Raw genomic sequence first — 72,089 nt, forward strand, 5'->3', positions numbered from 1 at the left:
GTCAGACGCATCACAGGAACCTCGACCAGGTACTTTTTATCTTCTATCCAAAATAGGCAACCCGGGACGTCCCATTGTGTCGGGGATAGACACTATCACTGAGGGGTTATCTGGATATATGGACTCTATTCTAAGACCCTATGCCACCAGTGCCCCTAGTTACGTTTGTGACACTACAGATTTTCTGAGGAAAATGCAAACTTTGAACAACCTTCCAGAGAACACTATCTTAGCTACAGTGGATGTAGAATCACACACCAAGATGGATTACAAACTAAATAATATAATCTCTTGATAAAAACACAGCTGACTTTGCCACAAAACTGTGCCATTTTGTTCTCACCCATAACTACTTCAGGTTTGGCAGTAACTTTTCCTACAGATCAATGGTACAGCCATGGACACCCGCATGGCCTCACAATATGCTAACATCTTTATGGCTGACTTGGAGCAACGCTTCCTAGACTCCCACCCACTCATACCTACCTTATACCTGCGTTATATTGATGACATCTTTATGGTCTGGACACATGGTAAAGAAGCCCTGGATGCATTCCACCAGACATTCAATGACTTTCATCCTACCATCAACCTGACAGTGAAAAAATACATGATGGATGCATAGACACTACCTTATACAGGAAACCTACTGACCTACAAACATACCTACATGCCTCCAGCTACCATCCGAAACATACCAAAAAATCCATTGTATACAGCCAGGCTGTATGCTACAGACGCATTTGCTCCAATCCTACTGACAGAGATTCTCACCTGGGGGATCTACAAAAAACCTTTTTGGAACTAAAGTACCCACCCGATGAAGTCAAGAAACAGATTAACAAAGCCAGAATGATACCCAGAGAAAACCTGTTACAAGACAGACCCCGAAGAGACAATAACAAAACACCACTAGTGGTCACACACAACTCTCAACTGAAAACAGTTCAACATATCATCAACATCTTACAACCTCTATTTGTCAGCAAAGGGTTCATTGAAGTTCCAAAATGATCAAACTTGTCTTTGTTCAAAACTAAGTTTCATTTATTGATTACAACAATGTTACTCTCTACACAGGTTCATTGAAACTGATAACGGATAGCTAGAAACATTGGCATTTATGGATACACTTCAAAGGCTTAGAGCTTTAAATCACTTTTCATAATAAAACTACAGTCGCCCCTGCAAGTAACACTTTCTCAGGCCCGCTTATCTCCCACCGGTGATGGTTGCTCTCTCCCCCCTGGTGATGTCCTTGCTCTTTCTTGGGAGGCGCCAGAGAGGCTAGCTTGGCGCTCTGCACTTCAAAGGCATTGCTGGCCTTTGGAGTTTTGGCAACCTACATTCCCACCCCTCCTCTTTCTGTTGCAGGGCACAAGGGTTAGTGGCACAGTTTTATTCAGCAATAGGGTTAGTAAGCAGGTATCAGAAAGCAATTATAAAGCATTAATGACTTCAATGAAACATATGCCTGACACTATTGGACAGTGGCAGCTCTCTTTCAAAAGTACTGGGGGATTAACCCTTCCTTGCACACAGACAGCCCCCCAATCTCAAACAACTCCTCATCCACAAAAATACAACATCGCATCTGAGCAGGAACACCGGGACCAGAGCTTGCAATAAACTCAAGTGCCAACTTTGCTGCCACATACACCCAGACAACACAGTCACTGGACCTAACAGCATTAACTATACCATCTCAGGTTCATTCACTTGTTCATCTTCCAGCATTATATATGCCTTTAAATGCTAACAATGCCCTTCAGTTCTCTACATAGAGCAAACAGGACAAACCCTATGTCAAAGGATAAATGGACACAAATCTGACATTAGGAATTACAGAACTGAGAAATCTGTGGGAGAACACTTTAACCTTCCAAAGCATTCAATGGGTGACCTCAAGGTAGCTGTTTTACTACAAAGGAACTTCAAGAACAGAATGGAGAGAGAAATTGCTGAATTACGAATTATCATGAAACTCGGAACAAACACCACCCCAGGACTGAACCAGGGATATTGGTTAGCATATCTCATTACAGCTCTCACTGAGTATAGCTGTGCATCCACAGTGTTCCAATGTATTTGTCTTTTAGAACAGTGTATCAGAATAATGTTGCTGGGTTTTTTTGTGGACTTGCTCAAATGAGGGATGTGGACTGTTTGTCTCATTACATATACTAACCCACCTTCCACTATACTTTAATGCACCCTGTTTTTCTAATGGCTAACTTATATCATTTCTCTTTTAGAACAGTGTATCAGATTTTTTGTTGTTGTTTTTTTTGTTTGTTTTTTTGTATTGACATACTCAAATAGGGGATATTGGCTTTGTCTTATTGCATATACCAACCCATCCTCCACTGTATTTTAATGTCTTCTTTTTTTCTAATGGCAAATTATAATGATTGTTATAATCTCCTGAGAAACCATGCCCTCTATTTAGACTAACAAAGCCAGAATGTTACCTAGATTTATGGCACTCCGCACCTACAACAGCAGTCTGCTTTTTTATCACCCTCCAGTGTTTTTTCAGCCCTGCTCTGTCCTAACACTAACAAACACAGATCCTATTTGTGATTCTTTTAATCTGCTGAAAACATTCCCATGATTCCACACTGCCCACTTATATTAAGAATTGCTGCTTACCATTCCCATTTTGTCTGACGAAGTCTGCTTAAGAGCATACGAAAGCTTACATTCTGAACAAAACTTAGTTGGTCTTAAAGGTGCACTTGTCTTCTACTGCTTTGTTTCATCCCTTTCTATGTATCTGAAAAAGTATGCATGCCTTGAATAAAACTTTGTCTGTCTTAAAGGTGCCTGAGTAGACCTGAACTTAATGCAAAGATCCTCTCCATGCCACCCAAATGAAAACAAATCATGCAGTATGCTGAACTCTGTGGCCTCCTGGGAGGCAAATGCACTAGAGAGATGCAGCTGAAGCGCAAGAATTGCAGGGGAGCAGCCTGGTTTAGACAGACAGCTTGTTGTGTAGTGAAAGTTGTCCTGTACTGGGGTGGGGGCATGTTGGAGGATATGCTAAGCTGGAGCCTTCTCCATGACACACAGTTTTGTGCTCTGCTTGCATGTTTGGCCGGGGAGGGGGAGGGGTTGGTTTTGGGGAGAGAAAGTATTGGGTCATGTTTCAGACCTGCCACCTATGGATGCCAGCCTCCAGGTGGGACCTGGGGATCCCCTGGAATTACAGCTCATCCCCAGACAACAAAGATCAGCTCCCCTGGAGAAAATGGATGCTTTGGAGGGCGGGCTCTAAGATATTGAACCCCACTGAGGGGGTACTCTGAGGAGGTCTTCCCCAGGCTCCAACCTCAAATCTCCAGGAGTTTCCCAACCTGGTTCTGGCCACCCTGTGCCCCTCATCCCCTGCTGGTGGCTGGGGCAGGGCTGGTGACCCACCTGTTGTGTGAAGTCCAAAAAGAGGGTTTCCAGCTGCATCGTCTGCTCTTCAGGCTGCCTGGACAAGCGACTGAAAGACCCTTTGCAGGACCCTGTCTGCATCCTTTGCAATACGTAGTTTTCATCTTAAGTTCCAGACTTGTGGACAGTCATTAGACTCCTTTTTGCTATGGCCAAAGTCATGGGACTCCTTTCCTTCAGCATCTCCATGGGGAAAGGGCCTGGATTCTTGTTCTCGCCACTTCTTTCAGCTCTTCATTATTAAGCCGCCTCACTCTCAGAAGTACGTGCACTGTATATATTGTGTAAATTTTAATGCAAAGATGTCAGGTATCTCTGAATACAATTTAAAGGGATTTTAAAGGCAAGATTAAACAAAGGGAAACACAAAAAAAGTGGCAAGTCGGGTGGGAATTGCAGGCAAATAGACAATAGGAGAAAGTTTAAGTAGCAATTTGTTTCTATGTTTCACAGAAACCTTTGAAGAAGCTTGCTCTAAAAAAAGTGCTCTAAATATATCTTAAAAGCAGAAAAGATAAGATTATGTTGCAAAAGTAAAAGAAAAGCACAACAAATAGCAAAGCAAAATCATGTTGACTGACAATTTGTTTTAATCAATGTTATAATGACCTCTTTGCTTCCTGATGACATCAGGCCTCTGGGAAATGCAGGATCATCCTGCTTTTTTGGCCCTAGAGTACCCCCCTCCCTCTACCCAGATACTTTGTTATTTTGGGGTAGCTTCCCTGTTTGCTTGCCAGTAGGGGATTTCAAGACCCAAACTCCATCTCCTTGGACATAGTCTCTTTCTAGAAGTGAGCAGAAAGGACCAGTTTACAAATGGCAGTGGGATGTGTGTGAGATTTGATTGATTGATTTTCAGCATTTAATGTTTTTCCATCAAAAACAGCAAAAGGTCTTGTGGTGCCCAAAACTGAACACGATACTCACCTATAGTATTGTATTCAGTTTTGGGCACCACAATTTAAGAAGGATATAGACACGCTGGAGCATGTGCATAGGAGGGCAATGAAGATGGTGAAGGGTCTGGAGACCAAGTTCTATGAAGAAAGGTTGAAGGAGCTGGGCATGTTTAGCCTGGAGAGGCGGCGGCTGAGAAGTGATATGATCACCATCTTCAAGTACTTGAAGGGCTGTCATATAGAGGATGGTGTGGAATTGTTTCGTGTTGCCCCAGAAAATCAGACCAGAACCAATGGATTGAAATTAAAACAAAAAGAGTTTTTAGCTAACTTCCCGACAGTTAGAGTGGTTCCTCAGTGGAACAGGCTTCCTTGGGAGGTGGTAATTCCTGCATTGTGCAGGGGGTTGGACTAGATTTCCCTGGAGGTCCCTTCCAACTCTATCATTCTATAATTCTATGAATTAAAGACAAATGAACTTCATTTGGCAAGATGCATAAAATGAAGACCTGTGTGAGTAATTGTGGTGTATATACCCTGACTCCAGATGTCAAGTCTGCAGACGGACTGTGGTACAAAGGAGACAAGCTGTATGTCCCCCCTCTTTTGGATTTCTCCCGGGCGGTCGTCTCCCTCCCTTTCTGTTTCGGTGGCTAACTGTAACATCTATGTGTGAATGTCCTCTGCACAGTTCCCCTACCCGTAGGAATCCCTTTGAAGTGTACCTTATGTGCAATGTATCTACTGTATGTACTTTAGTCTTTTCAAGCCTTGGCTTAGGCCACAAGTATCAGTATCAATAAAATAGAGTCTTTGTATCTACACCGACTCCTCATTGAATCTGCAGACTTGACACCAGAGAGAAGAAAAAAATATCAGGATTCTTACAAAGTATAACCAAATGGTTCTCGCTATGGTTACTCATCTCAGTGACCATCTGATTGGATTGGTCTTGTTGGCTTGTGTTCTGCACAGTAACAGTTGCTCTACCTGGCTTTGCTTCACCATATTCTGGTTGCAAAAAATGTTGTGCAACCCCCATGGCTTACCTGAAATTAACCAATGCAAATTTATGCCGATTCTGTAGTGCCATGTGCTGCCTTGGAGAGTGGAGAGGGGTGCAGTCACAGTGCAGATAACAGCAGGTATCACTGGCATGCTAGCAGAAACGAGCTTCTATAGTCATGTCTTGCCTTCCTGCTTTGAGTGAGTGCAGCTTTAGCTGGAGAGGGCAAATGATCTGTGCAGAAAGCAGTTCTATGCATAGTTGCACAGGTGATGTCTAAATGAAATGGGCTGCAGTCATGGCAGGGCAATATTTTAGTTTTTGTATAACTATTTCTGAAATGTGTTGCTTAATTTTGCAAAGCTTAAGACTTCTGGTCCCCCCTCCCCCCCGAAGTAAAATTAATGATTTGGTGAGTATATATAGTGATCAGGAAATGATGTGAATTTTGTATAATGGAGCTAATGAATCCCAGCTCTTGTGCATCACACAGTCTCCATACTGTGCGCCACGCACCAGGGCATGTTTAGTTTTTCTCTGCATTAATCTTCAAAAGATGCCATAACCTTTCAGAGACATTTAGGATAAATGGCTCCAAATTTGGAACTGTGTCTTACAGCGAAACCCAGATGTTCAACATAATAAGGCGAGTGCCTGTTTCTTGAAGGCATTCATTTGTATGTTATGACTGAACCTCAGGATTTCCTGGGCTTCAATTATATTTTGTATGCAGGGTCTAGTATTTGTAGCTGTATTTGTGCATTCCATTTTTTTAAAGCAAGAAGCCAATTTACTGCATTAAAATAAGGCTCCCCCCTATTTCTACCCCCACCTGCCCAGATTCTCAGATAATGGCTTCTTGGTTCATCTTCACACAGACTAAAAAAAAAGCTCCAAATGTAAGTACTGATTTAAGGCAAAGACTGCTGTTTTCAGCCTTTACATATTTATTTCAAAGCGAAATTGCACAGCCCTGTTGTCTGCTGAAATTGTTCTTTTCCCCCTCCGTATTGCACAAGAATAGAAACAGATGTTGCAATAAAATACCATTTATGAAAATCTATAGTTTTGATTTTTCAATTAGTATTGAGCATTAATAGCAAAAAATAATAATAAAAATAATAATTATTGTGGAGATTTAAAATAAAGTTGTTTTTTAATCTCCTACCTATGCCCCCCATTGTTATAGTAAGTTAGTACATATTGGTGACCCTGGATTTCTCAGAGTGGGTAAGTAGCTTGTTAGCCAAACTGCCCTCTAGTGAGGTATGGGGGAATTATTTAGGTGGGCAAAGATGGTAAAATAGACAGGGTCGGTAACCTGTGTATACAGGAGTCAGTCTACCCAGGAGCCCTTTTTAAGTAAAAAGGAGATTGGTATACTGAAAATAGGTTTTAAAAATTATTCAAGAAAACTCAATTATCAACATTCACACAGATCTACTGAAATAGGTAGGAAAATTGATAGGAACATATGAAGGAAGACATAAAGGGTGATACTATACCTCTCAGTGATGAACGAAGGCTGATCCTCTAGCAAAGATGATAAGGGAAGGGGGAGCAAGAGATGACCAGCTTGACTCACAGTAGTAATGGGCCCAATACTGATCAGGAATTGGGAATGACTCTGGCAGCAAGGTAGGGGTACCGTCAGAGACACACCTGGATGGCTAAAAATCCGGTCTTTTTATAGCCAGTTTCGTATCCTGAGGCAGGATCATGTGATGGTTGACACCTACCCAGAGATGGCTCTCTGGAAAGAAAACAAAAGAATTTGATGGGTATTGATGGTTTGCTAAGTCAAATCATATTCTAAACAAAGAAACTAGAGTGATCAATCTAGAGCCAAATAGTTGCCTATTGTAGCACCATGGGTAAAACAATGGAAAGGCAGGGTGTGGCTGCTGACAGACGACCATATTCAACTATGTTCTACTGGTTTTAAAAAGTTGTATTGATTTCAAGGAATTAGGGATAGGGAGTAAGAAAGAATAGGGGATAGGAGTACATATTCTGCATAAGAAATACCTTCAAAGAATATAAATCTACAATACTTTCTTAAAATACATAAATTGTCACATATTATTGTCTCTAAACTATGCATCATCAATATTTTGATATTTTATGTTATAAACCTTTTTGTTAAAATGTCTATTGAATTTGACAATTCCAATAAAGGCAATTTTGTGATACAAAGTATAGGGAAAAAAGGAGATATGAGTTCACACCAGAGAATCTTAAGAGTCTTGAGTGTCTAGCCAGGCATAACATTTCATCCAATATTTTCTTGCTGCTTCTTTAGATTTCCCAGCCAACAGCTGGGACAAAAAATCCAGCTCTCCTGTTTCCAGGATTTTTCCCACTAAATCCATTCTCATGGGAATTTCCTGAGATTTCCATTTTTGCGCCAAGAGAATCCTGGCTGCTGTAGTGAAATGTGCCAACAAATGTCTAATTTCTTTGGAATAGTCCTCAGGAAATATATTCAATAAAAACAATTCTGGTTTAAATTGAATCTGTGTCTTCATAATTTCCTGTAATAGTTCATGAACCATTATCCAGTAGTTCTTCACCATCTCACATGTCCACCACATATGATAAAAGGAACCAACCTGTTTAGTAAACTTCCAACATTTGTTAGACATATTGGTGTATAGATCTTACACAATTTCTGTGGAGTCAAGTACCATCTATAAAGCATCTTATACAAGTTTTCTTTAAAAGTTACTGACCTAGTTAATTTAACATTGAAACCTGTCATCTTATCTTTGGCATACCTAGATTCAACTTGCATTCTCAACCACCAGTTCATTTTAATGTCCATATTTTCCAACTCTTCTCTAGTTTTCAACTAATTATCTTTTCCCAACAAGTCATCATATCTATCGTTCTGATTTGGTTTTAGAAGATTTGGATGAGTAAATGCTTCCACTGGGGAGACCCACCTTGGATTTTTTTTAATAAATTCTTATTTTTAACCATGTCCACGTATGATACAAAGATTTCCGAAATCAATGGTTCTTAAAATAAGAATGCCCTTCAAGTCTTTGATACCATAGGGTATGCATGCCACCTCATAGGAAGATCATGTCCCTCTATCAACAGTTGTCTCTTGTCATTCAGTAATATCCAGTCTTTTACCCACAAAAGCTTTATAATAGAATTGCCAGTCCGGAAGGCCCATACCTGCTCTTAATTTGGAGTCTTGCAGTGTCTTTAGTTTGATTCTATGTTTTTTGCCGTGCCAAACATATTTGGAGACCATCTTATTCAATTCTTGAAAAAAACCACTATTTAGAAATACTGGAACAGTTTGGAACAAAAATAATAACCTTGGAAGGATATTCATCTTTATTAAGGCTATTCTTCCCTTTAAGGATAAGTTCAAGTCATGCCATTTTTCCAAATCTTTTTTAATTTCTTTGAGTAGTTTATCATAATTGTCTGTTTTTAGATTGCTACACTTATTTGAGATAAGTACACCTAGATATTTGATTCTTTTCTCATACAAAACCCCCGATTTTTGCTGAGGAGTTTGGATTTGTTCCATTATCATATTCTTTGTCAAAAATTTTGTTTTGTGGTAATTGATCTTCAGTCCTGCCCAGTGACCAAATTGTGTAATCTGGTTTATATGACAGTCTATTGACTCTATTGGTTGCTCTAATATAAAAGCAAGATCGTCTGCAAAAGCTCTCAATTTGTATTGTTCACCTTTTATCACTGCTCCCAAGAAGAAGAAGAAGATGATATTGGATTTATATCCCGCCCTCCACTCCGAAGAGTCTCAGAGCGGCTCACAATCTCCTTTACCTGCCTCCCCCACAACAGACACCCTGTGAGGTGGGTGGGGCTGGAGAGGGCTCTCACAGCAGCTGCCCTTTCAAGGACAACTTCTGCCAGAGCTATGGCTGACCCAAGGCCATTCCAGCAGGTGCAAGTGGAGGAGTGGGGAATCAAACCCGGTTCTCCCAGATAAGAGTCTGCACACTTAACCACTACACCAAACTGGCAAACTGATACTTGTATCTTCTCTTATCTGGTTGTTCAGTATCTCTAGAGATAAAATAAAAAGTAGTGGTGGCAGTGGGCAGCCTTGTCTTGTACCTTTTTGAATATTAATTGCATCTGTTAATTCACCGTTCACTGTCACCCTTGCTCTTTGAAAAGAGTATATTGCTTCTACTGCTCTCAAGAAATTTTCACCACATTCCATATCTTTCAGTTGATGTAACATAAATTGCCAACGAACATTATCGAAGGCCTTCTCAGCATCCAAGCAGATTAAAGCCAGTTGTTTCTCTGGATGAGTTTCATAGTATTCCAAAATATTACAAACTGTTCTAACATTGTCCTTCAAGTATCTTCTAGGAAAGAACCCTGCCTGATCTTGATGTATTGTAGACTGCAGAACTTTCTTCAAATGTACCAATACTGCAGCAAAAATTTTATAGTCCACATTTAAAAGAGAGATTGGACGATAATTTTTAATATCTTTCAAATCTGCATCTTCTTTTGGAATTAAGGTTATTGTAGCTTCTTGCCATGAAGCTGGTATTTGGCCTTCATCTTGAATCTTTTCAATGAGATGCTTAAATGGTAACAGTAAAGATTCCTCATAAGCTTTATAGAATTCAGCAGGCAGTCCATCCAGGCCCGGGGCTTTGCCATTCTTTTGGAATGCCATTACGTCTCCAAGTTCTCTTATTGTTATCAGTTCATTTAAAAATTTTTGCTGTTCCTCTGTAAATTTGGTAAGATTATTTTGGTTAATATAATCTTCTAGATCTGTTTTGTGGACTTGCTTATCTTCATATAATTTTTTACAGAACTGTTCCACGATTTGACATATCTCTTGTTTTTGTGCTTTCTCTTTATTATTCTCATCTTTCAGGACCGGAATTATTCTTTTGGCCGTTTCTTTTCTCATCTTATAGGCCAACCACCTTCCAGGCTCGTTGGCATGCTCAAAAATTTTTTGTCTAGCATACCTCAATTTTATCTCCATCTTCTCCATAAGTAACAAGTTCAATTTATGTTGTATTTTTTTCACCTTATTTTGGAATTCCTGTCTTGTTGGTTGTATTTTTAAATTCTTTTCAGCTTCTCCAGCTTGTAACATTAATTTTTGAAAATTTCAGTTTTTTCTTTCTTTTTCTTGATACCATATCTAATTCCAAGGCCCCTGAAATAAGCTTTAGCAGTATCCAAACTATTTGCATCTTTACATCTTGCGTTATGTTCTGTTTGAAGAAGGATCCCATTTCAACCTTAGATTCTTTAAGAAAATCTTTATCTTTCAGAATTGAGGTATTTAACCTCCATAATCTTCTCATTGATGTACCTTTAAACTTTATCATTACAGGACTATGGTCTGAGATAACTCTTGTTTGAATTCTGTCTCAACTAGATCTTTGACCAGATTTGTAGAAAGCCAGCACATATCAATTCTTGACCATGTTTGGTGGCTAGGGGAATAGTAGGTGAAATCTTTAGAATTTGGGTATCTTGTTCTCCATACATCAACCAGATCCAATTCTTCTGCTAGTTTCCAAAAACTTATTGGCAATTGAAGACTTTTGCTTTTAGTCTGTTTATGCGATTTTTTTGTCCATTTGTCTATCAGAAACTGCATTAAAATCTCCTATTAAACAATATCCTACATATTCCAAATTTGATAGTTTAAGATGTAAGTCTTGAAAGAATTTGTCTGCTGTGATCTTCCATCTTCAGAGGCATACTGCAATTGTGGGTTGAATTTTTCCTTAATCTATATTGCCACTCCCCTTTTCTTTTTATTCATATCTGTTGCTGTGAACAAGCTACCAAGTTTTTTTATTTTTCAGAAGATGTTGATCTTTAGTTAGAATATGAGTTTCTTGCAAACAAATTATGTCCATTTCCATTTTTATCAAATATTTGAAAGTCTTCCTCCTTTTGGCAGGAGAGGTGAGTCCATTCACATTAATAGAGACTATTGAAGCCATTATGGATTTTGCTTATCACTATCCTTTTTGGTATGCTGTCTTGTCGGATATCTCCGTGGTTCATTTGGGTTCTCTTCACCCGAGCTTTCTTCCTCCTCTCCATCCTCCTTCTTTTCCTTGCCTTCTTTTTCCTTCACTCTATCCAGAAAATTCTGAGCTTTGAAAATGGAGTTTGTTCTGTATCTATTCTCCTGGTAAGTAAAAAGAAGGCCTTCCGACATTAACCATGTATAGGGTATTTCTCTTTCTCTCAGAAAATCTGTTAATGCTTGGTATTCTCTCCTCTTTTGTCTCACTGGCCAAGGTACCTCTCTTAGAATTTTCACCATGTTTCCAGCTATCAGCATGGGTTTGTCTCTTGCTTGCTTCAAAATATCACTTCTGGTCCTCTTTCTTGTAAGCTTCAAATGGACTTCACTAGGTAATTTGTTTCATCATGTATAACTTGATGGCACTCGTCTAACTTGATCAAACTCTTCTTCTATCTTGTGAGGAGTCACCTGTAAAATTTCAGCCAAGGCTTCACTTAATATTTTCTGCAAATCTTCTGTTTTCTCTTCTGGTATGTTTCGAAACCTCAACATATAGGCAGCTCTATCTACTTCCAACTGCAAAAGTCTAGATTCATGTATGTTCTGTTCTTTTCCCAGTTGTTCCACTTTTCGTGTATTATCTGTCACCTGGGCATCTAATACTTTTAGGGCTTTATTGGTCTCTGCTGTCTGTTTGCTCTGCTGTTTAATCTCTGCCATCTGTTCATCAATATTATCTACTTTACTTCTCAGCTGTGCTATGGCAGTCAATAAGGTATTTTGCATCTCTTTCATGTCCCCCTGCATGGTCGTAAATTTCCCTAGCCCAGATGGAGCGCTGGGTGAAGGTATAGGTGGTTTTCTTTCTCTATTCTTTTTTTTAAAAAACTGTTGCTTTAAAACCAATCGCAGCTTTATTTTCCATTCTTATTAGAATAAATACACTCACAGCCACCAAGTCTATATGATGCCTCTTCAGAGTTTGTTTTGTAACTCTCTGTTCCTGTTTATAACAGATAAGCTTATCTCCACCAGGCAGTGCTGTTGTTATGAAGTGGTTTTAAAAGAAAAACTGTCTTCTAGCTTCTGTCAACAATTTGTCATACCCAAAACAGTAGTAGGAGTAATAATAAGCAAAGACTTTTTAGCAAAACACGCTTAATAGTACGTAGGCAAAACAGTTCAATTCACTACAACAAAAGCAATTCACTATAACAAGTCCTCTGCCAATGATGGTTCAATTAAAATCCAAGTCACTACGGGATCTTCCAACTACTTCAAGGTATAAATTTGTAATCCAGGGCTGAATGCCCTATTTATAATCCAAGAATGAGATCAAAAATTAAAAATTAAACAAATAATCCAAGAGAAAAATAAAACCAGGCACTCTCAAAGAGAAAAGCAAAAAGTAATAAAAATAAGGAAAAAACTCCAAATTTGATAAGCCAAGAGAGGAAGGGTGAAAAAAATGAATCCAAAGCCAAAAATATTCAAACCCTATCAAAAATATTCCAACCATAAGTAGAAAGGGAAAAAAAGGTAAAAGCAAAATTAAAGGGTTATATCCATAACATCCAATGTCAAGGAATTATAATCCACTTTAGAAACTGGCACAGATATTCTTCTTCTAACCAAAGATCCTGTTATGTCTTATGGGTCAATATATGATGCCCACCAGCATTTAAAGATCAAGTTGGAGCTCTTATAAATTCATTCAGAGCACTTCAGTTTAAGCTTCAAATTGCTTTTAAGCCAGCTGTCCTTCACATCCATATATGCTTACTAACAACTTTCCCAAAGTAAAAACTTTTTCCCCAGGAGGGAGTTTAAAACAAATCAATTAAATTCAGCCATCAAGGCTCTTCTACAATTAAAGATTGGTGTGGTTCTCCTCATGCAGCTATTATTGATGTCACCAAGATAGGCAGAAACTTTTAGAAGCCTTGAAGGAGAAGGAGAGAGTCCCCCCACACACACTTTTCAATCTTTTGCCTCCACTTGCATTCCGTTTCAGCCCTGGTTCTCCATTTCCCTGCTTGTCAAGAACAATGCCTTAAAAGTCAGCAATAAGAAGAAAGAACACTTACAATGATAATAGTAAAGATGCAGCTTGTCTTGATGTTGCAGAGTCGTTTAGATCAGGAAAGGAAAAGGAAAAAGCTGGCAGTCGACCCTCATGCCATTTAAAAAAGCCGATCGGAACAGCGAGGCTAGAAGCGAGCGGGATGGGGGGGCAGCAGCCTCCGCTATAACCCCTGTTCAACCGCTCGAGCTCCCTGCCTTCTGGGACCCTTCCTGGGTTCCAGAGTCGAGTCACCCTTCGTGGGGGACCCCTTGATCAGTCAGATTTAGAAGTGGCTCTGGATGTGCCAGTCCAAGCCGCTCCTAATATCGCGTTGCCAAAATCGGAAGTCCCTTCAACTATGTTTTATTGTATAAGAAGCTTGTCTTGATGGATGACAAGAAGATTCTTTTGTTTGGTGAGAAGATGTTGTAGCAGGTTATTGTTGACCATTTGACTCTGCATCTGCATTGCCAGAGTGTTGCCTGGTCTCTGGAATGTGATACATGATGGAGACATCTCTTTTGCATGGCAGTTTGCAGGAGCAAGTATTGTCTTTTGGGGACATCTCAGGAACATGGCTTCTATCAGGGCTGCTTCTGGTGCTGTCTTCTCGATGACAGGGATGAAGTTTCCATTTTGCAGGGTTGAGCAGCTTGCAGCTTGTCTGGGAAGCTCAGTCTGAAGTTCTCTCAACGTGGCAGGCACAGGCAGTCACACAATAACAGGCACAGGCAGGAAGCTTGCTGAGGCCTAGCTGGAAGCACTGCTGTACAATCTATATAACCTAAATGTCCATAAGGAGACTAGCACAGGAGCCAAATAATTAGAGTCAATTGCAGCTGAATATCATAGAAAAAGAAGAAGAAGAAGACGACGACATTGGATTTATATTCCGCCCTCCACTCAAGAGTCTCAGAGCGGCTCACAATCTCCTTTATCTCCCTCCCCCACAACAGACGCCCTGTGAGGTGGGTGGGGCTGAGAGGACTCTCACAGCAGCTGTCCTTTCAAGGACAACCTCTGCCAGAGCTATGGCTGACCCAAGGCCATTCCAGCAGGTGCAAGTGAAGGAGTGGGGAATCAAACCTGGTTCTCCCAGATAAGAGTCCGCACACTTAACCACTACACCAAACTGGCTCTCAAATAGAGTTTGAAGGGACCTCAAGGGTCATCTAGTCCAACCCCCTGCATAATACAGGAAACTCTGTTTGGAAGCACACACTTTGCTGCTTCGGGGGTGGACTCTACAGTATTATTCCCCACCTTCCCCAGGCCCTGCATTTGCTGGTCCCTTGACTTGGCCTTTGGGTAACCCTTGCAGATTTCTCCTCAAGGGACTAGGTCCTACACAGGCTGCAAAGTAACTACTTGGTCTGCCTTTCAGGAAGTGATGCTAATATTTTTCAAGGGTATGTTTTAAATGTGACATCTTGCCCATGAGAAATATGCCATAATGTGCAGGATGATAATACTCTGTTGAAGACTTGAGTATTTTCAGTGTTCTAAAGCTTAACTTGACATCTGAATATACTCCTAGTCCTGTTGTGACTGTATGAGATGGTTTCTGTTCAAGTAGCAACTTCCTTTTGTTTACTACAAAATGTGTGCCTTCTATTTTCAGCTCTTTCACTGGATCTTAGATGGGGAGGGGGGAGGACACCTAAGATACATAAGGTAGTAGCAGCGTAGGGTTGCCAAGTCTAACTCAAAAAATATCTGGGGAATTCGGAGGTGGAGCCAGGAGACTTTCCCATTCCCTAAAATAAATAAAAATACAGTGGTTCAGTTCCCCTGAATATAGTCTTCATTCCCTCACCCCCCACCCAGCAACTGGCTGCACTCCCCCCTTGTCTCTCACACACATACACAATAGCCAAAGTAAATAGAGTTTGGAAGCACACACTCTGTGGGCTCACTGGGGCAATGTACTCACCATGGGAGTTGTTGAATGCTGTATACTCAACCAAGTTCTTCAGGGAAACCAGAGATTCTGTTATTTTACTCTGCAAATGACTTCTGAAGGGGCTGTAGAACAAATAGAGAGAGTGGGCTTCTTCCCTTCCCTTTCTCACAACAGACACATTGTTCTGCAGGCTCATCCCACCCCCATTTAGCCTAGCTCTGGAGATTTAAAGGCACACACACCATTCTAAAAGCCAGGCCTTCCCAAGTCTTCTAAGCCTTCAGAGGTGGAAAGGCACATAGTGGCTGTGGGGGTGGGGCTTCCCCTACCATCCAGCTGACTGGGGGTGAGAAGGAACCTGCAAAACCAGGGGATCCCCCGCTGGGACCTGGGGATTGGCAAGCCTAGGTGCAGCAGTTTACAGCTCTGTATTTAGAAGTGGATTGTTTGAAATTAAAGCATATATACTTTTAAATAAGTATGCCAAATGGTCCTATTTGATATCCTGAGTTGTGAATGATGCATGTAAACTTTATAGGAAAGGGTTTGTAGAATCTTTCAGGCTCAAGTGCCGTGTTCTACTGGAGAAAGTTTCCCTTCCAGACGTTTCGTTCTCAGCTGCGGAGAACATCCTCAGTGGCGTTCTCCGCAGCTGAGAACGAAAACTTTCTCCAGTAGAACACGGCACTTGAGCCCGAGACGATTCTACAAACCCTAATGATGTTACCAGCCGTGAAAACCTGAAATCTTTGATCGTTTATAGGAAAGTATTGTGTATATTCCAATTTCCCCCCAAATCCCATTTGCCCTCCAAAATTGCACCATGGTCCAGTCAATAAAGTAAAAAGCATTTGTGAGCTGCAACTCCCAAACTTGGCCCTTGGCATCCTTGCAAATCTACCAGCTTGGGATGGAGGGTAACTTTCACACTAGCAGCACTTTCATAATGCACTTTCAATTCACTTTTAATTCACTTTGCAACTGGATTTTACTCTGTGAAATGGCAAAATCAGCTGGCTTGCAGATGATTGTTAAAGTGCATTATTCAGCATGTGCGAAGGTGCTGTTCACCAGTCTTGTTTCAGGCAGCAGACGGTTCACCTGTACTTCACATAGAGGTCTTGCTGACCTGGTTTTATTTCTTTTGTCATGTATGCCTTCCCAGTAAGGATCCAAACCAACTTGCATTTTTCTCCCCCCTCCATTTTACCCTCACTGCAACCCCACTGTGACGCAGATTAGTCTGAGAAAGTGACTGGCCCAAGGTCACCCGGTGAGCTTCCTTGGCAGAGAGTGGGGATTTGGACCTGGGCCTCTCAGATCCTAGTCCTGCACTCTAATCACTGCATGCTGTGCATGTAGCTCACTTACTGTGACGTGCATTAATATTGATCACCGAAGATTTCTAGGACCAAAGTCATTAGCCTATGTAGAATGAGCTCAGTGTAGTACCTCAGCCCAGCCTGGACACACAAAATTACCCAAAGCATCATTCCAACAGTCTTTACTAGCACGTTGTTCCTCATGCTCCAGCTGTGTATGAACTATAGCTGGATTTTAATTGCATCTGACCTTTACAACAAGGAAAGTGCAAGTGGCAAAGCTCAGTTTTGGAAACCATCATGCCCTTACACTCCTGATAGTATCATAACGTTAAATAAATTGTCAAGAGAACCTTATGTCCATGACCATTAACTTACAAATGCATGTAGTCACGTGGAGGTGTTGGGGATGCATGCACATTGAAAGCATTTGACCTGGAATCTTGTGCAGTGCTCATTCAGTGTGTAGGGGTCAGTAGCTTACCAGAGAATGTTAATGAATCAGGACTATTTCGTACATTGCTCAGTTTGATGTAGTGAGAGCCAATTTGGTATAGTGGTTAAGAGCATGGACTCTAATCTGGGGGAACTGAATTTGATTCCCCACTCCTTCACACGCAGTTCTCGCAGAGCAGTTCTCGAAAGAGCTCTCTCAGCCCCACCTACCTCACAGGGAGTCTATCGTGGGGAGGGGAAGGAGAGTGTAAGCCACTCTGAGACTCCAAGAGAAGGGTGGGGTATAAATCCAGTCTCCTCCTCCTTCACACCAGTCTCCTGTATTGCCAGAGCAAAATAGTCCCCAAATAAAATGCGTACATTGACAGAGCGACACGCCTATTACTTGGCTGACATTGTCCACTATCCAGCCTGGAGACTGTGGCTGGGAGACACATGAAATTGTTCATGGTGTCACTCTGTACAGATGCTCCATGCCTTTACCAATGTCAATTCACATTTATCTCAGTTTCTGACTTTAATAGATGGTGTGTATCATATATGTACTTAGAAGAATATGTCCACATGCTTATTCTGCATTTCAACATTAAGCAGTATGATGCAAAGAAGACGTATCATGTTGGTGAGGTTTAGGTACTGTTCTGTCATTTGGGTTGTGCCAACTGTGCTAACTGTAGCCTTTGCCTGTAATGCAAGAGGCATATGGCACAGGGACCTCATAGTTGCTCAGTGGCTGGTGGATCTGGGGTGGCTAGTACAGTGTGCAGTGTCCGAGAGATTTGCTACGTGATCAAAAGACTGCATTGCAGGTGTTCACTGTACAAAACATTTTTCACACAGGGACAGACATGTGGGGGGGGGGGGCTGTGGCTAAGTGGCAAAGTCTCCACTTGGCATGCAGAAGGTCCCAGGTTAGATCCCAGCATCTCCAGTTAAAAGGACCAGGTAGGAAGAGATGGGACATATGGACATATGAAGCTGCCTTCTACTGATGGACTTGGTCCATCAAAGTCAGTATTGTCTTCTCAGACTGGCAGTGGCTCTCCAGGGTCTCAAGCTGAGGTTTTTCACACCTATTTTGCCTGGACCCTTTTTTGGAGATGCCAGGGATTGAACCTGGGACCTTCTGGGAAAGACCCTAGGTCCTTGAGATCCTATATATATATATATATATATATATATATATATATATATATATATATATATATATATATATATATATATATATATATATATATGTATGTATGTATGTATGTATGTATGTATGTATGTATGTATGTATGTATGTATGTATGACAAGCCAAGATCTTCTTCGTGGTCTCTGTGCCTCACACTCATGGGATAGTGCGCCTGCGCCGATCCCCGAATCGGTATCTGAAAAAGCCCGGGATTTTTCCGCGCTCGGCGCCAATGAGCATGCGCAAGCGACCCACTGCGCATGCCCACCAGCGCCCGCGCGGCAATCCCGCCAGTTCCTTTCTGACCGCTGCGCTGAGAGGTTTACCTTTCCGTTTCCCCGGTCGGTGAGAAGTTTTTTGGCTTCGCCTTTTCTTCTCGTTCTAGCCCGTTTACCGTTGTTGTTTAGTAGTTAGTTGTAGTTCATAGTTGTTAGTTAGTTAGTTAGGAAAAAAAAAAAAGCGTTTTGTGTTCGCCCGCCGGACGGCCCTTCGGGGCGCTTCGCCCGCGCTTTTCCCCCACTCCTCTTTTTCTCTCTCAGATTGTTCTGGGGAGTTTTTTTGCGGCTACTTTCTATGGAAAGTCGCTGGGGGGTTTTCAAACGCTGTCGTGCGTGTGGGAAGAAGATCGCCCCTCCAGACGGTCATTCCCTGTGTCTACTGTGCCTGGGAGAGGCCCACCGAGTAGACTCGTGCCCGCATTGTCTCCGCTTTTCGAAGCAGACGAGGAAGAACCGGGCGGCTCGATTATCTGCGGCACTGATCGAATCGGCGCTTACACCCCATCGACCGATGGAGGTATCGGCACCGAAGTCGTCCGAAACCCCGGCCCTGGAGCTCGCATCGGTCGATGCGGCTCTGATACGGACTTTGGACTCGCCGGAAGAGCGTGGCTCCACGAAACGTTCCCTTGAGGGCTCGGTGGATACGCCCGCTAAAAAGCGCCAGGAGGACTCGGGGACCCGACCTCCGAAAAAGGCGAAGTCGAAGGAGAAGCGAAAGCGACCCCGCACTCCTTCCCCATCGGGCGGTGCGTCGACATCGACGTCGACAAAACCTCCGAAAAAACCTCGGACGCCTCCGCGCCGTAGCCCAGCTGACCAGCAGCGCCTGTCGGCGTCGGAACAAGAGCCGGAAATCGACTTAACCCAACGGTCTTCGTCTTCGGGCTCCCGTCGTCGCTCCGAAAGCGAATCGGCCTCGGAGGTTGATGCGTCGGCACCGGTGATCGACCCACCATTCAAGCCCCGAGTCAGGCGAGACACATTCTATCCTCCTCAACGCTTCCCGATACCACCGTGGGAGCAACGCAGGTGGCAGCCTCCCTACTCCCGGTACGAGACCTGTCGTTGGTACCCGGACGACTACCACGATTGGGAGCAAGCATCCCAATTTTCATCGGTGTCGAGGGTATCCCATCGGTCTCGGAAGGCCTCTGCGTCGGCGTCGGTTCCTCCGGATCGACAGTTGGTTCCGGTAGATGTGGATCGAAGACCACCGATCCTTCCACCGCGAGAATCGACCCCGATGCTCTCGGAGCACTCCACACACAAGGACTCCTCGTCGTCGGAGTCGGAGAGTGAAGTTCAGGGATTGGAGCCTTCACCGGGTTCCCAGACGGCCGAGGATCTCCCGATCTCGCCGTCGGAGGATCTGAAGTCCTATGGGGACCTTGTGAAGCGGATTGCCGCCACCCTCAAGCTGCCTGTGACGCAACCGGAGCCAGTAGTGGACGACAATGTGTTCGATATAATGCAAAGGAACACATCCACTGCGGTTGCCCTGCCAGTGACCAAGGTGATCCTCCAGGTGGTCAAAGAGCCTTGGGCGCGACCCTCCTCGACGCCAGTCTCATCGAAACGGCTGGCCCATATGTATAGGGTCCAAGAGACTGGGGCTGAGTTCTTGTTCACCCATCCGCGCCCGAACTCGGTGGTCGTCTCCTCCTCTTCGAAGGCAAGGAAGGTCCACTCCTCCCCACCGGACAAAGAAGGGAGGAAGATTGATGGAATGGGCCGCAAGGTCTACTCCGCGGGGGCACTCGGCATAAAGGTGTCTAACTATGCCGCCTGCGTGGCTAGATATCAGTATGCCGTGTGGGAACAACTTTCCCCCTTCCTTTCCTCGTTAACTGAGGAAAAGAGGGCTGCTGCAACCAGGCTACAAAAAGAAGGTCTCGCTGTGGCCAGACAACAACTGGCCGCAGCAAAACATATGGTTGAAGCCTCGGCCAAACAGATTACGTCTGCAGTCTGTATCCGACGGCACTCCTGGCTCAGGTCTACCACGCTCCACCAGGACACTAAGACCTTCATCGAAGATCTGCCGTTTGAGGGTGACGGGCTCTTCAGCACCACAACTGACTCGGCGCTGCAAGAGTTCGACAAGAGTGTCAAAACCTCTAAGAACTTGGGTGTCCAATCTGCTCCTAAGGCTTCCAAATCCAAGCAATGGTCCAAACCCTGGACCAAGAAGCCTTATCAGAAGTTCTCTCCGGAGCAATGGCGTCCTCGCCCTGCCCAGTCCGAGCGATCACCCTACTCGGGTAACGGCAGGAACCGTTATGGATCACAACCGCCCAGCAAGTCGAAGGGGGTTCGCTCCCAGAAGCAGGGGGTTTGACTTCTTCCAAGCACGCGTCGTCGTCCCCGTTGGGAATTCATCCATCCGCCTACGCCCTTTCCTGCCTGCCTGGGAGTTGATCTCCACAGACAGGTGGGCTCTGTCCATCATAGAAGAGGGCTACAAAATAGAGTTTGTTCAGACCCCAAACCAGTCCGTGGTAGTCACCACTCCCCCTTCCCCACCTCTGCTGGCGGAGGTGAACAACCTCCTACAGAAACAAGCCATAGAGGTAGTTCCACCGGAGGCCAGGACGGGAGGCTTCTACTCCCGGTACTTTCTGGTTCCCAAAAGGGACGGAGGCCTAAGGCCTATCATGGACCTTCGGAGTCTGAACAAATTTATTCTGTACCAGAAGTTCAGAATGGCTACGCTGCAAACAATCCTGCCCCTCATCAATCAGGGAGACTGGATGGCGACCCTGGACCTCAAGGATGCTTATTTTCATGTCAGCATCCATCCCGCGTTCAGGCGTTTCCTACGGTTTGCAGTGGGTGCTCGTCACTTCCAATTCAGGGCCCTGCCGTTTGGACTGTCTACTGCTCCTCGGGTGTTCACGAAGCTGATGAGTGTGGTGGCTGCCCATCTTCGTCTGCAGGGAGTCGTTGTCTTCCCATACATCGACGACTGGCTTCTTGTGGCGAAGTCGAGGGAGAGTCTAACAACCCACATCGCTACCACTCTGCGTCTTCTTGGCACCCTGGGGCTGCAAGTCAACCTGGAGAAATCCCATCTCACTCCCTCAAAGACAGTTCAATTCATAGGGGCTCTGTTGGACACTCAACAACATCGAGCATTCCTCCCTTCGCAGAGAGCGAAGGACATCATCAATCTGGTGCAGCTACTTCAAAGGCGGCGGTGGGGCACGGCTCAGCAGCTCCAGCGGATGCTGGGGTTGATGGCCGCGACGACAAGCGTGCTACGTTTCGCAAGACTGCACATGAGAGGCCTACAGATTTGGTTCTTGCGCCACTTTCGGCCTCTCAGAGACTCACCTCGAAAGAGGTTCACCATTCCACCCGGGACTCTCCGCTCCCTGCAATGGTGGGGAACAGAGAGCAACATCCGTCAAGGGGCCCCTTTTCATCTGCCGACCCCTACAGTAACCATCGCTACCGATGCCTCCATGTGGGGGTGGGGAGCCCACCTGGAGGAGCTGTGTGTGGGAGGCAAGTGGCCACCGAAACTGAGCCGGTGCCATATAAACTACCTAGAACTGCTAGCAGTTCACTTTGCCCTTCGATCGTTCCGTCCACTGCTGGTGGGACAGACTGTGGCATTGCTTACGGACAATACCACTGCCCTGTGCTATATAAACAGACAGGGGGGGACAGTGTCTCGCAGGCTATGCTCACTGGCGATGGATCTCTGGGAGGAGTGTCTCCAGTGGGACATTTTTGTAAAAGCTACACATCTGCCGGGGGTCCTCAACATACAGGCGGACTCTCTCAGCAGGGGTGGAGCCTCCCCACACGAATGGGAACTGCAATGGAGGTTCCTAGAGCCGGTGTTCCAACTCTGGGGCTACCCACAGCTGGATGCTTTCGCCACAGCGCAGAACAAGAAGTGCCCATTGTTCTGTGCCAGGGGAGGTGCGGATCCGGCTTCCTTGGGAGACGGACTTCTACTTCGGTGGGAGGGCTGGTTCCTGTACATGTTCCCGCCCTTACCTTTGCTAACGAGGGTGGTCCACAAGTTAGTGCAGGAGAAGCCACGTTGCATTCTGGTGACCCCGTGGTGGCCCCGTCAGGGCTGGTTCTCGATTCTGCTCCAGCAGTCGAGGGGGACCTTTTACCAGTTCCCGGCAGAACCGGACCTGTTGTCGGCCCAGGGAGGGCACGTGCTCCATCACAACGTGCCGCACCTGAAGCTGACAGCGTGGTTCATCGACCACTAGACTTCTCCACCAGGGTTCAACAAGTGCTCCAGAGTAGCAGGAAACCTTCCACCCGTGCCTCTTACGAGAGGAAGTGGAAAAAGTTCAGTGACTTTGTGGTTGACTCTCCAATGTCACCTGACACTGTTGGGCTGCCCACAGTTTTTGAGTTTCTTTTGTCCTTGGTGGATGAGGGGCTGGTATTCTCATCCATTAAGGTCTATTTAGCAGCTATTTCTGCTTTTCATGATTCAGTTGAGGGTTACTCTGTCTTTGCTCACCCGCAGTCCAAGAGTTTTATGAAGGGATTGTTCCGCCTTCATCCCCCGTCTAGATCCCCTCCACAGCTGTGGGATTTGACTTTGGTCCTGGACAAGTTGACTCGTCGCCCCTTTGAGCCTATGGCGACATGTTCCCTGCAACTTTTGTCTTGGAAGACTGCATTTTTAGTTGCCATCACTTTGGCACGTCGTGCAGGGGAGCTCACAGCGATGCGGTGTGACTACCCATACCTTGCCTTTAGAGAGGCTGGGGTCTCTCTGGCCCCAGACATTACTTTTCTCCCGAAAGTGGTTTCCCAGTTTCACCTTAACTTAGAGGTTTGGTTGCCCACCTTTTACCCTAGCCCTTCCTCGGATGAGGAACGCAGACTGCACGCGTTAGATGTTAAGCGTGCCCTCCTGTTTTATCTAAACCGTTCACGGGGTTTTCGTACGGACAATCAACTTTTTGTTTCCTACTCTGCCCCAAAGTTAGGGTCCAAAATTTCTTCTCAGAGACTGTCCAAATGGCTCACTGAGACGATCAGACTTTGTTATTTGTTGGCTAAGAAGCCTCTACCTGGACCTGTTCGTGGACACTCCACAAGGGCGATGGCCACGTCGGTGGCATTCCTGAAGGGTGTGTCCCTTTCCGATGTCTGCAAGGCGGCTACCTGGTCTTCTCCGCATGCCTTCATGAAGCACTACGCGCTGGACGTGCATGCTCAGCAGAGGACTCGGTTGGGAGCTGCGGTGTTGCAAGCTGTTTCTTCAGGCTGACCGTCTTCCCGCCTCCAGGTATGCTTTGCTTGCTAATCTCCCATGAGTGTGAGGCACAGAGACCACGAAGAAGATAGACAGGTTGCTTACCTGTAACTGTAGATCTTCGAGTGGTCATCTGTGCATTCACACTACCCGCCCTCCTTCCCCGCTGCTGACGGTCTCTCTTCAGTAAAGGGGCTTTCAGCGGTCAGGGAGGAACTGGCGGGATTGCCGCGCGGGCGCTGGTGGGCATGCGCAGTGGGTCGCTTGCGCATGCTCATTGGCGCCGAGCGCGGAAAAATCCCGGGCTTTTTCAGATACCGATTCGGGGATCGGCGCAGGCGCACTATCCCATGAGTGTGAATGCACAGATGACCACTCGAAGATCTACAGTTACAGGTAAGCAACCTGTCTTTGCCAGTGACTCACTTCACCTTCCATTGGCTGAGCTGCAATTCGCTCAAACTTCATGGAGAGGAACCCCACCCTCCAGCCCCAGGACAGATGCTTCCTTTGGTGCTGACTCACTTTGGGCTGCTGGGAAAGCTGTCTTTGGTGCTGACTCACTTTTCCCTCCATGGCTGTTGCTAGGCAACCATAGCATTCCAAGCTCGGTTCTGTCAGTAAAAGGCCTTTGAGGGAGAACTCATTGAGGCCAGTCCTGGACTAGGGTTGCCAGCTCCAGGTTGAGAAATGCCTGTAGATTTTGTGGTGGAATCTACGGAAATCTGAGTTTGTGGAAGGGAGTCCTCAGCTGAATATAATGCAATAAAAGAGTCTGCCTACCAAAGCAGGTTTTTTTCTCCAGGATGGGGAGGGAGATCTGTTGTCCAGAGTTCAGTTGTGATACCAGGAGATCTTCAGGCTCTACCTGGAGGCTGGCTACGCTAGGCCAGGTAGGGTAAGACACTTGATGCCACCAGACTGGCATGACTTAATCAGGCCTGACTGCTTGCTTCTGTTCAGCAGCAGCCTCCCAACGACAGCCAGTGTGGCATGGCAGTCTGCGCTTTAGAGCTGGGTCTGCCAGACCTGGCTTCTTGCTGTGGAAGCTGACTTGGTGATTTCGGACCAGTCACAGACTTTCAGCCTAACCTACCTCACAGGGTTGTTGTGCAGATCAGAAGGGGGAGAGGAAAATGATGTAAGCTGCTTTGGTCACTGCAGAGAAAGTCTGTACTTTTCCTAGATGGAGGCTTCAGGGAGGGGGGAGGAGATGAAAAGGTGAAATCAGAGGGACAGATAAAGGTAGGCTGATAGCTGGGAAGAAGATAGGGTTGCCAACTCCAGGTTTGGAAATTCATGGAGATTGGAGGGTGAAGCCTGGAGAGGGTGGAGTTTGAGGAGGAGTGGGACCTCAGACAGGGACAATGCCATAAACTCCACCCTCCAATCCAGCCATTTCTTCCTGGGAAACCATTGTTGCCAATCTCTAGATGAAGGCTGGAGATCACTCAGAATTACAACTGCTCTCCAGATGACAGATCACTTCCCCTGGAGAAAATGGCTGCTTTGCAGAATGGACTCTTTGTCATTATACCATGCTGAGGTTGCTTCCCTCATGCTTTGGTCCTCACTGTGGAGAAAGACTGTACTGTTCCTAGGTAGAGGCTGCAGGGAAGGGTAGGAGATGGAAAGGTAAAGTCAGATCAGCTCCCCTACAGAAAATTGCCTCCTTGAGGTGCATACTCTATGGTATACCATGACACAACCATGCCAGGCCAAAATGACAGAGCATGCTGCAAGCACACACTGATTCTAAGCACCGCGAGGCCGAATACGACAGGAAAAGGCAGCAGCAATGCGCTGCAAAAGAAATGCTGAGCTTCGGTGTCTGTGTGATAGTTGTCTTGCTGTGATGCCACAACAAATTGACCCTGAGTGCCCAAGTCTGGGGCACTCGCCCAGAGCCTCTTTTTAGAGCCCATTGTATTTATTTTCGCAGTGGGTCTTATTCCTAGTCTTTATAAAAATGTCCTCCTGAACAACTCTGTTCAACACATTTTACTGAACATTAATATATGGGAGCATTCCTAAAACTACAGCCCTATTCCATTTATAAAAAGAGCCCTGTTTGATCTCTTGTATTCTCATTCAAAGCATGATCCCAACCCCAAACTGTAGGCTTTCCTTTCTTTGTGTCTTAACCCATGTGGAAATGGCCTTTATAAACCTTCTGGGGTTTCCCTGTTTTACCCATTCAAACCTGCTTTGCTGTAAAGTTTTGGGAACGATCACAGCAAAATCTGGAGGGATGTCACGTGGATGTACAAGTTTTGATTTTCCTGGTCTGGCCACGTAACAGCCATTTCCCCCCAAGCAGCCATGTGTATCGGATTCTCTGGATTCCCAACTTTCATTTTTAAAACCAGTTTCTAGCTTCTTTGTTACAGAGATAAGGTGAAAGCTCTGTTTTGCCTTTATATTAGCATCTCATCCTAAATATAAAAAGGTAAAGGTGCAAGCACCAGTCGTTTTCGACTCTGGGGTGATGTTGCTTTCACAACGTTTTCACGGCAGGCTTTTTACGGGCTGGTTTGCCATTGCCTTTCCCAGTCATCTGCACTTTTCCATCAGCAAGCTGGGTCCTCATTTTACCGACCTCAGAAGGATGGAAGGCTGAGTCAATCTGGAGCTGGCTACCTGAACCAGCTTCTGCTGGGAACGAACTCAGGTCGTGAGCAGAGGGCTCCAACTGCAATACTGCAGCTTTACCACTCTGCGCCACGGGGCTCTTTCATCCTAAATATAGAGGCTGATATTTACTGTTCAGTATTATCTTTTCACCTTTCAACTTCTATTTTGTGCTTCCCTAAACATATCTGATCCTCATTGTCAATTAACACCGTATCCGACCGTTCCTCCATTTTTGTCCCATAAAACTCACAAGCTGAGTTTGTTTAAAAAAATCCTTAATTTTAGTGTGTGAGATTTATGTGTGAACCTTTTAGATGTATTGTGATGATCGCCAGTCTCCTTTCAGTCAGCAAAAATCAATTCTGAACATGTGTCAGATAAGGGGTGGGGTGGGGAAGGAATGGTTTGGCAAATTAATCCATTGTTGTATGATTGCACCCCTGTAACTCTGTTTTCTTCTATTCTGGAGAACTGGAACGAAGAAGCATTTTGCTGTCATTATTAATTAACAGGTCTAATAAAGAAAGCAGTGTTAGCAAAGTGACATTCATGAGCTGACTTTGAGCTACATTGCAGTAGAAATTGCTGATGCTTTTTATGTATCATTCTCATTAAGGCACTGGCAGGGAAATACTTTCAGCACATGAGTACCAAAGCCATTTTGTCTTGCTCAATTAACTTTATGGAAGCATATTATTTGCATGTAACACTGTTGCCACTGAATCCCACAGACTATTTATCCCATTATTCAGATCTTCCACTCTTTGGGACTCTTAACTCCTTGATCCTCAATGTGGAAATCTCACTACTGTGTAGGATTGCAGTTCTGGTTTAATGAGTAGACTAGAATGGACCAGACAAGACAGATGGGAACCCACAAAAAAAACCTACAGGGAGGAGGCATCCCATTTTCCATTTTTGCTTTCCTTCCATCCCCCTACCCTGTCTCAGTCAAGAGCCGATATTTCTCAATAACCAGTTCTTTGTTTTAAATAAAAGTAGTTTTATTGGTAGAAACTCAGGACCAAGGACCAAGCCTTGGGAGTAATGACGTACACACAGTTACACAGTTCTATACAGGATATCATCAAAGGTTACCATACAGATGCACACTTGAGTCACGAGTTCAAAGGTTACTAAACCACTATCTATTTTATTACTAAGGAATTTCAGGCTATTGGAAACATCAAACATTCTCACATTAATCTGGGAGAAGATAAGAGTTGTCTGTGTGAAACTGTGGGAGAGGTGACTTGAAGGTAATGCCAGCCAGGCTGTAGCATAAACTGGAGAGCCAGTTTGGTGTGGAGAGCCAGTTTGGTGTAGTGGTTAAGTGTGCGGACTCTTATCTGGGAGAACCGGGTCTGATTCCCCACTCCTCCACTTGCACCTGCTGGCATGGCCTTGGGTCAGCCATAGCTCTGGCAGAGGGCAGCTGCTGTGAGAGCCCTGTCAGCCCCACCCACCTCACAGGGTGTTTGTTGTGGGGGAGGAAGGTAAAAGAGATTGTGAGCCGCTCTGAGACTCTTTGGAGTGGAGGGCGGGATATAAATCCAATATCATCTTCTTCTTCTTCTTCTTGTTCTTCTTGTTCTTCTTGTTCTTCTTCTTCTTCTTGTTCTTCTTCTTCTTCTTCTTCTTCTTCTTCTTCTTCTTCTTCTTCTTCTTCTTCTTCTTCTTCTTCTTCTTCATCTTAGGGCCAGATGGATTTATTACTTGCCCACTGGCTGTAAATAAGGTGGGAGCAATATAGAGTTGGTGACCTGCTCCTTCGCTAGGAGAAATACATTACAGAAATGAGCGCGCTTGACAGTCAGTATTTTGCTCTCTTTCTCCCAGTCTTTCTCTCTCTTTCTCACATGCACTCGCCTTAGAAACCATGTGGTCCTATAACACAATCTTATATACAGGAAATTCTGTGTTTTTGATTTATATGACTTCGTTTAATTTTGTTATTAGATTTATAACGTTAAGCATACTTTATTTGCATTATTCATATATATTTATTGCTCACAGACCATATGGTCATAAGAAAATGGCAATGAAATACAAAATTCATCAATAATTATAGTATTTATAGCTGAAGTGGTTATGTAAGCTCAGTTGTTGAACTTATATTGTATTATTCCTCCTTTTGTTTGTAAGTCTTAAGATGAAATAAATATATATGTTAAAGGAAGAAGAAGAAGAAACCATTTGGACCACAGGTCTGAATACTGTGAGGTGTGAGAAGGGGCTTGTGCGTTCCCTTCAGGCATGTAGCTACATGGGGGGCCCCTGCCCCCTGACTTCCTGTCAGGTGCCCCATCTCAGGTGCTCCAACCTTCCCTCCCTCCCCCTCCAGGAGTGGAAGCTGAGAGGCTGAGGGCTGCCATTTTAATTGCACAGAAGGCATACCCAGGAGTGGTTTCTGCTCCTCCCACGCTATTTAAAGGGCCCTCAAGTAATGGTGGCAGCAGGAGGGAAGGTCAGGCACTCTGAGTTGGGTGTCCTGAGTCATGGTGGTGGTGGCCAGGGGAGAGGAGCCGCTAAGCACTTCCTGACTTTTTTACATGTCCCCCAACTCTGGCTGTGGCCCTGCTTCCCTCCTGTGCTGTCTCCCCAGGAGGCCATGGGAAGGAAGGGAGGGAGAACAGAAGCCCCTCCTTGCCCCTCGCAGTGCTTGTAGCTGTGCCAAGTGGCCAAGTCGTTTTTTAAGCTGAGTCCATGAGAGAAGATTCTTCTTCTCCCCCTCCCAACCAAGGGGGGGGGCAGCGGGTTGCCTTTGCTTGCACTCCTCTGTTTGGAGGGGGATTTAACACCCCCTCCATTTTTTTCTATGTTGCAGGATTTGTCTGCAAACCTAGTATCCCCCAAGTTTTGGAGTAAAATTTCCCTTCTCTCAACATGGCCCCAATCCGCATCTTTATGTTTCCACAGATATTGGCCATATTGAGAATTAGATACACTTACAGAATAGAATATAAATATCCTTGTAAAAGAGACTATGTAAGTATAATGTTCATGTTTCTGCACTTCTGAATATGCAAACATCCGTTTTTCTAAGACATTTGAATTAATATGGCACATATAGTAGAACCACCATTAACGGGACCTTAATTGTCATTTGGCTCGCTGACTCTCCCTTGCCTCCCTCCACCATCACCACCACAAGCCCTTTTTGCTTGACCAGAGATTCGAGGGCCTAAACCCCATTTTATTCTGAGTACTCTTTCAGGTTTTTCCCAAGGACATAACTAAAAATGTAGAGGATTATTTAGAACAAATTCCTGTAGAACGGGCCTGGGAGATGAACATGCGGCCTGGGGAATGAATCAGGACCCCGGAGGGCTCCAATCAAGCCCTCAAGCAACTGTCACCTGCTTCCTTCCCTTCTCTCTTGCATCTTCTTCGTGGTCTCTGTGCATTCACACATATGGGTAATCCGCAGGATTGGTCCCAACCTCGGAGAATTCAAAGCAATCTTGATCGCAGATCTGGCGCGCCTCCCACTCGTCCTGGGGAGGAGGCAGGCACTGCACATGCCTGGACGAGGGGGAGGCGCCTAGCCACTCAGTTTCTTCCTTACCGCCGACCGGATCGCACCTTCCTCGCTGATCTCCAACTCTTCATTGCAATCTTCAACGTTCACCTTCTCTTCGCTTCAATTCTTCGCTTCAATCTTCACCTTCTCCTTGGTATCGTATATATATAAAAAAAAGACCTCTCTTCTACTATTTTTCCGGACTTCTCCCTCCCCCCCCCCCCCCGGGCGGATGGAAGGAAGGGACAAAATAACTTTTAAACGTTGCACCCGCTGCGCTTCCAAAATCCCTTCGTCCGACGGTCACTCTCTTTGCCTTTTTTGCCTCGGAGAGACTCACCGTACAGACTCCTGCGTGCACTGCAGCCAGTTTGGCAAACAGGCCCGCAAAAATCGTGCCGCGAGGCTCAGGAGCCATCTTATGGAGACCTCCCTCCGACCGACCACGCCGCATGGCGGACAACAACAACTCGCGCCATCTTCCCCACTTCTCGCGGGAGAGACGCAGTCGGCAGCTTCTGCGACTCAAGGTCCCTGCAAGCCCAAGTCTGGCAAGCACACCAAAAAGTCGGATGACACCAGAAAGCGCCGCCGCTCCGATTCTGCCCACGCGGACCCGACGGGCAATGTAAGCTCTAAGAAGCCTAAGACCCGGCCATCAGATCAAACCGGACAACACTCGGGTTCGAATCCGACCACGAGCTCGACCGCAACTAAACAGAAGGCATCGAACCCGACCGCAGACGGCTCGGGCTCGATCCCGAAAACTCCGACATCGAAGTCGACGGCAACACCGTCTGTCACACCGTTAGAAATCGTGCGCATCTCATCTAAGTCCCCATCGATATCGAACTCTCCACCGGACCAGATACTGGAGACCCACTCTCCTATATCCGTCAGCAGTCACCGTCCTCTCGACCCTCGTAAATTCGTGGATCTCTCACAACCACTGGACGCCCACGCTCTGACCCGAGAGCCTTCGACTCCTAGAGTCCTTCCAACCAGACCAAGATCCCGCAGTCGCCGACGGTCACACAGCCGCCGCAGGGAGAGATACTATTATTACTCCCCATCGAGGTCCAGGTCCCCGTCCCCTCGGGACCGAAGACGGCACCGACGATCTCCGTCCTACGAGGTCTACCGCACAGACCCGAGAGACCGTCACTACCGCAGCTATCATGACTCTCCTCGGTACCGGGACCGCATGGACAGACCAGACCGAACCCGTTACCGAGATGTGTCTCCACGCAGACATCACCCTGATTTGGACACATTGCTTCGGCATCGTGACGAACCCACGCGCCGTAGCGCCGAACCGAAACTCCCTTCACCACTCGAATCCGTGCGCGCTGTTCCTGACAAACAGCCGGCACCCCTCCAACCCCAGCCTGACCCGCACCAAGAAACCGAGGACGACTCCGAGCAGGAACTCTCCGACTCCGACCACTCTTCGGGCTCGGACTTACAGTCTCCGGACTCCGACATAGCAAAGCCAGCGGAACTATCGCCGTCAGAGGGCCCAAAGTCATACCTCGACCTCGTCTCGAATATGGCGAACTCACTGAACCTGAAGCTCAACACCGACGCGCCCAGAGTTTCGGACGTCGTATTCGACCTAGTTCATGCGGATCTACCATCAAGCTCTTCTCTTCCCATGCTCCCTGTCCTTCTGGAAACGCTCAAGGAAGCATGGGACAAACCGGCATCGGTACCACCAACATCCAAAAGGGTTGAAGCCCTTTATAAGATACACGCACCGGACTCGAAGTTTCTATTCACACACCCGGCTCCGAACTCGATCATTGTCCATTCTTCCTCGAAGTCCAAACAAACCAGGCACCCAGTGCCCCCAGAACGGGAAGGCAAAAAGCTCGACACCATTGGGAGGAAGATATACTCCCTCACAACGGCCACGACTAAAATACATAATTACATGGCATGCTTCTCAGCATATGCCTACAACTTGACCACCTTCCTTAACACACTGATCCCATCTCTGCCCGAGGCATCCCAGAAATCAGCGACCAATGCCTTGCAGGAGCTAGCCAGAGTAAGCAAGCAGCAGATCAACACCTCTCGTCACGCTGCACAGTGTTCCTCCAAAACCTTGGCCTCAGCCATAGCCCTTCGCAGACACGCCTGGCTTAGATCCTCGTCCCTTCAACCTGACATCAAGTACAAGGTTGAGGATTTGCCCTTCGATGGCCTTGGTTTATTCAACGCAACTACGGATGACATTCTCACATCGGTAGACGATGGCAGGAAGAGGGCGAAACGACTGGGAGTCTCGCAACATCCAACCCAATTCAGCAGGCACAGGAACTGGAGGCCCGGCCATTATAAGGGAACCAGGTCCCCGAGACAACAGGAGCCATGGCGACGCAAACCACCACAATCTAAACCCTCCTTTCAGCACCGACGCCCTCAAACAGCCAAGAAACCTGCAGCTACTTCCAAACCGTCTCTTTGACCACCCTGCCCCGAGCCGTCCAGTTTCCCCCCATCAGCCGCAGCCTTCCACACACACTCGTCTGCAACCGTTCTACCCTGCCTGGAGAGACATCACTTCGGACTCCTGGGTCCTCGCCATCATTCAAAGGGGCTACCTAATAGAATTCGCATCCACTCCGAAACACCACAGATTCCTCACCACACCTCCGTCCACTCCCCTGCAGGCGGAAATCGCGTCTTTGCTGCACAAAGGCGCGATAGAACCAGTTCCACCTCAATACCATCGCACCGGATTTTATTCCCGTTACTTCCTGGTGCCAAAAAAGGACGGTGGACTCCGCCCCATCCTCGACCTCCGCAAACTCAACCTGCACATAACCTACAAGAAATTCTGTATGATCACACTCCAGGCAATCCTCCCGCTCATCCCAGAACAAGCATGGATGGCGTCCATAGACCTTCAGGATGCCTATTTCCACATCACAATCAATCACCGTCACAGAAGGTTTCTCAGGTTCGCCATCGGGGAACAGCACTTCCAGTTCTGCTCCCTCCCGTTCGGCCTATCCACAGCCCCGAGGGTTTCACCAAGTGTATGGCAGTGGTAGCAGCCACACTACGTCAGCAACACATATCAATTTACCCGTACATAGACGACTGGCTGATCGTCGCACACTCAAAGGAACAGCTGCAACTGGACGTCTCCGCTACCCTCTCTCTCCTGGCCACCCTAGGCCTCCAAGTCAACCTATCAAAGTCCAAACTGGTTCCTACCCAGCGAATCCAGTTTATAGGAGCAGACATCTCCACAGTCTCTCAAACGGCCTCCCTACCTCAGGACAGAGTACTCGGTATACAGTCTCTGGCCACCACCATCATCGCCCAGCGATCTCAAACAGCCCTCACATTCCAGAGAATGTTAGGCCTCATGGCAGCAACCACCGCAGTTCTGTGCTTCGCGAAGCTCCACATGCGACCCCTGCAGATGTGGTTCGTCAGGACCTTCCATCCGCACACACAGCACCAGTCCACGCTACTCACCCTCCCGCCACACATCATAACATCCCTCAAGTGGTGGACAATGGAACATCACCTCCGCAAGGGCATGCCGTTCAAACAGGCACCCCCCTCGGTGATTGTCACCACAGACGCCTCCAAGTGGGGATGGGGAGCCCACTTGGGAGCCCTCACAGTACAGGGCCAGTGGTCAGACTACGAACGCTCTCTCCACATAAACTGCTTAGAGCTCCTCGCAGTGCACAAGGCCTTACGGTCCTTCCTCCCATCGCTGAGGAACCAGCACGTCCAGGTCACCTCCGACAACATCGCCACGGTCTTCTACATCAACAGGCAGGGAGGCACCGCCTCCATCAGACTCTGCAAGAGGGCCCTGGCGTTGTGGCACTGGAGCATAAGCCAGGGCATCTTCCTCACGGCTGTTCACCTACCAGGAACCGAAAACACCCAGGCAGATGCCCTGAGCCGCCACTCGACCAACAACCACGAGTGGTCCATCAACAGCAAATACATCCGACAGATCTTCAGCATCTTCGGGACCCCGAAAGTAGATGTATTTGCTTCACCGTCAAATGCCCAATGCATCCACTTCTACATGAGGGGTCCTCCGTCTCAACTCTCCAAAGGGGACGCCTTCCTCCAAACGTGGAAGGGAGCATTCCACTACCTCTTTCCTCCCGTTCCACTTATCACCAGAGTTCTACAGAAGATTCAAGTAGACCGCACGAATTGCATTCTAATAACCCCATGGTGGCCCCGCCAGCCATGGTTTACAACCTTGCTGCTTCTGTCCAACAATACATTCCTCCTACTTCCTCAAGCACAGGACCTCCTCTCCCAACAGAACGGCAAGGTCCTGCATCACAACCCGGCATCACTCAAATTGACAGCCTGGAGGATCAGTTTCTAGAGTTTCCCCCTGAGGTCCGCCAGGTCCTAGTGAATTCTAGGAAGCCATCCACTAGAAAATCCTATCTACTTAAGTGGAAGCGTTTCTCTCACTATGCCTCACAACACAACTTCGACCCTAGCTGCGCCACCATATCCCAGGTGCTAACCTATACCCTAACGCTCTCTAGGGCGGGACTCTCATACTCTTCACTGAAGGTTCACCTGGCAGCCATCTCAGCCTTCCACCCCCGCATTGGGGGCACGACTGTCTTCTCTCACCATGCTACCAGAGCCTTCCTCAAGGGCATCATTCGCCTACACCCACCAGTCAAACAAATTCTTCCTACCTGGAGCCTTTCTCTCGTCCTAAGCCAGCTCATGAAACCGCCTTTTGAGCCCATGGCTTCTATTCCACTACACCTGCTGTCATGGAAGACAGCCTTACTCACGGCTCTCACCACAGGCAAGAGGGCCAGCGACATCTGTGCACTCAGGGCGGACCCACCATATACGATCTTTCACAATAGCACGGTGGTCCTCCGACCCGACCCGACATTCCTGCCAAAGGTCGTCTCTCCCTTTCACCTGGGGAGACAATCAACCATACCAGCTTTCTTTCAGCACCCCGCGGATGCAGGGCAAAGGGCGCTCCATAACCTGGACGCACGTAGGGCTCTAGCCTTCTACATAGACAGAACCCGCCAATTCCGTACAGACCCTAGACTCTTTGTCGCGTACGCCGCCCACAACAAGGGCAGCAAAATATCTACTCAGAGACTTTCCAAGTGGCTCGTTGCCGCTATTGAACTCTGCTACCAACTGGCGAAACAGCCAGTTCCTCAACACATACGAGCCCACTCGACCAGAGCCGTGGCTACCTCGTCAGCCTTCATGAAGGGCATCCCTATAGAGGACATCTGCGCTGCAGCCGTCTGGTCCTCTACATCTACCTTTGCCTCGCACTACGCTCTTGACGTCCGTGCCCGGCGTGATGCCTCCTTCGGACAAGCAGTGCTGCGCTCCATCTTCGACTAACTATCGTGAGTACTATACTCTTTATGTTTCTGTCCTAACCATGCATATTCTTACAGATCCAGCACCCACCTCCGAAGAAATAGCTCGCTAATCACCCATATGTGTGAATGCACAGAGACCACGAAGAAGATGGACAGGTTTCTTACCTGTAACTGGTGATCTTCGAGTGGTCATCTGTGCAATCACACAGACCCACCCAGCCTTCCCCGCTGCTGGACGCTCATCTAGCACATTCGTTTTCCACCTGTCCGGCGGCGGGAAGAAACTGAGTGGCTAGGCGCCTCCCCCTCGTCCAGGCATGCGCAGTGCCTGCCTCCTCCCCAGGACGAGTGGGAGGCGCGCCAGATCTGCGATCAAGATTGCTTTGAATTCTCCGAGGTTGGGACCAATCCTGCGGATTACCCATATGTGTGATTGCACAGATGACCACTCGAAGATCACCAGTTACAGGTAAGAAACCTGTCCTTCCTTCTGCATCTCAGCTTGCTTTACAAGGCTTGCTCAGTTGCACAGGAACTACAGAGCAAAACCTCAATTTTCTCTTTTTGGGGGTTTTTAAAACAATATTTTATTCAGTTTATAGAAATAAAGGAGGGAGGGGGAAAGAAGAGGATAAAGAAAAAAGTTCGCTATTTCTGCATTTTCATAGGTAAATAAGTCCACAGTTAACACACACAAGTTTGTCAACGGAAGTAAGTTATAGCAAAATTTCTGTGTCCTTTAAAAACTTTATATCTCTGTTACCTAATCTTAAATAGGTACACACATGGCCCAGCCCAACATGGCCCAGCCCAACGAGGTTTCATTTAGGTCAGATACCTCCCTCATAATTAAGGAGTTTGACACCCCTGTGTAGAATATCTAAACTGAAAGAAAGATCTTACTTTAAAAACCTTCTTAGAACTGCAAATAGTGAAGATTTTTATGCTACAATCTGCAGCACTAGATGTGTGTGTGTGTGGTGAACATATATGGCCATTTTTTCTGGAAGCATGCGTTTGTCATTTCAGGGTGTCTTATTGTGTGATGATATGCTATTGTATGATGATGATAATAACTTATTTAAGTTAGTGTTTCCAGGGCTTTTTTTGTAGCAGCAGCTCCTTTACTACACTCCCCTGATACAGCCAATCCTCCAGGAGCTTACAGGGCTCTTCTTACAGGGTCTACTGTACGCTCTTGGAGGATTGGCTACATCAGGGGGTGTAGCCTTATATGCAAAGGAGTTTCTGCCTTAGAAAATGCCCTGAGTGTTTCCATTGTTAAATTTAACTTGGTGTCCAAATCTGCTGACAGTCCTTAGTGTTAATGGCGCATGAAGACTAACCCCAATAATAAACTTCCTTTGTTCCTTGCTAAATAAATGGGTTCAGTTTTCAGTTTTAATTTTTTTTTTCCTGCTTCTCGGATGGCAAAATCAAGAAATATGTGTCAAGTTAGCCCAAGTTACATTACCCCCCCAATTCTGTCTGTTATTGGGGATATTTGCAGTTCTGTTTTGTACATTTGCAGTTGTACCATCAGATGTGTTAATGAAATGAAAATGCTTGAATGCCGTAGTTAGAATAAACTAAAGAATTTAACTTTTTCACTTTCATAAATGTGCCTATTAGTACAATTTTGTATGCTAACAAGAGCTATAAATTATGAATTTCAAGTAGTAAACTCATCCAGCAGGAACTCATTTGCATATTTGGCCACACCCCCTGATCCCAAGCCAGCCAGAGCAGCATTCCTGTGCGTTCCTTCTCAAAAAAAGCCCTGAATTTAGCTTTGGTAAGCAAATAAATGTTTCACTTTCCCTGCAAGATATGTTTCTTACCTACCTCCGCTCTTGGAAAACATTTTTCCCCATGGCTTCGATATTTTTGAAAAAGTATGTCTCTTTGCCTGAATTATTCAATATGCAGTAACTAGGACTCCTGCTTATTCATTTTATCCAAATATTACCTGTCATCACCTTATATATACCTTCACACTGTTCAGATAGATGCATGAAGAAGGCACTCATATACAGATAAGGCTGTTTAATGGCACTGTTTCATCCACTAGTTTCTTTGCCTTCATAGTACATATATAAAGTACATATTCTCCAAAATTTATTAGGTTTTATTATCAGTTTTTTCAGATTAATTAATCTATTGTATTCCCCCTCTTGCTGTGCTAATTTTTTGGTGTTGGACTTATTCTTTCTCTTACGTCTCAAATCGAGCTACAATTGCAATCTGACATGGAGTTGCTGTGGAATTGTCAAGCATCGATATTTCCCAATAATCAAGCTTTTGTTCTTTTAATCAAAAGTTGCTTTATTGTAAACCTCCATAGTTTAGTCAAGGACGGAATCTTTGGCAGTAATGACGTACACAGCATTGAATAGTTACTTATAGGAAAACTTCAAAAGGATGGCATACAGATAACTTCAAAAGGATAACATACAGATGCGATTTGAGTCACGGGTTCAAAGACTACTAGCTAGTATCTCTTTTATGGCTAAGGATTGCAAGTTAATAAAAGATCTCCCTTTCTCACACTTTCTCTGAGAGCTGATAAGACCAGGCTGTGTGAATCTGGGGGAGAGGCACTCTACACAGTTACTGCAAGGTTAACTTAAAAATCCAGGGTCCAGATGCATTTATTATGCACCCTTTTGTTACAAGGGTTGGAGGGGAGAGGCCATGGTGGTGTTCTGCTTTATATCTGGCCTGTCTGTTGGGTACATAGAAATAGCATGCTTGACAGGGATCCACAGCATTTTTATCCCCCTCCTCATGTTCAGTAAAGCAAAATATCATCACATGTGGCAAGATATTTTGTTGTGAGGCCCTCCTTTTAATTGACCTCATCACTGTGGTGTGGATGGGTTATGCTTTACCCTACCAGTATGTGGAGCATTTGGGGAAGGGGGGTTATATTGTCAAGATTCCACCACCCTGCCAGTAAGCAAAGGAAATCGGAAGGGAGGGGAATACACACACACACACATACACAAAAATCCAACACCCTTTATTGTACTTTGGTAGCTTGCTATTTATTAAGGGATAGAAAACATATGGAACCCAGGAAATAACAAGAACCAAAATATTTTAAAACAGATGGTAGATCTGCAAGAAAAAGAGATTGGATTTATACCCTACCCTTCTCTTGGAGCCTCAGAGCAGTTCCTCTCCTCTCCTCTCCTCTCCTCTCCTCTCCTCTCCTCTCCTCTCCTCTCCTCCCCTCCCCTCCCCTCCCCTCCCCACTCCACTCCACTCCACTCCACTCCTCTCCTCTCCTCTCCTCTCCTCTCCTCTCCTCTCCTCTCCTCTCCTCTCCTCTCCTCTTACCTATTATCTTTTAAAAGTCTTATTTCAAAAGCACACTACCTGATGGTGTCCTGGCTGGGCAGTCCTCCCCTGGCTGAGGACACTTGAAAATTGGGGTTTTTTTGTTGTGTGTGTGTGGGGGGAAGAGACAGGTAGAAGCGTAGGTCAGGGACAGTGTTTGCTGGGTGATTGAGAACAGCCTGGAACACAAATGGGGCATCTCCATCACCTGGCAAGAACTACCCTTCATCTCCACCTGCCACCAGGTCTCCTGTCTCTCCTGCCCACCACTTTCGTATGAACATGTGAACATATGAAGCTGCCCTTATACTGAATCAGACCCTCGGTTCATCAAAGTCAGTATTGTCTACTCAGACTGGCAGCAGCTCTCCAGAGTCCCAAGCGGAGGTTTTTCACGCCTGTTTGCCTGGACCGTTTTTTGTTGGAGATGCCAGGGATTGAACCTGGGACCTTCTGCTTACCAAGCAGATGCTCTGCCACTGAGCCACCATCCCTCCCGTCCTTCTAGCCTGCTTTCAGGGTGCAGCCCACCCACAGTGTTTTTCAAATAAGAAAAGCAAGCCTTAAAATGGCATTGGTATTCCTATGATGGACATGGGGATTCTGTCACTAGGGGTGTGCAAAGAAAAAAATGGTTCTGGGGGATTTGGGTATAACAGACCTGAATAAATATCAGTATTCCTTAATATTCCCAAATACCATAATTGGTATTATATTTGGATCTGGAAAATATTCAGGAAACCAGAATAGATTTGGCTCTATTATACCCTACTGGGTGATTATACTCAATGACAAATCTCAGGTATATTCAGTGGGTGGGTGGGGTGAGGTGTACAGTTCTGGTCGCCGCACCTCAAAAAGGATATTATAGCATTGGAGAAAGTCCAGAGAAGGGCAACTAGAATGATTAAAGGGCTGGAGCACTTTCCCTATGAAGAAAGGTTGAAACGCTTGGGACTCTTTAGCTTGGAGAAACGTCGACTGCGGGGTGACATGATAGAGGTTTACAAGATAATGCATGGGATGGAGAAAGTAGAGAAAGAGGTGCTTTTCTCCCTTTCTCACAATACAAGAACTCGTGGGCATTCGATGAAATTGCTGAGCAGACAGGTTAAAACAGATAAAAGGAAGTACTTCTTCACTCAAAGAGTGATTAACATGTGGAATTCACTGCCACAGGAGGTGGTGGTGGCGGCTACAAGAATAGCCAGCTTCAAGAGGGGTTTAGATAAAAATATGGAGCAGAGGTCCATCAGTGGCTATTAGCCGCAGTGTGAGTGTATATACAATTTTTTTTGCCACTGTGTAACTCAGAGTGTTGGATTGGATGGGCCGTTGGCCTGATCCAACATGGCTTCTCTTATGTTCTTATGAGGTTTGAGATCGAGGTACCAGATTTACAGCGTAGTTGCTTGCAATCTTCCCTAAAGAACCCCCAAGTTTCAAAAAGATTGGGCCAGGGGATCCACTTCTACGAGCACCCAAACAGGGTGCCCCATTCTCTACTGTTCCAACGTGTGTGTGTGGGGGGGGGGGGATGGAATAGCAAGACATACAAGCCCAGCTCCCAGAGCATCTCTGCAGTTGAAACTAGATAGTGAGGGGGGCATTTTCCAAGACCAGCAGCAGAACCAGTGCAATGTGCCCAGTAGAACCAGTGCCCCTGTGTCCGTGCCAGAGCCCAACAAGACTAAGATCAAATCTGAGACTCTCTGAAGTATAACCTGAGGGGGTGGGGTCATTTCTGCAAGGACAACAGGACCAGTGCAATGTACTAGTGCCTAGCAGCAAAACCCAGTGCCAACTAGGGTTGCCAAGTCCAATTCAAGAAATATCTGGGGATTTTGGGGGTGGAGCCAGGAGACTTTGGGGGTGGGGCCAGGAAACATTGGGGCGGAGCCAAGAGCAAGGCTGTGACAAGCATAATTGAACTTCAAGGGAGTTCTGGCCATCACATTTAAAGGGACTGCACATCTTTTTAAATGCCTTCCTTCCATAGGAAATAATGAAGGATAGGGGCACCTTCTTTTGGGGCTCATAGAATTGGACCCCCTGGTCCAATCTTTTTGAAACTTGGGAGGCATTTTGGGGAGAGGCACTAGATGCTATACTGAAAATTTGGTGCCCCTATCTCAAAAAACAGCCCCCCAGAGCCCCCAATACCCGCAGATCAATTCCCCATCATTCCCTATGGGAATCGTTCATGGAGGTGCATGATGGCTATGGGGGTGGGGCTTCCCCCGCTGGCCAGCTGGCTGGAGGAGGGGGAAAGCCTGTAAAACCAGGGGATCCTCCTCTGGGACCTGGGGATTGGGAAGCCTAGTGCCACCCTACTAGTGCCCAGCAGCTGAACCCAATGCCAGCACAACAGGACTGATGTGAAGCACAGAATCGCAATCCAAGTGGGAGTGGGGAGGGAGGGTTGCAAGGACAGCACAACTAGTGCTATAATGCCCCGCAGCACAACTCTGTGCCAGTGTCGCAGTAGTGGGAACAAATGTCACACTAGAGAATCTCAGCAGTGTCTAAAAAAAGCTTTTTGGGCAGAAGCAAGAGCCGCAGTAGAAGCCCCACAGCGCATTTAAAAAATGCAGGGTGGGCAAGCACTGTTGCTAGCACACCTGATGCCCAGCACAGTACAGAGAAGCCCTGCCCAGTAAGGCTTTGTTTTCTTCCAAAGCCAACGGCAAACCACACCATTTCCCCAGGGAAGGCCTCAGAAAGGGAGAGGGAAGGGGGTTGTGTGTAATCCTCCTCTCTCAGCAGCAGAACACACCAACTATCACTGCCTCAATGGAGGAGCCTTAGCTTAGGTGCTGCAGCTGCCCTTCCTTCATCGTAGGCTCTCCCTTTCCCACCCCCCACCCCTGCAAAGAAAAATATTTCAATTAAATTATTTGTGGTGCTCCTATGGGTTCTTCTGGTTTCTGTTTGGAATCTGACTATCCTACTCTATACCTTTCTTCTCCAACAAGATGCCACTGTTTTAATTTCCAAACACCTAGAGTATCACAGTAAGGAGCAAAGGCTAAACAGACAACTGTGAAAAATAATGAAAAATATAACAACAATAATCAGAAACCTTATATCTATTCAAATATTCCAAACAATGCAATAAACATACAAAAACTATGCACTGCAAACCACACATTTATATTAGAGAAGTCCCAAGTTACAGTCCAAGTTTATTCTTTACAGTCCTTGCAATGACGTCAACTGCAGACTTAAAAAATTTACGATTCACCCACTCTGTCGGGTTGAATTAAAGTGCTGGTGCTCCAAAGATGATAGAAGAAATGATGCTTTCATTTTCCATATACTTCTTAAATGACCAAAATCACGGCTTCCAAATTTCTTAGGAGGAATTTATTCCAAGGTTGAAGTGGGTGAAGAATAAGCCTGTAACAGGAATGCACCTAATAATAATAATAATAATAAATTTTTATTTATATCCTGCCCTCCCCGCCGAGGCGGGCTCCGGCCGGCTAAGAACATTTCATAAAATTATACAGGGTTTAAAATCACATTAACTTTAAAACATTCCAATTAACCAAGTAGTATACAGATTTCCAGGTGCTAATTCCATTTATAAATGATAATAGCCTTTACGTCTGTTTCCGGGAAAACCCTTCTTCAGAGTGGCATATCCCACTGTCTAAAATTATACAAAACCATAAGCTATTATCCTCATAAGCAGCCTAAATATCAGTATTTTGTAACATAAATAATTAATTTGAAACTCACAAAATTCTTAAGCCACCATTTGCACACTGTACCCATCATGGAGAAATTCTCAGAGTAGCCATTAACTATATCTTGTCAGTTCCTATATCTTGTCAATTACAATCAGCTGTAGAATTCTTAAATTCCCAAAGCAAAAATTGGAAAAAGGCAGACACACCCTGGCATAACACCATTTAAATTTAAAGACTACAATACTAAACAGCCTTTATAGACTGTTTAGGGAAGGGAAAAGCTATATGTAGTCAGACTTATAGGTTGGACTTTAGAAAGGCAAACTTTGATAAACTTAGAACTATGCTGGGTAAAATCCCATGGTCAGAAATACTTTGGAGGAAGGGGGTTCAGGAGGAGTGGGAGTTTCTTAAAAGTGAAATACTGAAAGCACAATCACAAACGATTCCTATGAGAAGAAAAAATGGGAAAAGCCTAAAAAAGCCGAAGTGGCTCCATAAGCAGCTCTCTAAAGACTTGAGAAATAAAAAAGACTCTTTTAGGAATTGGAAGGAGGGCCTTATAACTAAGGATGAATATAAACAAATCACCACTGCTTGTAGAGAAAAAGTTAGGAAAGCTAAAGCTCAGTATGAGCTTAGACTGGCTAAAGATGCTAAAAACAACATAAAAGGGTTCTTTTCTTATGTTCAGAGTAAGAAAAAGAGCAAGGATATGGTAGGCCCATTGTGAGGGCAAAAAAATGAAATTGTAACAGGTAATGAAGAGAGGGCGGAACTGCTCAATTCCTACTTTTCCTCAGTCTTCTCTTCTGAGGGAAACGGTGCTCAACATGGCAAAAACAACATATAAGGAGGGCATGAAGTTCCAGCCTAGGATTTGCGTAGGGGTAGTACATAAACACCTAGTTTCTTTAAATGAAACTTAAGTCCTCAGGGCCAGATGAATTGCATCCAAGGGTTCTAAAAGAGCTTGCGAATATAATTTCTGAGCCTCTGGCTATTTTTTTTTTTTAGAATTCTTGGAGAACAGGAGAGGTGCCGGAAGATTGGAGGCAGGCAAATGTTGTCTCCATCTTCAAGAAAGGGGAAAAAGATGATCTGGGTAACTACCGACCTGTCAGCTTGATGTCTATACCTGGAAAAGTTTTAGAACAAATAATCAAACAGTTGGTCCTGGAACATTTAGAAAGAATGGCTGTGATGACTAAGAGCCAGCATGGTTTTTTTCAAGAACAAGTCATATCAAACTAACCTGATCTCTTTTTTTGAGAAAGTGACTTCCTTGCTGGATCGGGGGAATGCTGTAGACATTGTATATCTTGATTTCAGTAAGGCTTTTGATAAGGTTCCACATACTATCCTTGTTGACAAGTTGTTAAAATGTGGTTTGGATCCTGTTACTGTTAGGTGGATCTGTAACTGGTTGACAGATTGCACCCGAAGAGTGCTTGTGAATGGTTCCTCATCCTCTTGGAGAGGAGTGACAAGTGGAGTGCCTCAGGGATCTGTCCAGGGACCTGTTTTGTTCAACATCTTTATCAATTATTTGGATGAAGGAATAGAGGGAATGCTTATTAAATTTGCAGATGATACTAAATTGAGAGGGGTTGCAAACACAGAAAAAGGACAGAAACAGGATGACCTTGACAGGCTGGAAAACTGGGCTAAAACCAATAAAATGAATTTTAACAGGGATAAATGTAAAGTTCTGCATTTAGGTAGGGAAAATCCAATGCATGGTTATAGGATGGGGGAGACTTGTCTTAGCAGTAGTATGACCGACAGAAATATAGCACCTATTTCTACCTACTTTATATTTTTATATCTTTTAATCTCCTATTCTCTTATTTTTATATTTTTAAACTTTATTAATTCATGTAATTGTATTATTTAAACTATTGCTGTCTATTTTAACCAAATCATGCTTGTCATGTCTGTGAGCCGCCCTGAGCCCGCCTTCTGGCGGGGGAGGGCGGGATATAAAAATAAAATTTGCTTTGCTTTGCTTTGCTAGTACGTGTGAAAAGGATCTAGGGATCTTAGTGGATCATACGCTGAACATGAGTCAACAGTGTGATGCGGTGGCTAAAAAGGCAAATGCAATTTTGGGCTGTATCAGCCCAAAGCAGAAGTATAGTGTCCAGATCACGTGATGTGATGGTATCACTTTACTCTGCTCTGGTAAGACCTCATCTGGAGTATTGTGTTCAGTTTTGGGCACCGCATTTTAAGAAGGATATAGACAAGCTGGAACGGGTCCAGAGGAGGGCGACGAAGATGTTGAGGGGTTTGGGGACCAAGTCCTATGAGGAAAGGTTGAAGAAGCTGGGAATGTTTAGCCTGGAGAGGAGGTGACTGAGAGGTGATATGATCACCATCTTCAATAACTTGAAGGGCTGTCATATAGAGGATGGTGTGGAATTGTTTTCTGTGGCTGCGGAAGGTAGGACCAGTACCAATGGGTTGAAATTAAATCAAAAGTGTTTCCAGCTCAACATTAGGAAGAACGTCCTACCTGTTAGAGCAATTGCTTAGTGGAACAGGCTTCCTCGGGAGGTGGTAGGTTCTCCTTCCTTGGAGGTTTTTAAACAGAGGCTAGATGGCCATCTGACAGCAATTAAGATCCTGTGAATTTAGGGGGATGTGTTTGTGAGTTTCCTGCATTGTCCAGGGGGGTGGATTAGATGACCCTAGAGGTCCTTTCCAACTCTAGGATTCTGTGATTCTATGACTACAAGAAAGATCCGTCACAAGAATTTATAAATAACAAGAAAGATCCATCATAGAACTGAGACCCTCTGGCTCCATAGGTTTCATTTTAAAGATCCAGAAGGCCTCTTTTCTGAGCAGGGTCTTTTGAATTTCACCGTGATTTATATGTTGTCCCTGGAAAGAAAAGGTCCCCTGTGCAAGCACTAGTCATTTCCGAGTCTGGGGTGACGTTGCTTTCACATTTTCACGGCAGACATTTTACGGGGTGATTTGCCATTGCCTTCCCCAGTCATCTCCACGTTCCCCAGCAAACTGGATACTCATTTTACCGACCTCAGGAGGATGGAAGGCTGAAAACCGGCTTCTGCCGGGGATCGAACTCAGGTCATGAGGCCTTGGAGAACAAGGCCGGCTACCTGAAAACCCAGCTTCTGCCGGGGATCGAACTCAGGTCATGAGGAGAGCTTAGGGCTGCAGTACTGCAGCTTTAACACTACACCATGGGGCTGCTATGTTGTCCCTGATAAACATAAAATGTTTATGTTTATAAAATGTTTATAAAATGACATAATGTGTGCATCACTTTAACAGCATCATCTTTTAGGACTTTGAATTGCTCAACTGGGATACCATCATCTCCACTCACTTTGTTGTTAGTAATGCTTTCTAAGGCCCATTTGACTTCACACTCCAGGATGTCCTGCTCAAGATCAGCAATTTCACCGTCATGGTTGTCATGGACATTGAGATCTTTCTTGTATAATTCTTCTGTGTATTCTTGCCACCTCTTCTTGATATCTTCTGCTTCTGTTAGGTTCCCACCAGTTTTGTCCTTTATCATGGCCATCTTTGCACGAAACGTTCCCTTGATTTCTCCAATTTTCTTGAAGAGATCTCTTGTCCTTCCCATTCTGTTGCTTTGCATTGTTCCTTCAGGAAAGCCTCCTTATCTCTCCTTGCTGTTCTCTGAAAATCTGCATTCAGTTGGGTGAATCTTTCCTTTTCACCTTTGCCTTTCACTTACTTTCTTTCTTCAGCTATTTGTAAAGCTTCATCAGACAGCCACTTTGCTTTCTTGCATTTCTTTTTCTTTGGGATGGTGCTGCCTTCTGTACAATGTCATGAACCTCCATCCATAGTTCTTCAGGCACTCTATCAACTCTAGTTCCTTAAACCTATTCTTCACCTCCACTGTATATTAATAAGAGATGTGATCAAGGTCAAACCTGAAAGGTTGAATGGCTTCCCCAGTTTTCTTTAGTTTAAGACTGACTTTTGCAATGAGTAGCTCATGATCTGAGCCGCAGTCAGCACCAGATCTTGTTTTTGTTGAGTGTAAGGAGCTTCTCCATCTTTGACTGCAGGGTATATAATCAATCTGATTTCTATGTTGCCCATCAGGTGATGTCCATGTGTAGAGTCGCCTTTTAGGTAGTTGGAAGAGGGTTTTTGCTATGACCAGCTTGTTCTCTTGACAAAACTCTATTAGCCTTTGCCTGGCTTCATTTTGTTCTCCAAGGCCAAACTTGTCAGTTGTTCCGGTTACCTTTTGACTTCCCACTTTGGCATTCCCCAGTGATGAGGAGGACATCATTTTTGGTGTTAGTTCTAGAAGGTATTGTAGATCTTCATAGAACTGATCCACTTCAGCCTCTTCTGCATCAGTGGTTGGGGCATAGACTTGAATTACTGTGCTATTGAATGGGTTGCCTTGGATATGGACTGAGATCATTCTGTCATTTTTGAGACTGTATCCCATTACTGGCTTCTTCACTCTCTTGTTAACTATAAAGGCCACACCATTTCTTCTATGGGACTCTTGCCCACAGTAATAGATGTAATGAGCCTCTGAGTTAAATTCGCCCATTCCCATCCATTTTAGTTCACTGATTCCCAAGATGTCGATGTTCAGTCTTGCCATCTCTTGTCTGACCACATCAAGCTTACCTTGATTCATAGATTTTACATCCCACATTCCAGTGCAATATTGTTCTTTGCAGCATCGAACTGTTCTTTCACCATCAGACACATTCACAGCTGAGCATCCTTTTGACTTTGGCCGAGCCGCTTCACTCTTTCTGTGGTTCCTTGGACTTGCCCTCCACTCTTCCCCAGTAGCATATTGGGCACCTTCTGACCTGAGGGGCTCATCTTCCAGCGCCATATCTTTTAGTCTTTTGTTACTGTCCAGGGGGCTTTCTTGGCAAGGATACTGGAGTGGGTTGCCATATCCTTCGCCAGTGGATTGCACTTTGTCTGGGTTCTCAGCTGTGGCGTGTCCATCTTTGGTGGTCCTGCATGGCATAGCCCACAGCCTCACTGAACCGCGCAAGCCCTCTTGCCATGTCAAGGCAGCAGTCCATGAGTGGGCAATGTACCCTTACAAAAAACTTCCCAGCTCTTATTCCCAGATCACAGATAGGGTTGTCAGCTCTTGGTTGAGAAATTCCTTGAGATTTGGGGGTGGATTGCCAGGGTTGGGAAGGGGAAGGGATGGGACCTCAGCAGGATATAAGATGATAGAAGCTACCCCACCTCCAGCAGCCATTTTCTCCAGGCGGACTGATCTCTGCAGTCTGGAAAGTGGCATTTCCTAGTTAGAGTTGCCAACATCCAGGCAGAGCTCTCCCAGGATTACAACCAAAGTTATAAAGGCCTGGACTCATTTCTGTGACTGGTTATTCTTTTCTGTTTGATGGAGACTGTGGCTATTTGTGGGAAGAGAAGATAGGTGGTTTAAAGATGTGTTGGTATGTACTTCGACGCACATTTTTATTTTAGCAATTTCCTTCTTTAAAAATGACAGCTTGTAAAATTCTCCATGCCTGGAAGGGGAAGGGGGAGATAAAGGGAGAAAGAAATGCAGTAGAGAGGGCAGTTATCATCATGGCTATATCTCTTCAAGGAGTCAAGAAACAAACAAACTGCCATAATTTTGAAGAAATAATTTGTGCAAAATGAAGTCAATGCAAGAACAGGGCACATCAGCCTCTGTGGCTCTCCTTTTAACATCCGCTTCATTCTTTATCCAGCTTCTACAGAGAAACAATGAAAAAATATGGAAACGAAGACACTCACAGCTGGTTGTGAATGAATTCCAGAGGCACGCTATTACTTTAACAGGCTCTCAGGCCTGATAGGGGAAGGGGGAGATAAAGGGAGAAAGAAATGCAGCACTTCTCAGTGGCCAGGATGTCAGCACACTCTGTTCTGATTTCTCGTCTTTTCAGATGAAAGGGATTTTTTTTTTGTACATTTCAAGCACCAAGAAATTTTTAAACTATGGCATTAATTGTTTCAGCCTTGCATTTTGCTTTCTGCAGACAAAAGAATTCTGTCAAAAGGTCAAGAAAGCACAAATAGATCTTTGGCAAAGTCTGGAATTTCTATGGACTATTTGGCCCAGTGAATGAGACTCTTGTATCATTGGACTCCAGGTTAATATAAAACAAAATAAAACTTTATATGTATAATAAACATATTGGTTTCAAGATGTTTATAGTTTAATTCTTCAATGAATAATAACTTTTGACTGAGGTGTCACTCTTCCACTTCACACACTCCTCCCTCTCAAATCCTCCTTTCTCTTCCTGAGTCAACTTTCTGACAGCTTCTGTCTCTCACACTCCTGTAATACTCTGACATATTAGGTTTTGGCTCTCTCTAGACCCTAATAAAAAAAGAGCCCGGTGGCGCAGAGTGGTAAAGCTGTAGTACTGCAGTCAGAGCCCTCTGCTCACGACCCTAGTTAGATCCCAGCGGAAGCTGGTTCAGGTAGCTGGCTCCAGGTTGACTCAGCCTTCCGACCTTCCGAGGTCAGTAAAATGAGTACCCAGCTTGCTGGGAGGAAAGTGTAAAAGACTGGGGAAGGCAATGGCAAACCACCCTGTAAAAAGTCTGCCATGAAAACGTGAAAGCAACGTCACCCCAGAGTCGAAAACGACTGGTGCTTGCACAGGGGACTACCTTTTTAGACCCTAATATGTTCTCTAAAGTTTTCTACTTCTATTCTCTAAAATCTCAATGCCTTTCACAGCACAAGTATAGGATTCTAATCAGAAAACTGTTTTTCAGACTCTGTAGACTGCTGATTGACCACAAATCACTATTAACTGCTGTCACTCTGCTAAGAGTTGACTGATGTCTGTCTGTCTGTCTCTCTCTCCACACATATTTCTTAGCTCTGTCCACACACTCTCAGTCACCAACCACTCACCTCACTCATTCCCCCTCTTTCACCCCCTTTCTCTACTGCCACTTACAAACAATTAAAGCAACACGCACGTATAAATTCAAATAATTACAGTTTTTATTGAATTTATTTTATATATTATTTTTAAATGCTCTTCTAATGTCAAAATGTTTTAGTGCTTCTATGTTGGGAGACTGTTTGGATGGAAAGGTGACACAGAATGTATTTAAATAAATATATTAGTATTAAGTAAGGCCCATTGTGGGGGGAAAATACAAGACTCTAGAAGGAGACTCTGGGTGAGTGCCCACCACCCTTGCTGTCTTCCCACCCACCTAAGTGAAGGCATTGATTCCACACACACACACACAGACACACACCTCAAGGGGAGTTGATCTCTGCCATCTAGATAGAGTTGTAATTCTGCGTGATCTCCAGTGGTTCCCAAGTTGGAAATGGCATTGTACCTGTCTGAGGTCCTATCCCTCCTCAAGCCCCACCCTCTCCAGGCTACGCCCCTTAAATCTCCAGGAAATTCCCAACCTGGATTGGCAACCCTCTCGTTCTGTTTATCTGCCCCTCTGACTTCAGGTTTCCATTGCCTCCCCCCTCCCTGCAGCCTTTACGTAGGACAGTCTTTCTTTACAGTGTGTATGTGTTTGCGGGGGGACCAAAGCAGCTTACATCATTCTCCTCTTCCCCCCTCCTTTGCTCTGAACATCAACCCCATGAGGCAGGCTAGTCTAGAAGTCTGTGACTGGTCGGAAATCACCCAGTCAGCTTCCACAGCCCTCCCTGGCAACAGTGATTCCCCAGTCCATTCTATCACATGAGCCCACTATAGCCTAATGTGAATGGAAAGAGTGGAGAGTATTTGCAGGTGGAAAGGGTGCAGCCTGTTTATCTGCTGCTGTGGAACTGGCCCCTCCCTGCTGTGAATGAACATCTTTTGTGTCAGTCGAAGAGAAGGAACTGCTGGTGTTTTGTCTCATCAACATGTCTCTCACAGTTTACTGTTTGCTTCATGGCAGCGTTGTTTGGGGGGGGGGGGAGACAGACTGTCCTGGACTTCCTACTACAGGCCCTGAAGAGAGGCAGTGGTGATCAGTAAGCCCTCAGGAGAACCTGTCAGCAAAGAACTGTCTCTCTCAAGGGTCAGTGGCCTTCTGGTGGGCTTCTTGCCTGATGGGGCCGGCAGTGGGCAGTGGAGAGCAGAATCAGCCAATGGCATTGTCAGAGACAGTGCAAGCCAATCCTGCGTAGGCCACATCCAACCAATGAAAAGTCTCAGATTTGCCACCACAGTTGGGCTTTTATTTATTTATTGATGATGATGATGATATGACAAGCCTTAGATTTAAAAAAAAAAATTGTCTGTGAAGTGTATCACATGGTCCACGTCCTTCTGCCAGTAAGCTTTCATTAGACAAACAAGATCCCTTAATATTTCCATTCTTTCCTAGCTGCATATAAGTAGTAAGAACGTTCAATGCAAATCACAGCAAAGGAATAATTAAAAAAAAAAAAACAGCTGTGTTGAGCTGAATAACAGATTTCGAAAATGCAGACTTTAATTAATCTGTGTTTTCTGCTGGGATTTCAGCACCATCTGATTTACTTTTCATGGCTGAAAAGTGTAATTGTATCTCCTTGCCCCCCCCCCCCTCCCCTTGTAACTGCAAGTTTATCCTCCCAAGAAATTGATTCAGTTCTTCAGTTTCCTAAAGAAAACTCAATACAAAACTAATGATACGTGGAAGAGGGCACGGATAATAGAGTGAGTCTAAATGCCAGCATGGTTGGAGAATGGGAGAATGTTCAGCAGCTTGAGTTTAGTGGAGGTCACTCCTGTCACTATGGCTGTGGCTAGACCTCGGAGCAGGCTGACAAGATGGCATTGGTGCAGAACGTGGGGAGTCTGTAACCTGAGGTGTAAATATTTCTATCTTGCCTTCCATCCAAGGGCTCAAGCTAGTCCACTGTTGAGCAGTAGTATGGTTATTTAGAACCGGGCCCAAACACCGCTTGTTAGAGTAGGGGACATTGACTGTCTTAGACTTAGGGGTTCCGCTGGCAGCCTGCGTCATTGGCTCTGATTAGGAGGTGTAAAAACTTCAGACAAACTAATCTCGTGGAGTCTGCAAGGATGTTGTAACAGCATGAAGAGGAAATGCTGTTCTTTTTAAGCTCAATTCCCCCTATCTCTGCTTCTCCCTCTCTCTTCCTCCCCCCTTCCTCCCCCTCCCCTTTCTTTTTTCTTTTTCTCTCTCATCCAACCCTCCCATTCTAAAGACATATGAGAATGGATAATAAATAAAAGTGATATGAGAGGGTTGGGTGGTGTGAATATTACTAGAAATAGAACCATATATGGATGCATAAAATTCATAAAGACAACTAGTACGGATATTACGTGAAATTATCTTACAGTATAACTATCTGACTAAAGTGTTTTAGATATATATAAATTAGAAATGAATTAATTAGGTAATTAAATAATTTGTGCTAAATTGGAATGAATTAACACAAATTAATGATGAATTATGTTTAGTCTTCCTCCTAACTCCTTCTTTTTCATATTTTTACTTTTTGGGCCTGGTCTTCTATATTTTTGATACCTATTTATTTTTTTATCTCTCATTCCTTTCCCTCAATCCCCTTCTATAGAAAGCTACATAACTGATTAGTAAATTAAATCGCTATGGGTAGGTTGGTGTTTATATCATTAAGAATAAAAACATGTATGGATATATAAGTAGAGGCGGAATTTATAGGAAAGAAAATATAGTTATGATAGATTAGTGTTATTCAATTACTACAATTGCTAAGTATAGTCGTAGATGTAGGTGGTAACGGAAGTTTAACTATGCTTATAATGTTTAAAGGACATGAGTAATGTGAATGTGTATGTTTTATTAGAATGTTTTATAGGGTCTTATATAGTATTGATATACTTAAGATGTTATTGGAAAATATATGAACGTTTACAAAATTCTTACGAGGTTAACATAGGCAGTAGTAATACTTCTTTAAGAGTAAGGGAAAGTAGAAGGCTTAACAAAGTAACTGGTTTGTTTGCTCTTTTTATATATGTAACAAAATTAAATTGATTGAACTAAGCACCCCGTAGGGTAGGGTGGGTTAGGTTAGGTAAGATATTCTTTTCAGACAAGGAAGCTTCTTTATAGCATTCTTTCTCTCCCCTTTATAAAGGGAAGAAATTCTGAGAAGTATCCCTATTTAGGGAAACCATGTTTGTAGTTTTCTTGTTAAGTTGTGTTAGGTTATAATACAGTTGAGTACTCTTAAGTCACACCAAAGATGGCACATATGTACAAACTTCTTAGTTGGAACTGTAGAGGTCTTAATAACATTGTAAAGCGCAAAAGCCTGCAAAGGGAAAGGGCAAATATAGTATGTCTTCAGGAGACACATCTAAAAAATGCTAATGAAAAACTGTTATCCTCTAATTGGTTTAATCAAAGTTACTTGGCTGCAGGGACTTCAAAATCCAGAGGTGTAGCAATTCTGTTCTCAAAATCGGTACCTTTTCACTGCCAAAAAATAAAGTCTGATCCTAAGGGTCTCTATATTTTTGTTAGAGGGGAACTAGAGGGCCAGCCACTTACAGTAGCATCCTTGTATGCCCTAAACGCAAACCAGAAAAAATTCATAAAGGCCACTCTTAATCTCCTAGCAGAATTTCAAATTGGTGAAACCATAACTGGTGCAGATCTGAATTATATAATGGATCCTACAATGGACAAAACACAGAAAACAGGAAAAAAGCAGCAAAAACCACTGAATTATCAAATATGATTGATTCGTTTAATCTGGTAGACATATGGCGTTTTTTGAACCCGGAAGTTAAACAATACACTTATTATTCTAGTTTACATCAAATTTATACAAGAATTGACTATTCTCTTGTACCTAAAAGGCTAGCCAATCAGATACAAGAGGTGGACATTGACCCACGCATAATCTCAGACCACTCATGGGTAACATGTACGCTCTCCACCCAAAATGATGACACACAAGGATATCATTGGAAATTGAACAAATTGTTATTGCAAGATGAAAGGATATGTGAAAAAATAACAGCTTCAATACAGGAATACCTGGAGACATTATGGGACACATTCAAAGCTGTTATAAGAGGGCAGTTAATAGCAATTGCATCCACCTATAAAAAAGAGACAAGCATTATTATCTGAAATAACCAGTAGTATTAAGCATTTGGAACTACAATATGCTAAAAAAGGAGGTAATTTAGAGCAGGAGCGTAAAAAACTAGAACTATTAGAGACTTCCCAAATACAAAAAAATTTAATGATACTTAATCAGAAATATTTTACTATAACACCAAGGTCAATTAGGTTGCTTAGACAGAGGACCATCCAAAAAAGGGTATCTCATCTTATTCATAATATGCGTAACCCTCAAGGACAACTTGTTAATAAATCTAAAGAGATCATTCAGATTTTTTATAATTATTACCAACAGCTGTATAAATCAGAGGAACCTGATCGAGCCAAAATTAAAGAATACCTTAACACTATAAACTACAATGTCAAAATAACACCTGAGCATCTTTCATTTCTAGAGCAAGAAATAACACAATTTGAACTATCTGAAACTTTAAAGCACATCAAAAACAATAAAGCACCAGGTAGAGACAGTATACCCATTGAATTCTACAAGAAATTTAAATCTGAGTTATTAGACCCCTTAGTACAAACTTGTAATTCAGTAATGGTTAATGGAACTATGCCTACTACATGGAAAGAGGCTAGAATTACAGTGATACCCAAACCAGGGAAGGATAAACAATACCCTACTTCCTACAGACCCATTTCTGTCTTAAATAATGACTTTAAAATATTCTCAGCCATTCTCAGCTAACAGATTTAATAAAATAATTGCAAACTACATACATAACCACCAATTGGGCTTTATTCCCACTAGAACCCTCACAGACAATATCTGTAAAACTTTAGATTTAATTTTTGTAGGAAAGCAAAAAAATGTGGAATCAGTTCTGTTAGCCATTGACGTGGAGAAAGCCTTCGACAAAGTGGAGGTTCCATATCTACTATCTTTATTACAACATATGGGCTTTGGTCCAAAATTCTTAACCTCCATTTAATCTTTGTATGCTAAACCAAAAGCACAGATCTATATAAATAAATATACAAAGTAAATATGTAGCAAAAAGCAAAATCTAAGTATTTATGCAGTAATTTACAAAATGCACTTTGATCAGATTGTACATAGGCAAAAAAGTGAAACCATTTCTCTATAAACATATTCTTCTCGCTTCCTTTATCAAATGCTTCTGAATTTTGTATGGTACCAGCTATTTTATCCATCACTATTAGGTCCCAAATTTTAAGAAACCATTTACGTTTAGAAGGTAGAACTGAAGCTTTCCACTGATGAGCTATTAATAATTTCGCTGCTAAAATAAGCATAGATGCCAATTCTTTCTTATGTTTTGGTATTTCCGAATTATTCCATAGGTTAAACAAAATTGATTCAGGGGAGAAGGGCACCTTGTGGTTTATGATACGTTCAATCGTGGGTAAGATTTTCTTCCAGAATTCCAAAACAACAGGACATTCCTACTAACAGTGGATAAATGAGCCAATATGGTCGCACTCTCTCCAGCAGTTAGCATCTTTTGATCTTTTAGTATAAAAAATCTGCAGTGGTGTCAAGTACCATCTGGAGTAAATCTTAAAATTTTGTAGCCGCAAATTCAATATAGGGGTGTGGTATAAATATGATGACCAGATGTTTGACCAATTTTCCATTGTAATTTTAGTCCCACAATCCTTATCCCAAGCTTTTACTATTGAGCTTTCTATATTCATTTTAAAGTTACTTAGTTCTTTATAGATAATCGCAGTTTTTCCCTTGAGTTTAGGTTCCAGGTCCATCATGGCTTCTTCAAAGGCTTTCAGAGGTCTGTTCAATTGGGACAAAATATTTGGGTTGTGTAATAAATGGTGTACCTGATTGTATTGCATCCAGTTGGCCTTAAAATGGAATTTTCTTTCTAAATTTTTATCCGATCTCATTAAGTTATTTATAATTAAATGTTTGAATCTAAAAACACCTGCCTCTCTCCAGTTCTTAAAGCTTGCTTTTTCCTTTGCAGCTGGAAACCAATCTTGCCCCAAAAAAACTGTTGCTGGGGAAGGATGAGGTGCTAGTATATTCCTATATTTGTCCCAAACATTCAGAGTTAACTTCAAAAATGGGTTCAATTGAATACTTGAACTACGCGAGCTAGGCCTATTCCAAATTGTTTCATGTATTAAGTTTGGTTCTATAAAAGATTGTTCTATATGAACCCAGTCTTTTTCTGGGTGTGGAGTCGCATATAACAAAACATGTTTTAATTGAGCCACCAAATAATATTTTTCCAGATCTGGAAGCGCCATTCCGCCTTGAGTTAAAGGTTTCACTAAGGTCGAATAGGCTATCCTATGTTTTTTCCCTGCCCATATAAAATTTAGAAACAACGATCTCCATTTCTTAACTATAGGGAGGTTTTGAAATAAAAATAAAAATTTTGGTAGAATAAAGACCTTTAGTTGCTCTATTTTTTCTAATAAACTTAATGAAAGTTTCTCACAGTCTTTGAAAGTTGTTGTTATAGATTTAAATAGGGGGTCAAAGTTTTCTCTAAATAAATTCTGTAAATCCAAAGGTATTAAAATTCCTAAATGTCTAAAGTGGGATTTGACCCATTTAAAATTAAATTCGCTTTTTAACTTAGACTCCAGATCAGGACCCAACCAAATAGGGTATATTTCTGATTTTTTGAAATTTATTGTGAAACCTGCAACTTTTCCGAAAACTTCAATTAACATCATTAATCTGGTTAAGGAAGGTAGTGGGTTTGTACAGTAGAAGACTGCATCATCTGCAAATAGACTTACTTTATAGGAAGTGTTTTGAGAGCCAATTAGCATCCCCTTTATTTGAGGATCAGATCTTACGGCCAGGGCTAGAGGTTCTAAGGACAAGGCAAACAAAACTGGTGATAGGGGACATCCTTGTCTAATTCCTCTTGATAGAGTCCATCTTTGCGAATTATAGTTGTTAATGGACAAGAATGCTTTCGGCTCTTCATAAATAGCTTCTATTGAACGCAAAAAATTAGGGCCAAATCCCATGTTTCAAAGAACTGTTTTTAAAAAGGGAATTTCTACCTTGTCAAAGCTTTTTCAGTGTCAAGAGACAGCATAACTGCCTCTATTTTAGTATTCTTACAATAATTGATGATGTTCAGAGACTTTCTTATGTTGTCAGTTATAGATCTTTCCGGAATATAACCGTCTTGTTCTTTATGAATGTAATTAGAAATGATTTTATTTAACATGGCTGCTAAGGTAGAAGAAAAAATTTTGAAGTTGTGGTTAAGGATAGAGATTGGTCTATAGGAACTTACATTTAATTTATCCTTGTCTGGTTTAGGTAGTACTATTACTCTCGCTTCTTTCCATGAATCAGGCATAGAGCCCTTTGAAAGTACCGAATTGCATGTTTCTAGGAGTGGATCCAAGATATTAGGTAAAAATTTTTTGTAAAATTCAGACGTCAAACCATCATTACCTGGCGCTTTATTATTTTTCATAGTTTTTATGATTTTTTGCAGTTCAGTACTATCAGTAGGTTTTTCAAGGAAAGAGAGGTGTTCTTCTGAGATTTTAGTCTTTAAATTAATTTTTTTAAGGAATTCATCAATAGAACTCTGTGCGGATTATTAGAGTTATATAAATTTCTATAGTAATCTAAAAATTGTGCTGTGATTTCTTTTGTTTTCAGGTGCATTTGACCTTGTGAGGATCTTACAGCATAAATTAACGAAGAGGTCTTTTTGGGGGCTATTCTATGTTTCAATAATCTCAGATATTTAGGAGATTTAGTGATATATCTCTGTTTTAAGTACATTAGTTGCTTTTGGATTTGAGATGTTTCAAGTACTTCTAATTTCTTGCGTTCAAATTCTATTTTTTTAAGGTTCTTTTGCCTCCATATCTCATATGTCTTAGTTCTAGTGTTTTGATATTGTTTTGTAAATCACTTATGGTTTTTTGTTTTTCTTTTTTATAGTGAGTTGCTAAAGAGAGAAGGTTGCCCCTCATTACCGCTTTGAACGCATCCCAGACAACTTCTTGCTTTACACCACACGAAGCATTAAAACGAAAATATTCCTCAATCTTTTCATAGCCGTATCACAAAAACTTTGATCATGCAGTAATAAAGAATTTAAAGACCATGAGTGGCCAGTGTCCTCTGTGTTATACATATCGACTGAAGCTGATATGATTGAGTTGTCCGACAGTGATTGAGAACCAATATCAGCTCAGAGGTGTGTTGTAGTAAGTCATTAGACATGAGTATATAATCAATACGAGAATAAATGTTATGTGCTGGTGAGAAAAAAAAGTATTGCCTTACACCTGGATTCAGTACTCTCCAAACATCTTTTAGGTTATATCTTAAGAAAAGGGATTGTAATTTGGACGTGGCAAGCACCCCTTTCGCTTCAAATTTGTTCTTGTATGTTTTATCTAACTTAGGATCATCTATTAGGTTAAGGTCTCCCCCAATCACTACTTCTCCCTATTTAAACTCATTTAGTTTTAAGAAAACAGTTTCTAGGAACTCTATTTGATTATTGTTTGGGGCATAAATTGATGCTATTGTCAATGGCAATCCATCAAGATCACCTTTGATAAACAGAAATCTACCATGAGGATCAACTAAAGTGTTTTTGCATTGGAAGGGGATAGTTTTTGAGACCAGAATGGCAACTCCTCTAGCCTTTGATGAGCCTGGTGCTTGGAAGCTTTGTGAGAACCATTTGGATTTTCAAAATGGAATCTCTTGTTTTTTTACAATTAGTTTCTTGCAAACATAAAACATTTACTTTCTCTTTATACATAAGGCTTGAAATTCTTTTGACCTTGATACAATTACCTAAGCCTCTGCAATTCCATGAGACTATTTTTATGTGTTTAGACATTTTGTGCACAATACTGCTTCAACTTCCTTCTATATAACTCAACAGGATGGCCTATATGTATAGATTCACTAAAGAACAAGATAAAAACTTTAAACTTTAAAAACTATTTGCATATGTACAAAATCCTCAACTAGTGGGATTCAGTTCCACACCTCTACCTGTAGAGGGTTAAGAGAGCCTTTAAGCATAAAGCTCTCACAAAAGAACTGAGAGTATATCAACAAAATTACTTTTATTCTAACTTAGGTGGAGGGCACTTTAAAAAATGTTAAGATTTTAAAGTGTGTGCTCCTCTTTCCTCCTTTACTGTATAAGAGAATCCATGAATGACAATTAGACTTATCCAAATTCATTAAATTAAAATAGAGGAATGGGTACTACATTTAATGACTTAACTACTTTGATTCTGCTATCTGTTTGCCGAATTTTATGCATTAGAGGTAAATGTAAAGTGATGCATAAAGGATTTTAAGGTATATTACCAACCATTCAGACAAATTTAGGTTGAAAAAAACTTACAAAAAATTAATATAGAGATCATATTTCAATTACATTGTTGATGTTACTTAGCACGGTTGAATAGTTTACTTACAACTCCAGCAGTCATGTAATACCCACTATCTATAAAATAAGAATATATGATCATTTTATAACCAAAGAAATAAATAACAAGTAAAACATATAGAATTCATTAACTGTTTTTGTCTGAAAGACTACCTTAATATTTTTAACTAAAATTTCCCTTGCCTTTCCTAAACTAAATCTTCTCAATAAAGTGCTTACTCTACCAAAATTCATTAATCCAACAACAATGATATATCCTTAGTCTAAATCTTGTTTTAATTAATTAATATCTATTCAACAAATCAATTTTTATCTCCTTAAATACTAACATTTCTAATTAATTGATATTTTAGGTTAAACTGAATACATTAACTGAGCTAAGTAGTTTTCATAACAAAATAATATACAATAAAATCTTATTATACAGAGGTATGCATCAAAGACCACAGGAAAATAATAAAAACTAACTTATAGACTTGTAGGTCTCAACCTATTGGTTTGTAATCAATAACCCCCAAGCTCAGTAAGAATGTTCTTGCCAACTATTAGTGCTACCCTTCAAATCCAAAAAAACGCAGTGCAAGTCCTACAAAATTAGTAAAGGAGGTGGACAAAAAGCCGCTATAACACGGGACAGAAATAGTCTAACTCTTCAGCCCTAGGTGCAAAAAGTAACATGTTATTTCACGGGACGAAAGTAGACTAACTCTTCAGCACTGGGTGCGAAGGGTAACGTGTCCCAGTGAACCTAAACTTAAAATAATGAACAAGTAGTAAAAAGGTTTAATTGTAGAATTTATAAGCTTTGGCGTCTGCTTCTAATACCAGGGATTGGCTTTCGGCTCTTTTTACTCCGGCTTCCTGTTGAAGTTCACGGCCGCTGCTGGAGCGAACTCAGTACAGCCGAACAGAGTCTCACATATAACAGACGCTAAACCAGGACGAAAAAACAAAAGATATTGCTGCTTAGTATTGAATAAACAAGTAATAGAAGGGCTTAATTGTAGAACTTATAAGCCTTGTCGTCTGCTTCCAATACCAGGGATTGGCGTACGGCTCTTTCTACTTCGACTTCCTGTTGAAGTTCACGGCCGCTGCTGGAACGAACTCAGTGCAGCCGAACAGAGTCTCACATATAACAGACGCTCAAAACCAGGACGAAGTTACAAAAGAGATTGATGCTTAGTATTGAAAACCACACTCAGTCAGGTCATGTCTTTATCAGCCGAAAGCAGGTGTTCCTCTTCTTCTTCGGTGATTGCGATGTTCACGGCTGCTAGCAAAGCCTTCCCCGTAATGCCATCAGACGCTTGGAAAAGCGCGCCATTTTTGAAAATCATGATGTCGGAGGCTGGATTCCAGCGGAACTTAATCTTCTTTTCAAATAGCTTCATGGATACCACTCTAAGTTGTCTTCTTTATTTTAGAGCCTCTGGAGAAAGGTCAGTAAGAAAAAGGATTTTTTTTCCCTTTAAATTTAAAGTCGGCTTTCCGTGCCTCTTGGAGTATAGTGTCCCGGACCTCCAGGGAACTAAATTGCACGAGGATGTCCCTCGGTCTGTTTCTCCCCAATGCTTTTGATCCCAGTCTATATGTTTTGGATATGTTATTTAGTGAAATGCCATCATTTTTCATAGATTTGTTTAGCCATTCCACCACTAGTTTGGTTAGGGTAGTATTATCTTCCGCGCCCTCCTCTACCCCCCTAATTTTGAGGTTTCTTTCTCTCCAGCGATATTCCAGCATCATGATTTTTTCTGTCGCCCTCGTTTCAAACTGCTGCAGAGATTTTATTTCATCTTGTGCAGCGTAAAGCATTTCGGTGGCATTTTCTGCCACTTTAGAAGTTTCCTTTAAATCGGCCGCTAATGAATCCAGTTTCATATTAACTGGTTGGAGCAAGCTTGTCATTGAGCTTGTAAAGAATTTGCATATCTCCTCTTTGAAAACGAACAGATCTTTCTTTGTTATTGGGCTTTCACTATTGTCAGTATCATTTTCCGGTTGGGAAGAGTTAGTAATGGGCGCCATTTTAGCTGGTGTTAACGGCCCTGTATCTCCCGCGGTAAGTTTAGAAGTTAGAGTAGGAAAAAAGTTTTCAACTAACTTAACTGGAATTTTTTGATGGTTTAGGCGTCTTCTGGGTACTTTTCTTCATTGTTAGTGACTTTTGTTGTTGTCCATAGCGATTTTTTTAGTGGTAAGGAGGCAAAGAGAGCAGAGCTAACTCAAAGCACGTCTGCCATCTTAGAGCGCCCCCCCGCCCCCCCGGCTGCTAATTTAAAAAATATATTATGGTATGCAATGAAAGGCTGTGATAAAGCTTGGGTACACATCGAAGCATCCTATTTATTAGGGGACCAACTATGGGAAGCCATTTGGAAGACTCCAAATGATAGGCATTTCATTTCCAAAGACAATCCTTATTTATCCCTAACATTAAAGATCTGGGACAAATACAAAAAAATCCTAATACCATCTATTTCACCTATGGCAAGCTTTCTAGGACAAGCCTGGTTTAAACCAGGTCGTGCTACAAATGATTTTAAAGTCTGGAGAGAGGCTGGTATATATCAATTTCAAGACATTATTAAAAACAAACAAATGTTGACTAAAGTGCAACTAGAAACGCAATATAACATAACTATACCATGGTTTCAATATCAGCAACTTCATTATGTCCTACATAATCCTAGAATTATAGATATAATAGATAGGCCATTAACACCTTATGAAAACCTGTTAAAAAGAAATCCCATACAAGCTAGAACTTTAACTTCAATTATTTATAATCTTAAATTATAACTTTTTAAAAGTTGGTCTGAAATTACTTGTCAACAAAAAGCTTGGGAAAAGGATTGTGGTATATCATTTACTTTAGAACAATGGCAGACTGTATGGGAGTCTCCCCCTTATAGTACCTACTCTTTAAAATTAAAACTTCAGAATTATAAAGTCTTCTCAAGGTGGTACCTAACGCCCAAAAGGTTATTTCTGTCCCATATAAAACCTACCCCTGAATGCTGGAAACAATGTAGACAGGAAGGGTCTTTTCTACACTGCTGGTGGCCGTGCCCGGAAATTAATAATTTTTGGAAGGAGATTAAAAAAATAGTAGACAATATTGTTGAGGGTAATATTCCTTTTACCCCAGAATCAATCCTTCTGAACTACTGGCCAAATTTAAAACTTTCTTCAGTAAAAAAAAGAGTTGGCAGCTTTACCACTTATGGCGGCTAAGCTTCTGTTGCTAAGCGCAACACTGGAAGAGTGATGTGTCTCCTAATAAACAACAATGGATGTCCAAAGTATGGGAAATAGCAGCATTAGATAAACTAGCTATACAGATAAGGGTGAATGAATTACCGTAGAAAGACAGTAACTTTATTGAAAAATGGTTGCCTTTTTTTAACTGTATTAGTTTAGATGATGAATTTGAAAAATGCATTCTAAAAAAGTACATAAACTTCTCGTACTACTGAAGTTTTTCTTAATTTAAAAATATAAGGTGATGCAATGAAAGATAATATATTTGAAATATGGATGGTAAATGCTTAGCTATGAATTAATAGAAGACTGTAAGAGTACTCATAATATTGTTTTTATGTATTTATTCGTGTTATTGTTTATTATGTTTAATGTCTATGAATATTTTGTTTAGAAAAATTAATGAAAATTTAAGTGTTAAACAAAAAGAGGAAATGCTGTTGCATGAAATGGTAGGATTCAACTTTACAGCTCAGTGGCCTATGATTTATTCCCAGCATTCCATTACACTTTAGGGTGACCAAGGAACAGAGATCCCAGATCAGGGGAATGCAGCAGGCTTCATCAAAATGGTGCCCAGTCTCCCCATTTGAATAAATGGCTGCTATTGTCTCCTGTATGGAAAAGTAACGTTTCTGAGAATGACAGCATGGCGGGCAAAACCTGCCTTCTCTCCACTCCTAAAACTAGTCCCCCCTCCTGTACAGGGGCTCCGCTCCCTCAGTCTGTATTTCACTAGCTTCCTTGCAGTATGCAAAACCTCCCTACATGCAGACATCTGCCCCATCCTGACCCAGCATCAGGAATCGTTTTGTAGAAAAATAGGTGGTGGAGCTCATCCAGGGATTGTTATGCAGCTGCACATACTATTCAATGGACAAGGAGGTAGAACTCTCAGAAGGAGGAGCTGGAACTCTCAGAAAGGTTCAGGAGCTGTGCTCCTGTGAGCTAGGGTTGCCAAGTCCAATTCAAGAAATATCTGGGGACTTTGGGGGTGGAGCCAGGAGACATTAGGGGTGGAGCCAAGATCAAGGTTGTGACAAGCATAATTGAACTCCAACGGGAGTTCTGGCATCACATTTAAAGGGACGGCACACCTTTTCAATGCCTTCCTTCCATAGGAAATAATGAAGGATAGGGGCACCTTCTTTGGGGGCTTATAGAATTGGACCCCCTGGTCCAATCTTTTTGAAACTTTGGGGGTATTTTGGGGAGAGGTACTAGATGCTATACTGAAAATTTGGTGCCTCTACCCCAAAGAACATCCTCCCCACGGCCCCAGAGCCCCGCGGATCAATTCTCCATGATTTTCTATGGGAATAAATCTCCATAGGGAATAATAGAGTTCCCTGCAGACATTACCCTCTCGTCCCCCCGCTTTCTGACGGCCCTGAAGCGGGGGGAGGGCCTCCAAACTGGGGGATCCCCTGCCCCCACCTGGGGATTGGCAACCCTACTGTGAGCTCCCACTGAATCGGAGGCCTGCCCAGCATAGAGAATTATAAATGTTTCGAAAGTTAAGGAAATCTCATATCTACATACAGAAAAATAATCTTTATCCAGATCACAAATTAGATACAGGATCTGTGCAAAGGTTAACTAAATTAAGCAAACTTAGTTTAACATTATCCCAGAGGTGTCAAATGTGTGGCCCATGGGCCAAACCAGCATGCCCAGGACTTCAGTCAGGTCTGTGGGGCTCTCTTCTCCCCCATCCTGCATGAAAAAGTAAAGTTTCTTTTAATTTAGCAATTTCCTTCTTTAGAAATGACAGCTTGTAAAATTCTCCATGCCTGGAAGGGGAAGGGGGAGATAAAGGGAGAAAGAAATGCAGTAGAGGGGGCAGTAGAGGGGGGCAACTTGTAAAATTCTCCATGCCTGGTAGGGGAAGGGAGAGATAAAGGGAGAAAGAAATGCAGTAGAGGGGGCAGTTATCATCATGGCTATATCTCTTCAAGGAGTCAAGAAACAAACAAACTGCCATAATTTTGAAGAAATAATTTGTGCAAAATGAAGTCAATGCAAGAACAGGGCACAACAGCCTCTGTGGCTCTCCTTTTAACATCCGCTTCATTCTTTATCCAGCTTCTACAGAGAAACAATGAAAAAATACGGAAACGAAGACACTCACAGCTGGTTGTGAATGAATTCCAGAGGCACGCTATTACTTTAACAAGCTCTCAGGCCTGATAGGGGAAGGGGGAGATAAAGGGAGAAAGAAATGCAGCACTTCTCAGTGGCCAGGATGTCAGCACACTCTGTTCTGATTTCTCGTCTTTTCAGATGAAAGGGATTTTTTTTTTTTGTACATTTCAAGCACCAAGAAATCTTTAAACGATGGCATTAATTGTTTCGGCCTTGCATTTTGCTTTCTGCAGGCAAAAGAATTCTGTCAAAAGGTCAAGAAAGCACAAATAGATCTTTGGCAAAGTCTGGAATTTCTCACCAAGCTTCCTCATGCAAACATTCGCCAAGAGCTGTAACATTTGTGTGTGGCCAAGTTGTCCCATTTATAAAACATGACCCAACCATATAAAACTAACCACAATTCAATAATAGATGCTGTCAAGAAGAGCATTCCTTTGCTGGAAAGTCTCCTTTGCTGGGATGTGCATTATAGGACAGCCTTGAAAGCCAGCCCTGGCTCATCGGACCTCAGAAGTTAAGCAGGGGCAGCCCTGGTTAGTACTTGGATGGGAGCAGGCCTTGGATTCAGCAGGAGCTCACAAGAGTGCAGCTCCTGGACCTTTCTGAGGGTTCCCCTCCTCCCCCTCCACCTTGTCCATTGAATAGTAGGTGCAGCTGCATAACAATCCCTAGATGAGCTCCACCAGCTATTTTTCTTTAAAGTGACCCCTGGATGGAAGACTTCTGGTCAACCACCTCTGAATGTCTTTTGCCTTGAAAAATCCTGCACTTTCCACCACCCTTGAAAGCCTAAGGCAGGAAGAAGATATTGGATTTATATCCCGCCCTCCACTCCGAAGAGTCTCAGAGCGGTTCACAATCTCCTTTACCTTCCTCCCCCACAACAGACACCTTGTGAGGTTGATGAAGATATTGGATTTATATCCCGCCCTCCACTCCGAAGAGTCTCAGAGCGGTTCACAATCTCCTTTACCTTCCTCCCCCCACAACAGACACCCTGTGAGGTTGATGAAGATATTGGATTTATATCCCGCCCTCCACTCCAAAGAGTCTCAGAGCGGCTCACAATCTCCTTTTCCTCCTTCCCCACAACAGACACCCTGTGAGGTAGATGAAGATATTGGATTTATATCCTGCCCTCCACTCCAAAGAGTCTCAGAGCGGCTCACAATCTCCTTTACCTTCCCCTCCCCCACAACAGACACCCTGTGAGGTAGATGAAGATATTGCATTTATATCCTGCCCTCCACTCCGAAGAGTCTCAGAGCGGCTCACAATCTCCTTTCCCTTCCTCCCCTACAACAGACACCCTGTGAGGTAGATGAAGATATTGGATTTATATCCTGCCCTCCACTCCGAAGAGTCTCAGAGCGGCTCACAATCTCCTTTCCCTTCCTCCCCTACAACAGACACCCTGTGAGGTAGATGAAGATATTGGATTTATATCCTGCCCTCCACTCCAAAGAGTCTCAGAGCGGCTCGCAATCTCCTTTACCTTCCTCCCCCACAACAGACACCCTGTGAGGTGGCTGGGGCTGGAGAGGGCTCTCACAGCAGCTGCCCTTTCAAGGACAACCTCTGCCAGAGCTATGGCTGACCCAAGGCCATGCTAGCAGGTGCAAGTGGAGGAGTGGGGAATCAAACCCGGTTCTCCCAGATAAGAGTCTGCATACTTAACCACTACACCAAATTGGCTCTCCAGTTTGGGGGGGAGCGGGGAAGTGGGGATTCAAACACTCTGTCCAGCATGGTGTGTGGTTAAAGTGTCAGACTAGGATCTGGGAAACTAGATGGCCATCTGACAGTGATGGAGATCCTGTGAATTTAGGGGGAGGTGTTTGTGAGTTTCCTATATTGTGCAGGGGGTTGGACTAGATGACCCAGGAGGCCCCTTCCAACTCTATGATTCTATGAAGTATCAGTCGGAGCACTGTGATGATTTGGGATAACTCTTTGAAGGTGGAAACGCCTAACATAAGGTGTCTCAGAGCGGCTCACAATCTCCTTTCCCTTCCTCCCCCACAACAGACACCCTGTGAGGTGGGTGGGGCTGGAGAGGGCTCTCACAGCAGCTGCCCTTTCAAGGACAAACTCTGCCAGAGCTATGGCTGACCCAAGGCCATGCTAGCAGGTGCAAGTGGAGGAGTGGGGAATCAAACCCGGTTCTCCCAGATAAGAGTCCGCACACTTAACCACTACACCAAACTGGCTCTCCTTCCTTCTTGGGGCATGGGAGGCAGTATCGTTGTTTATTTAGATGGCCCAGAGTGCTTTCCCCCACTTTTTCATCACTTAGAGGTAGGTTAGACTGTGGGACAATACATGGCATGAGAAGCAGAAGCATGAACCTGAAGCATGAACCTGTCTGACACCAGTGTCAGGAGCACAGAATCTCGGAGAGTCCTCAGGTGGGACAGGCATGTTTAAAGAGACAGAGGAAGACATCTTTTTGACAGCGTTTTGACAAATAGAAAGGGAAAGTGTGTAAAGGGCTGTCAAGTTGCGGTCAAACCCCCCCCCCCCCCCATGGGCTTTTCATGGCAAGTGAGGTGGTCTGCTATGGCCTTCCTCTGCAGAGCCTTCCTTGGCAGTCTCCCATCCAAGTACCAACCCTACCTAGCTTTTGAGATCTGGTTGCAACTTGCCGCCTTCCCTCCTGAAAGGGGAAGTAGCTGCTTATATTTCACCCACGCCTAGCCCGGTGCAGGCAGCACTTTTAAACGATATATTTATTTAGGGTTTGTAGAGTCTTTCGGGATCAAGTGCCATGTTCTACTGGAGAAAGTTTTTCTTTTAGACATTTCGTTCTCAGCTGTGGAGAACATCCTCAGTGGCGTTGCAGCCGGAGCAGGCGCTCAGACCTTCTTGGCTGCTGTGCATTGAGTGGGGCCAGGGCTGCTGGAGAGCTGCTATTTCTAGGCTGGAGGGGGTGTGATGAAAGGGCAATTGTTTTGTGGATGTGCCCATTGTTTGGTGGGGCTTCCTGGAAGGGAAGTGATAAGGAAACTGGCTGTTGAATGTGACCATTGTTCTGTGTTAATTGCTGGGAGGGTTGGAAGGGGTTTGAAGATAAGGAAGATGGTTGTTGACTGTGCTGATTGTTCTGTGCTGATATATTTATTCATTTGCTTTCCTTCCTTTCTCAGTGGCAGTTTACGGTGCAGTGAGGCAGCATAAAATAATCCATGGCCAACGCGATAGAACTAGGATTACTGGAATTAAGAGGGAAAATTAAGAATGCTCCTCCCCGGCAGCCACAAATTTTGTTTGTATTTTAGGTGCTCCTGGGCTCTTGCTCTTTTCCGCTGCTACAGACAAACACGACTGCCCATCTTGAATGAACTAGCTAGGGAAAGGTATACTGAAAACAGAAAGTGGATTGCAGGATAAAGTCAATGTAGTAAACAGAGGCAATACACGTCATAATTGTCGCCATGCTTGAGCGTAACCACCCCCAGGGGAGAAAAAGCAGAACAAATTATCAATTGAAATGACTTATGTATGAATGTACATAATTGCATGATATGGGCCCCGTGACCAAGGTGTGCTCATGACCTAAGTTGGCAGAAGCTGGGTTCAGGTAGCCTGCTCAAGGTTGATTCAGCCTTTCATCCATTCGAGGTCGGTAAAATGAGTGCCCAGCTTGCTGGGGGTAGAGTGTAGATGACTGGGGAAGGCAACGGCAAACCACCCCATAAAAAGTCTGCCAAGAAAACGTCATGATGTGACGTCACCCCATGGGTCAGTAATGACTCGGTGCTTGCACAGGGGACTACCTTTACCTTTACATAATTGCATATATTTGTTGACCAGTACAATCTCGAGCTGTGATGAGGACAGCAAAAGTGGTCACTGGAAGAGAAAGTATGTAACTTGCCAGGTTTGTAAAAGCAGGTCCCTTAGGGGACTTGCTTTTACAAACCTGGCAAGTTACATACTTTCTCTTCCAGTGACCACTTTTGCTGGCCTGATTACAGCTCGAGATTGTACTGGTCAACAAATATATGCAATTATGTAAAGGTAAAGGTAGTCCCCTGTGCAAGCACCGAGTCATTACTGACCCATGGGGTGACGTCACATCATGACGTTTTCTTGGCAGACTTTTTATGGGGTGGTTTGCCGTTGCCTTCCCCAGTCATCTACACTCTACCCCCAGCAAGCTGGGCACTCATTTTACCGACCTCGAATGGATGAAAGGCTGAATCAACCTTGAGCAGGCTACCTGAACCCAGCTTCTGCCAGGATCGAACTCAGGTCATGAGCAGACCTGGAAGAGAAAGTATGTAACTTGCCAGGTTTGTAAAAGCAAGTCCCTTGTAAAACTGAGCATAGTCATTGCCTTTCAAGTGCCACAGAGTGCTATGGGGTCAGTTGAGCATGGAAGAGGGGAATAAAAGGAAACAGACTGGCTAGTTTGAGCACCTAATTGGCCAAAGTGCTCAAGTATAAGGCAGAAGGATGAACTATGCAAAGTGTATGTCATCACCAAACATTAATTCTCTCCTCCCTCCTCCAAGTACAAGGTCCAGAAGCCTTTAAGCACTTTGCCCACTTTGAAGTTAACAGAGCCCCATGGGGGACCTCTTAGAATTGCAAGAAAAGCACTTTCCCTGACTCCAAGTATTGACCCACTCTGCCATGTGCAGACTAACTCAACTTTGGAGTGAGATGGCCAGCTTCCTGCTCAGACATCAGAACTGGGAGGCAATCGTGCTGTAGCACAAGACTTCTGAAGCAGAGACTTCCCAGAGCTCAGAAGTTATGCGCTGTTTGCACATGGAGGAGTCCAATCAAATTTCCTCCATTCTGCAATTTCTGATGCCCCCCTTTTCTTCACCCTGGCAATTAAAACTCTTATCGGTCATTCAGTCAGCTCCGCAGATCCTGACTGATGCTTACTTTGCCACTCATAAATCTGATCAGCGCTGGGAGCAACGCTGGGCAAGGAGGACTGAAGGAATTTAACCTGCAGGCCACAGGAGATGGCCTGAACTCAGCTTCCCAGAAGAGATGCTGTAACCTACCTGGCAACAAGAAACTTGAGCTGCTGGCACCTCACTCAGGAAGCTAGCCTGACCAGACCATGCACCAAAGCCTCTAGGGCTGGATTCAGGCGGTCAGTTTGAGCCAACATGGGCACTTCCCCAGGTGAACTAAAAAGTCAAGATCAGACAGGCACAGCTGCCTCCCGTTCTCCTCTCGCAGTCACCCCATCCTTCAACGTCTCTGAGACGGATCAAATAGCTACCAGTAGGGAAGTGGTAGCAAAATCTTCTGCCACACCCCTCCCACATTTCCTGGTGTCTGACTATGGGTTAGTGATGTGAATTTGCCAATCCACTCTAGGCACTCAACTCTTCCTAAACTTATCTTCCTCTTTTGCTCCCTCCCTTTGGACATTCCTTCGTCTATACTCAAGCAGTGGCAAAATGCACTCAATGATTTTCGGTGGCACCATAAAAAACCAAGGACTGGCTTCAAAACCTTAAGATTTCACTATACCCAAGGAGGCTTGGATTTTCCGGATGTGGTCCTTTACCGCAGAGCTGCAATACTTCCGGTTGCAGTAAAGATTCTTAGAAATGTTGATTATGCAGACTGGACTCTTAACTTTACTTCCATTAATCTACCCTAAGTCTGTCCCAGAAATATTCTGGTCCTCTCCCTCCTCACGACCCAGCAAAATACATCAGAATCCATTGTTTTCCATCTTACTCAAAACATGGGACGCCTTGAAACACAAACTCCTACTGAAAATCTCTAGGCATTCTACATTTCTTCAACAAAGTTGGTTTCCCTCAACTATGAATCCTATACCCATCTCAAAGTGGAGACAGGCTAGGATCACAAGATTAAAATACTTGGCATCAAAACACGATCTCCTTCCAAAGCAGCTTCTTGAACATCGGTAAAATGCTAAAATCCCATAGTTTTTCTTTATTTTCAATTGCAACATGTAGCTTCACAGATAAATCTCTCCTCAATATTGCAAACGCCTCAGACAGCTTTTGAAAAATTAGTAAACTGATCGTGACTTCCGAGGTTTGACTTCAATAATCTACAAAATACTGCTTTTTAATACCAAACCAAAGTAACTTCATTATCAACATTCTTGGAACAGAGACTGTAATGCAGACCTTACAGATGATCATTGGTCAGAAATTTGGAATTTTGCTTTGGCTAATTCAGCATCACGTCACATGAAACAAGAGAACTTCAAGATTTTAACCCAATAGTATCTAAGCCCCAAAAGATTAGCTTCAGTTTCCCCTTCTTACTCCACCTCATGTTGGAAGGGCTGTGGTAATGTTGGTTCCTTTGCACATCGCTGGTGGAAATGCCCTCTTATAGAAACTTTCTGGAGACAAGTCCTCGAACATATACTGGTCACTCCATCCCACTCACTCCAGAAATCATTTTTCTGCGATACTGGTGAACTCTGAAGATTCCAAAACTTTCTTGAGATCTGATTGATATTAGTTACCACTGCTAAAACTGCGATAGCATCTCTATGGAGATCCAGTACCTTGCTGTCACTTGAAACTCTGGTTTACAAAAATCTGGGACATTTTAATCATGGAGAAAATCACAGCACAGCTTTCCGTGTCCGACATTTACTCTAAGATCCTTTCCTGGTGTATACTGCGTCTAAAGATATCTTACCTATTAACACAATTTACCTTCAGTTTCTCTTGCTATAATTCTCTTGCATTTATTCTTCTCTTTCTCCTTTTATTTGAATATCCCCTTTCGTTTGGCTCAAGGTGGAGCAAGGCAATATTCTTAAGAATCAAAACTTCCGGTCCAACTATCAGTTAATTTATCCTTAATAGGATATTTATTTATATATTTAAGTATTTATATAATGCCAAGAGCGCCTCTTGCTGTGTTGTTTTGCATTCCCTTTCAAGCTCCTGCTTTGCTAGCATGCTGTCTCTTTTGTAACACGTCAAGCATCGTTCTGCCTGGTCTCAGACAGTCAAGGTCCCTGGCTGTCTCCTGTTGATTATGTGCACACCTGCAAGGGGCTTGGGAATGGAACTTTTTTGGGTGGGGGGGGGGAGGCTTGCTTGGCGCCATCGCATTCAGACGTGTAACGGATGGGGTGAAGGGTATAAGTGTAGGGCGACTGCCCACCATAATCAGTTTTCACAAGAACCATATGGATGCCAGTATTTCAGTAAAGCCATTTCTATGAATGACTCATGTTGATAGCTGATACGACCGGGGACTCGACTATTTATTCATTCATTCCTTGGCAAAATCTTAGACTTAAATCTTGGACTTGGACTTAAATCTTAAATGCTATATAAAATGTCCTACAAGGTGATATATACTATGGTACTTTATGCGCAGTAGAATTTTGTTATGTGTGGAATCAGTCTATTTGACACTACTTCACTTTACAAGGTTCTGTACAACTTGAAATTTTCAATAAACTTATCATGTTTAAAAAAAAAACACTGCCACGGAGCGCATGAGCTCATAAGCTCATAAGCCCTTGGCCGCTAAAAATGTAAGGAAAGAAAGAAACCGAAACTGCACTAAGGGGTGAACGCGCCAATGTATGAACCCGCCGATGTGCCCCCTGCATGATGTATGGATGCCTTATGCAGGAGTGTGTGGACAGGATTTGTCTGCTCCATTTTGGGGGAGCACAAATTGAGACGCCTCCCAGTTGCATGGAGCTGCCCATCTGTGCCCAGGCAAGATCTGCTGGCCTGAAAGATTTGTTATCCTCCCTTCTGCCTTTTCATAGAATCGTAGAGTTGGAAG

This window comes from Heteronotia binoei, chromosome 11 (assembly GCF_032191835.1).
Source record: "Heteronotia binoei isolate CCM8104 ecotype False Entrance Well chromosome 11, APGP_CSIRO_Hbin_v1, whole genome shotgun sequence".
NCBI lineage: Eukaryota > Metazoa > Chordata > Lepidosauria > Squamata > Gekkonidae > Heteronotia > Heteronotia binoei.